Source organism: Calliphora vicina, chromosome 5 (genome assembly GCF_958450345.1).
Source record: "Calliphora vicina chromosome 5, idCalVici1.1, whole genome shotgun sequence".
In the NCBI taxonomy this organism is placed as follows: domain Eukaryota; kingdom Metazoa; phylum Arthropoda; class Insecta; order Diptera; family Calliphoridae; genus Calliphora; species Calliphora vicina.
Window position 1 is genome coordinate 112,793,314 of NC_088784.1, and position 72,089 is coordinate 112,865,402.

Here is a 72,089-nt window from a genome sequence, read left to right on the forward strand (position 1 = left end):
CGGCAAATATTTGCTCAAAAAAGCGTAACAACTTTTTTTAGCACAAATTTGTTTGACGTGTTTACTCTTACATCCTAACTAAAATAAGTTTTTGAAATAAATAAAAGAATTCAAATGTATTTTATTTAGCGGTTACGTCTTTTTCGTCAAATATTTGTCATGGGTGACCCTACCTTAAGACTTTATTTTGTACGATTATTCAACATTACAAATGAGTAACACGAATTTGACATAAATATCGAAAATAATAATTTTTTAGTTTGGATCATTGTAGAATTAGCAAGGTACAATTATTAGAAAGTTGTTCTCAGTTACACATTCCCTATAACGTCAAACAAAAGAAAATTAAACAAGTAAGAGTGCTATATTCGGCTGTGCCGAATCTTATATACCCTTCACCAAATTATACTTCAAAATTTTAAATATTTTTAGGTAAACAAAATTTAATTTTGTTTCCAGTTGTTTTTTTAATTTTTTGGAAAAAAATTTTTTCGATTGTTATTTTAAATTTTTTTAATTTTTTTTTTTAAATTTAAAATTTTTTTTTGTGAAAAATAAAAATTCGGGTTAAAATTTTTTTTCCCGTTTTTGACCCATTGTAGGTCCAACTACTATGGTCTTATATACGTCGTTGCAAATGTCTTTGAAATATCTATCATTAGATATTCATATTGTCTATATTAATGGCTTAGTAATTCATATATACATAGGTCAAAAATCGATTTTGTCTTGGTTTTTTCCTCATATCTCAGCCATTTGTGGACCGATTTTGCTGATTTTAAATAGCAAAATTCTCGAAAGCATGTCTGACAGAATTATTGAAGATTTGGATCCCGAAGATATCTGGGGTCTTCAGAAAATTGATTTCAACAGACAGACAGACGGACAGACAGACAGGCGGATATGGCTTAATCGACTCCGCTGTCTATAAGGATCCAGAATATATATACTTTATAGGGTCGGAAATGAAAAATGTAGAAATTACAAACGGAATGACAAACTTATATATTATACCGTTATACCGTTCTCACGAAGGTGAAGGGTATATAAATATAAAAAGGAAATGCCAAAAAAAAATTTAATTAAAATTTTTATTACAAAAATTTACTAACAATTGAAAAAAAAACTATATTTTTTTAATAAGTGTTTATAATTTCAGTTAAAACGTAAGAAATTTAAAAAAGGTACACTCAGTAGAAAATAAATTCTCAATTATACAATTCTTGTAACGTCCAACAAAAGAAATTATGAAAAGAATCAAAATCAAAGTTTGACGTTATAGGGGTAAATATTGAAAACGCTCACTAGTGATTCTGCCTTCTTTGCTTTTAATACATTAAATAATATGAATACGAATTGTAATTTATTCTTTTTTGTTATAAACTAAAACAATGTTAATTTTTATATTTTATTTAAACCTTTTTGTAGTAAAGTAATATGACATAAATTATTTTCATTGTTTAGGGTTTTTAATACGAAACAAAAATCCCAATAAATCCCCGGATTTGCATTACATATTTATAAAATGCTGATTACCGGGATTAAAAAATCCAGTTCCGTTTGTTTGGCATCCCTAGTATGTATAATCAACTAACAACTAACTTTTTTGCCTAATGGGACTGACTGATAACAACAATTTAAATCATTTAATTAATAAAGAAATATAAATTTTTGAAAATAAAATAACAATGAATGAAGTGTTTTTTCATGAATTTTATTTTATGACGCAAATATTGTATTTACACGAACTTATTTTGGATAAGGATATTTTATTCAGTTTATTTATGCATAAAATGTTATTAAAAGTTTTAACAACAAATGTTTATAAACAAAGTTTCCATACAATTGTGTGTAAACATTGTGTGTTAATTAAAATTATTTATGATTAAATTATATTTCTTGATTACCCAAAATTTGATGATATTTTGATAACTTTTACGCTCAAGTGATCCCTGTCGTGAAGTTTTTATCATTTCTTATTTATCATTGACAGAAAGAAACTGTATGTTAGTTAATCTAAAATACATATTATTGTAAAAGCTTCTTAAAGGGTCATTATTATTTAATTTTATTTATATAGCCTTGATGAATTGATAAGATATAATAAAAAAAACACTCATTGGAAAACAATTATTTTATACTTTTTGGTTTTAAATGAAAACAAAATTTTAAAAAATCGTTTTTGTTTCAATACAAAAATAAACGAAACGAAATAATTTGGCTGTGCCGAATCTTATATACCCTTCACAAAATTATATTTCAAAATGCAATTTTAAATATTTTTAGGTAAACAAAATTTATTTTTTTTCAAAGTTGTTTTTTTCATTTTTTTTAATTGTTATTTTAAAATGTTTTTTTTTAAATTTAAAAATTTTTTTTTTTGGTGAAAAAAAATCGGGTTAAAAAATATTTTTTCCGATTTTGACCAATTGTAGGTCCAACTTTCTATGGTCTTATATACATCGTTGCAAAGGTCTTTGAAATATCTATTATTAGATATCCATATTGTCTATATTAATGACTTAGTAATCCAGATATAGGTAAAAAATCGAGGTTGTACTTGTTTTTTCCTCATATCTCAGCCATTTGTGGACCGATTTTGCTGATTTTAAATAGGAAACTTCTCGAAAACATGACTGACAGAATTATTGAAGATTTGTATCCCGAAGATATCTGAGGTCTTCAGAAAATTGATATCAACAGACAGACAGACATGGCTTAATCGACTCCGCTATCTATAAGGATCCAGAATATACATATATACTTTATAGGGTCGGAAAATTATATTGTGAAAATTACAAACAGAATGATAAACTTATATATACCCTTATCGCGAAGGTGAAGGGTATAAAAATGGTGTTGCCACAACAACTTTTACAATCTGCTGGCGGTTGCCACTACAAGTTGGTACAACTTGCTATACAGTTTTTTTCACAACCTCAATTAGTGCTGTCAATATTGTTATGTCTTTACTATTGTGGTGAATTTCTCTAATTTGACTATAGAAAAAAGCAACTGCCAACTTTTAGGATGTAGAATTTCATCAGACCTTGAAAAATTTTACATAACGAAATTTGGTACTTAATTTTCTACAATTTCACCACGATTTTTATATTCTCCTCCATGGCGGTGTAGCAACGGGCATAACTTCTCGAATTGCCAACCTTCATACTTTATTTAGTCAGCTGTTCGTTGTTGTGTTTTTTAAAAAATGGATGTGGAAGTGCCAAAAATATTATAATGAATTTATTTGCTAAAAGAGTGTGTTAAAAATATTAGTAACAAAATAAATATTGTAATTAATAAAAAAGCAACTAAATTTATTCTCAAGCAAATATACCCATTAATAAAATTCTTCATATTCGTTTGTCGTGTTAATTAAAAAACAACAAATTTAGCGACTTTTCGTAAGTTTTTTTACACAAATCTTTTTGACTTGACCAGTTGTTGCTCATTTTGGAGGAACTCCCGATTACAAATATATCAACTAAAATTATTTCAAAATCCAGATGCAAAGAGTAAGATAGGCACAAAAAGCAACAAGAAAAATAAGACACATGGAAGGAAAGCTCCACCACCGTCCTTATTTTGTTTGTTTACACACAAAGCAAAAAATACAGATTGTAGAGATTTCCAAACACAGAGACTGAAAGAAGAATGTGGGTATGTTTGTTGTATATGCGCAATGATTGAACAGGATATTCAGAGAGAATAAAAATAATTTATTTAATTGATGGGAAAGAAAGTATTTTGAGAAATAAAGTTTTCTTAAAATATGACAACAATTTTTTTTGGCTCACTCCGGATCGAGGAGTAAGCCAGAGGTAGATCTTTTTATGCTGAATATGACGGTATATTTTCCTATTTTTTTGCCGGTCCATAGCTCCCTAGATATCGCCTTCAAAGTCAAATATTGGATAAGTTGCATTTTTTGTTTTTTTTTATTCGATTTGATCAATTAGATGATAGCTTTCTATAATACATTTTATATGAGATATATGTATAAAACTTTAGCTTACCCCCATATTCATAATCAATTTTTAAATTTAACAAAGGTTTATAAAATAAATTTTTTATGGAAATTTTGTATAATAAATCTTTTATAAATTTAAAATTTGATAAGTTTTGGAATATTAAAATGTTTGTGTTTTATTCCGATAATTTTTGAAAAAAAATTAATGTTTTTAAAAAATAATGTTCACTAGACTCTGTCAAGAAAACTATTTTATGCCAAGCTGGTTTTCGACTTAACAGTGAATTCTCTAAATCATGAATACCCCAAACCAAAAAAAAAGAGATACGACCTTTCTTTATTAAGCCATCGATATGTACATATTTTACATTTACGTTAGAGTGCATACGTATTTGTGCAGCAATACTTTTGTTTTAAAATTTTTACAAACTTAGTAAAAATTAGTACACGTTTTCGCGAGTTCACTGTAGTTCAAAACCCTTCCGCCAAGAAAACTATTTTATGCGACGACTCACCCAAGGTTTTAAAAGTTATGCGGTTACATAAAGCTATGAATTGTATCTTCAATTGCGGTCTTAAAAAACAAAAACATCGGAACAAAATTCGAAAATCCGGAATTTGAAAACGAAAAATGATGTGATGTATTTATTATTTTCGTTTTGAAATTATTCAAACTTTAATTTTGTATACTTTTGAATTAATTTGTAAAAAAATGTTCTTGCCTAAATTATGTTAAATTATTAAGTCGAAGTGTTCACATATACATAAACTATTTATTAATATAAATTCTTATTGGTTTTTTTTAATATGCATTAAAGTATGAATGAAGTGACTTAAAACATGTTTAGATTTTTATTTGATCAAAATATTAACTACTCAAATTCATTATAAACAACTTACCTGTTAAATGTCATCCTTCCCACAAAAATAAAAACAACAAACATTTTTCACCAACACAGCATTTTTGCGTTGGCTTTAATAATAACTACACTCTTGTTACTCCAAAATGAAGAAAATTATTCTCACGGTCGCAGGAAAAATCATTGCCTTACTCAATAATACTATACACCACCACAATTTCTTATGGTGTAGAAAATCAAATGTTTCATTTGAGTTGATGTAGAACCGGGAACGCGTTCGGAGGTCCTCTCGCAACAATTTAATGTTGCATATTAAATACTTCCCAAGAAGAAGAAGAAATAATACTAAATATATAGAGTTTATAGAGTTTACCAACACACCAACAAGCACGCATACAGAAAAAAAACTAAAACATTTATAATTCAAGTTAAATAAAATATTTTTATACTATTTAGTTTAAAGAAATAAATTAAATTTAAAAAAAAAAACAAGTGGTGCCTTTATTAAAGCTTGGCCTAAAATAAAGCATGTAATATAAATTCTAAAAGTTAAATCATAATACATACAAAAATATTTAAACATCCAGAAATCTCGTCAAAAAAAAAAATTGCAGACTTTTTTCATCTTAAAAGCATGATAAATTATAATAAAATAATATATTGAAGAAAGCCTTGCATGTAATGTTGTTCTAAATTAAAAAATATACATATAAAATTCGTAAACACGACTATATAAACGAAGTTCTCGTCTTTTTTTTTTGTAACCTAGAAAAATTCCTTAAATTAAAGTATAATCTTAGGTATTAGTTTGTTTTGAAATATAAATAAGCAAAGCCTACATTTTGTGCAGTAAAAATTAAACAACACATCCACAATTATAATCCTTTGTTCGTAACCAGCAAAAAAAGCTCTACGAATTATAAACTTGATGATTAAATTTGCATTAAATCATTTTAAAATTTCATATTGTGCATATGTGTATGTGTGCATCCATTGAAATATTCCAAGCTTTTGTGGAATTGACAATTAAAGGAAAAATAAATATTTAAAAAAAAACATTTAAAAATGCAATAATAAATTTAAAGTAGATTTGGTTCAACTCAACAAAATAAACGTGAGAAAAAACGAGATTGAAAAATTGTTGCGGCACATTGTTTTTCACGCTTGCATACACCCGTGTAATAATAACAGCAACACACTGACTGGCCACTGACATCATCATCTTTATCACTGGATTTTCAAAATGACCACAGATCTGCTATTTCCTAAAATTGCGGATTGTTCATACGTTTCATGTTATTGGTAAGTGAAATAAATATACAACTGTCATATGTATGTATTTACATTTGTTAATTAAATATTCTTATTAAAATGATTAATTTAATTAAGTTCATACGTACAATTTTGTGTTTCCTCCACTTTTAAGAAGGTGGAGTTTAATTAAATTTTCAGTTATGTTACCAAAGGGATTAATAAAAGACACATAGTATATTTAAATATAATACTAATTTGACTCACTCACAACCCATACAACTTTATAAAGTCCAATGATGCAACCATTTTATTCTTGTTCAAGGAATATTCCAATTTTGAATACTAAATATTGGTATAATATTCTAATTATATGTAGATTGAAAAGTAAAAATTTCTTCTTATAGCAAAAGAAAATGCAAAATATATTAATACAATTAATATAAGAAACACAATTTTATTGCATAAATTATCAGTTATGTTTCAATAGAAGTTCCTAATTATATTTCAGTATATTCTAATCTAAATTTCAGAAATTTTCAATTATATTTTGCTAATTGTAATTCTGAACTTTCCAATTGTGTTTCTTATTGTATTTTAGAAAATTATATTTAAACAATTTAATTACTTACGAAATATAAATAATTTTCTTAAATACAAATGGAACCTTCTAAAATACAACACATTAAATATGGAATATTATTTGAAAGAGCTTTCAGTCATCATCCAACTGCTATACATATTTTTATATTCCAAAATGTTTATGATTTTTCAACGATTTTGTTTATTATATTAAAAGTAAATCAATGCAAATATTCATAATTTAAGAAATGGTTTATTTTTTTCAATTTATGCACTAGTTCACAGTCAATCTAGTAAAAATGCCATGTTTTATAATATATTTTTTAAATGGCCCAGCTCACGAATAATTATAAGTAGACCAACAATATTTTGGGGAACATCCCTCTTTCCAAACCACAACAATTTTTAGATTTTCTTTTATTTGTTTTCTATTACCATATTACTAGAACCAGCTGATTCATATCTGTGTAATCTGTGATAAACATTATCTGATATCGTTACCCATTATAACTTGATAGCAGAACAAATCATACAATTTCCGGCATATCGCAAATAACAAATTTTACATTTTTAAACGAAATTTATAAAATAAAAAAAAAAAACTTTTATTTTATTTATTAAATTCATATAAATTCCTTTAATTTTGGAATTTAATTTGGTCATAATTTGAAATTGATTACAACAGTATTTTTGACTTTTGGTTAATATGGGTTAATGATTTCCAATTAAAAAAGGGTATTATTTTTATTTTTATTACTTATTATACGTAAATTATCAACACAAGAAAACATCTGAAATTAAATATTAAAAAATAATTTTAACAACTTTGTGATTAAAAAATTTTTTTTCTTGAAATCCTCTAATTTTAAATCGATTCAAGCGTTTATTTTTAGAATAAACAAGATCTCTTATCATTTCATATTGTCATAATGTCTAATATTTCACAATGGTTTTTATTGCTTTTCAAGCAAAAAATGTCCTAAAATAATACTACTCTGTATGCTATGTATATTGTGTTATCGTAACCAACGAGCAGAGACCTGCGCCGAATAACTAAGAGTTGGTTAAACTGAGCCGCCGAGTCGTGATATGTATATTAGGACATTATGACTGATAAGAGACCTTGTGAATTGACCAATTGTTTTTGCGAAATAAAATAAGTAAAGGTTTTTTTTAGTTTTACAATTTTTTTGTAGTTTTTTATCAATATCTTTTTAAATGTAATCTAATGTAAGTGAAAAATAAAGTTAAGATCAGCTTGTTAAGATTAGAATTTGAAATTGTTGTAAGATTAGAAATTGGTGTACGCGCTTGGGTACAATGTGTGTACTATTTTTTTTATAGAATTTAGTTATCTGCTATGGATGACAATGCCTTTTATGGTAAAAGGTTTGAGGCGTTGAATTGGCATGGATTATGTTTCTAATGAAAACCTTTAGAATTTTGATTTTACAATTATTACACCAAGGTCTCTTATCAATGGAAGAAATTAATTTATTATGTGTCGATATTCCACGATCATCAAAAAATAAAGTGGAGAAACAGAGCAATAAATATGGTCTGGACCTAATACAACACTAGAAGATAATTCGACATTTCAAGGATTTTTATTTAGTTTTTTTTTCTACTTTTATTCTTAATAAAGTAAATTTTATTACAAAAAAAAAATCGTTTTATAGGTGGCTCTGATCTAAGGGTTGGTTAATACATTTTATGATTTTTTGTTTGGTATAAAGTTATAATGGGTTAACGATGTCAGAAAATTTTTATATTTAAGCATCTATGTATGAATAAACGAAATGCCAAATCTTTTTTCAATCGTATGTTTTGTTTCAAAATTTAAGTTGATTGAAAATTTGTATTATTACTTTGAAACAACTCTCGAAATTATGTGCCACCTGTTAACGTTATCTGAAAAGAAAATCTAAAAAGTCCAAATCCAAAGGTTTACCCTACTGTATATACATACATATGTACATATACATATATGTATGTATGTATGTACTTAAATACCATACGTATGTATGTATCATATATCCTGAGTGTACCGTCATTTTGTATATGGACAATGCAAAAAGTATTTGCACACATTTTAATCATTAAATTTTAAGAAAATTCCATAATGCCAAAAAATAAAATAAAGAAACCCATAAGGAGAACATACTACAACAACATTAAGCTCTCAGCCAGACATTGGAGAGGAATAAAAAGCGACCCACCACAACAATATACAACTGAACTCAGAATGTTGAACGTAAAAGCATCAGCAATAACAAGAAAAATAACGATATAAGTTTTTAATGTACGAATGTACGAATATAAAACTAAACAAAACGAAAACTAAAGAACTAAAAGAATAATCATTCATACACAGAAACTCAAATACAAACACACTCAAACACATATCCACACAGAGATAAATTCAAACACATCCATACATATGTATGTACATACTTTCAAATTCAAGCAAACATACATATTTTCATATACATACATATGTACGAGGGCGGGCCAATAAGTCCGTGACTTTTTGAATTTCCCGCCTTTTAACTGAAAGGCCAAAACTGCACCTGTCAGTTGACTCCTGTCAAAACTGACAGCCATTAATAGCAGACTGTCGCGTTACTTGAGGAGAAAATGGAAAGTGAAATTCGTGTGCTCAATTCTAAGCTTGATAAATACTATAGCAACTCTGCACCATCAATTTCAATGGTAAAATTGTACAAGCACAATGGTAACAAGCACGTACGATGGCGAAAGTTCTGGATGCCCAGTTGAGGTCTCTACATCCGAAACAATTGAACAAATTCACGATATGGTGTTGGACGATCTGAGATTGAAAGAGCGAGATATTGTGAAAGCCATCTCACATGGCTTAGTGGTCTCAATTTTGAATTATCACTTGGGTATGGGTGCTGAGTTTGCGCACAAAAGGGTACTCGAACCGCAATATTGTCCGGATTTATCACGGAGTGACTATTTCTAGTTTCCAAACCCTAAGAAATGGCTAGGCAGCAAGAGATTTATTTGACACCAACAATGAAAACTCACAAACAAATATGTATCTATTTTGAGTATGCACCTACTTATTACTCAAAAGAGACTATGTTGAAAAATAAAATGATTTTTTATATTAAAAATAGTCACGAATTTATTGAACCGCCCTCGTATATTCACAGTACTCGAAATGCAAAAAAGGAGTTAAAAACCATAACATTTCTCCCTCTAAGCGTGAGCATGACCGTTTGACCTAATTTCTGACGCGTTTGAGTAATGAAAGTATTTGAATATGAATAAAGTACACACACACACACACACATTCATACGTACAGATGCAAGTACAAAACACACACATTTACACAAGTATTTCAAATACATACATCCATCCATACAAAATACATTTCATATAAACAACACTTTTTACTCGCTGTCTGAAAGAAAAGTTGGATATTTTTTTTTCATACATTCATTCACTCACTCACAAACTCTCCTCTCAGGACCATACAAAACAAAAAAGTTAAAAGAAAAAAAAATAACAAAATTGGCTGGCTGACTGTGTCCTTTTTTTAAATTTAATGAAAATTTAGTTTATGTTTTTTTTTTAATCCGAAAGAAGGAAAACACAATATTTATTTACATTTAAGCCTTAGGTAAGTAAAACATTCATCCTTGTTATTGCTTTTCTTGTTGTTTTAATTTCGTCCAGAACACAATTTTCTTACAGATTTTTGTATTCAATAGTATTTCAATAGAGTAGGAACTAGGTTGGGTATCCATTCGAATAATGTTAGTACGAATAATCGAACAATTTCTTACGAATAATTATTAATTCGAATAATTTTGTTTAAGAATAATGAAATAAAACGAATAATTATACATTTTTACTTTAATATTTTACATTTATGTTAGGTGATCAGAGGCCATTGAGGCGCATACAAAGAATTTCAGATAAAGTTCGAATACGATTCCACCTAGTTCGAATTTTACTGAGTTTTAGATTTCGAAAAATTAACTTAAAATTCGAACTAGAACAAGTTTCGGTGGAATCGTATTCGAACTTTATCTGAAATTCTTTGTATGCCCCTCAATGGCAAAATATTTAAATGATTTTAAAATTTTAAAAAACGTAAGAATATTGATATCGAAAAAAAATCAGTTAAGTTTCTGAAAAAACGAATTTAAATTTAAGTGAAAATTCGGATACACTCGGAAAAAATGTCCATGATATAATTCTTTGAAATAAAACTATGAAAAAGATCTAACAAATATGATACAATTTATTATCATTTTAGTTGGAAACTTCGATTAGGTTTACGGCTCCATATGTACATATGTACATTACGGTTTAAAGTTTAGCTTGTTTAGGAAAAGCATTTCTCAAATGTTTGTCCTGTATTTGGTGAGCTGGGTCTAATAAGGTTTTTATGATTCTTTTTCATATTATGTACTCGCAAATTATACTTATGAAATTTTTTATATGAAAAGCCTTTACAATGGGCTTTCAAAGCTGTATCTGAAATTGTTGTGTTGTTAGTTTAAAAATATTCGAACATTTGTAAATTTTTGGCAAAATTTTAAGTTCTAAAAATATTGACATAAACCTTATAAACCTCATATAAATTCACTGAAATGTTTTATTCCGTTCTTAGAAATGCAATCGAATGTTCGAATTTTATTTGAATTTTTCGAAAACTGTTTCATATAATATTTTATAAGTTTACACAAACTGATTAAAATTTAGATTTTTGTTGTTTATTTTATGAGATTAACGAGAAACTATCGTTATTACATCATAAAATGTTTATTGTTTTACGACATTATAGATATTCTAGTTATAAATTTTGTGTCTTTAAAAATCGTTCAGTGAAATTATAATGGTGAATAGGTTTATAATGTGTTAATTTAAACAAATTTATTTAATTAATGATAAAAATTACCAAAGTTTGAAATTTTTTTGACTTACACTCTTAATTTCAAAGACCTTTCACATGATGCCAATATTTAATATGTTTCCTTTGCGAGAAAAATGAAAAAAGGACTTTTTATCCTTTGATTCGGCAAGTCAAATATTGGTGAAAGATCAAATATTTTGAGAAACGGTTTCTTAGAATGAATTAAACTTCTATTTTAGTTGGGAACATCCATAATTTTTTTCATATAAAGTTCATATACTTGTAGTTAATTTTAGTTGATTAACTGTTTAATGTCCTATTAAATATTTATGCAGAATTTAAAATATTCTTCAATAAAAAACCTTGTTGTTAAACGATTCGAAGCGTTTCATATTTATAATGATGTATCATAATGATTGTTGCTTTATTGGCTTCCCATCGAATTAAATTATGGTAAAATTGACTGCGGTTTCTTGAGTTTAAACGAAAATTAAATTTATATACAGTTGACTTTGTGTTATAATTTTTTTGTTCGTGGTAAATAATGTGGGTTTGTTTTTCATTGACAAGCCTTCACATTTTTATTATATCCACTAACTAATACTCAGTGAAAATGTTCTTGTGTCATCCATCAACAGCAGATGCAGTAGTAGCTGCTGTACATCAGCGTCGTCACCATCATTGCACCATTAAGCCATCCATGTATTCGTTTATTATTTATCCCAACTAAAAAATAATTTAATCAAACTGAAGGCATTCAATCGAATCAGCACTCTTTATATTCCACCCACCACTCAATAAAGTGATAAAATTGTTTTCTAACATTCTTCTCAACTCATTTGTGATGGCGGTATGCATTTATAATGGGCACATTTCTTGTCCTTTATCATCTGACCCAAGTACAATACATTTCACATTAAGTGGACTTTAGTGTGGCTTTTAAGAATTCTTAACCTTAAACAATACTTAATATTTTATAAGTGATGAAAACAATAAATAATAACAAAATATAGTGCCATGATTGAATAGATGCAATATTATTATAGAGTACCTTCGAATAAAAGAACTGCAAATGCATCCACCTGACAATAAGAATTGGCTTGAATCGAATCATACATGCGAGTTTTTTTTCAATTTAAAATACACGATACTCGTAAAGTTGTCAATTATTCAAGTTTTATTTTAAACGATTAAAATTTTATAATTTGTTTATTGTTCGAGTGATTGATTAATTTTTTCAAAATGCCTCGATTATTCGAACGATGAATAAAAATGCAAAATTAATAATTATTATAACAATTATTTATTATTACGCCGCTCAAGAGTCCTTTGTACACATGAAAAAATCGATATATACGCAAAGTAGTAACACTGCGTAGTCAGTTTTTCTTGATCGGGTCTGATATCTTTTTAAATGAACATTGAAATTTCAAAGGATAGACCATTCACTAAAAAATAAATATATAAGATATTTGATCCCAAAATGAGTATCAAACAATGAAAAGGTCTAATCTAAATTAGATGTTTTCGACGAAGGACGAACATTTATTTAAAAATAATTTTATGAAAATCATATTATTTTTTTATGTTTGTTCCAAGAATTATAATATTCTAGAAACCTTTCAGGACCAAACAAAATATGAATTCTTCAAAATTGAAAAAGACAAAAAAATTAAAATTTTTCGTTATATCTTTTCCATTTACAGTCGGATCTTAAAGTATGATATATCAAGGTTTTTGTATTCTCGATCGACTCCTACATTCGGAAAAAAATACTGAAATACTTCATATTAGGAGGTGTACGGAGAACTTTTTTTTTTGCTTGCAAGGTGGTACGCTCTAATGTACATATACATATAGAACAGAAGGAGAAGGAAATGCCAATGAAAAACAGAATTACAAACAAATGGACACTCTAATGTACATATTAAAATAATGAAATTGTTATACGAAAATGTCCATTAAAGGCAGAAATAATTTTCGTAATTGAAACACAAAAAATAACAAAAATGTGTTTTCAATTACGAAAATTATCTATTCAATAATTTTTGTATTTGAAATTCAACCAATAACGAAAATTGTATATTCAATTGTCAAAATAATCAAATTCAAAACTCAGAATACAATAGAAAATATCAAGAAATTTTGTTTTTGAGCAAATGAATACTTGATTTAATTATGAAATAATGGAAACCATTCAATATGTGACAAATATTTGAATTGAAACGGTTTAAGAAATAGTTTTTTCTGTGTAAGTTGCACACAATTTCGATATACATACATTAGGACTGTTCGATTTAAAAATCGCCCAAGTGACAAGAAACATCGTACTCTCTACCTCCAAAAATAAATTCTAATGTTCCTTATTTTGACCCAAAGGTCAAATTTTGAAAAATCCCACTTTGACCCGTTTAAAGTGCCCCAATCGAGTCTAAATGTATGACCGGCCCCCACTAACTTTGGAGGGCCGACCCATTCAACAAGCACAAAGTGGCATTCGTGTCATAATAAAGAAATTTGGAAAAATATGCTTAGTCAAATTCTCCAAATTTTTTGAAATTTGACCTTTGGGTCAAAATAAAGAACATCAGAATTCCTTTTTTAGAGGTATGGTTCCTTGGGCAAAGTTTATTATTTTGATCCCTAGAATACGATTTTCCTTGTCACTTGGGCGATTTTTTTTGCATTCCTACTAGGGTTCCTACGCTAGAAAAATGTCCCGGGAATTCCCGAGAATATTTTTTCGTTAATTTTCGGGAAATGTTTGTCGGGAATTTTCGGGAATTTTTTCATAAGTTTTCTTCTAAAAGTTACAATTTTAAGATTCGTTTCGATGGCCAAATTTGTTGCTAATTGAATCATTCTATTATATCCATAGATTTTTTTCGGTTCTAGCTACAGATAGTCAGTTGGCAAAGAAGTATTACGGTTGAAATAATCGAAAGTTTTTCACTCAACTCAAGCCACAGCAGAAAAATTTGCTTATTTAAAATGAATCTAATTTTAAATTTATGCTCTTAAAGGACCCGCCCTAACATACATACATATTTTCTTTTTGAATGTTTATTTAAGAAATCCTCTAAATGCAACAAATAAGTATGACTTTTCATAGCACATGAAACCATTGACTGGTCTATTTTGAAGAATTATCAATTTTTTTAAAACATCGTTTTTCATTTTTGCTTTCTCACATAAACATCTGGTAGTGGTTTATGGTAAAGCAATAATGAAACTAAAAGTTTTCAAAACTTTCAAATGCTTTTAGAAAATTTTAAAAGAATGTAGTATCAAGTAGCAAGCAACAAGATGAATATTGTGGCACTTAATCGTCGCGTCGTAAGGAATCATTTATTTTTTTCGGGTACACTGCTGCTGTATGTATCTGTACATATACATATACATACAAACAATCATATGTATAACATTATTGTGTGTATGTATCTGTTTTTGTTTGGAGATACACACATAGACGAACAAACAACCACAGGATATAATGAAAATGAAATTCCTACAATAACAAATGGCACCAGAATAATGGCAACTAAAACATAAAGAAATATTTATGACAAAAAATCCTCTGCACTCATAAAGACATTTTTATACGCACATTTCAAATAACCCAGCAAACACATTCAATTTAAATGAACTCAGCTACATTCTTTTAGCAATAGTAGTTACTAATTGCTTAAAGCACACTGACATAACTAGCTAGGTGACTAGTTATTTTAACACGTGCATGTCCTAAGCAGGGACTCAATTGACCCTTTTTGATTACTGATTTAATGAGACTGTTTGATAGCTGGTCCATAACTAGTTGTCATCCTAAGTGATAGATGAAATCACAATCGCTGGGATATGTGTGTTTGTGTATATATACATACATACATATGTACATATAAACATATAAACAAGAGTTGAAGAAAAGCTTTCTAGCTCTCTAGTCTCGCGGGATATGTTCATTATTAATTCACAGCATATTAAAATTGTAGAAGTGTGTTGATGTCTGTATGTTTAAGTGTTGCCAGGTGTATCTCTGAAAAAGTTACACTCCAACTACAAAAAGATGTTCCAAGATTTCTATCTTTATAATTTTAATTAATGACGGCTCTCAAATATTGTATTTTCGGATTAAGTTCTAAAGTTTCATGATATTTGTATGTAACAAAAATAACAGATATTCAATTAAGTAATAAGCTAAGAGATAGGTTAATATACATACAGTGGTGGTCAAAACATATGCAACCAGCAACAGAATTTTACAAAAGTGGTTTAAACTACTTTAAGATGTAAACAAAAATATTCATTTGCTTATAATATTTTTTAATTTATGCTTTAAAAATAAGAATATGAAATTTAATTCAGAATTTTTTGCATTGAAAAGAAAAAAAAATTAAAAAACTACGTATGGGTTGATATTTCATTGGCCAAAACATATGCAACTAATTGCTTTTAAAACATTTCTGTCTATAAAACTTAATATTTCGTGGCAAATCCTATATTTTCAATGACGGCCTTACATCGGCAAGGCTGTGAAGCTATCAAATTGGCAATAAAATTTGCAGGAATAGCGTTCCAAGCATCTACCAATCCTTGAAACATAATATTATTAATAATATTGAATTAGTGCAATTTTCGGTGTCGATTCTTTGATTAACGATTTCCCAAATGTTCTCAATGGGATTTAGATCTGGTAATTGTGGTGGCCATTCCATTACCGAAACTGTTTCTTGTGCTAACCACGATTTAACAACATGTGGAGAGTGCTTGGGGTCGTTATCGTGCTGAATAACTCATCGAAGAGGCTTATTATCCTCAGAATTTGGAAACATTACTCTTTCCAAGATGTCTCTATAGATAAATCCATCCATTATTTCATTAATTTAGAGCGATGGGCCAACTCCAGCAGCAGAAAAACAACCCCCATACCACTACGTTGCATCCTGCAAGCTTCACCGACGATTTCCCTACGCGCAAAAACCGCTTATATTAAAAGAAACGTTTGAAGTTTGCTATGGAGTATTTAAATTGGCCAGAAAACAAATGGACGACTGTCCTATTTAGCGACGAATCCGAATTTAATATCATCGGAAGTGATTTCATGTGTTACATAAGACGACGACCACTTAACACGCGGCTTCAAGCACATAATGCAAAAAGACACTGAAACATGGAGGATGCAACGTAATGGTATGGGGGCAGTTTTTCTGCTGCTGGAGTTGGCCAATCGCTCTAAATTAATGAAATAATGGATGGATTTATCTATAGAGACATCTTGGAAAGAGTAATGCTTCCAAATTCTTAGGATAATAAGCCTCTTGGATGAGTTATTCAGCACTATAACGACCCCAAGCACTCTTCACATGTTGTTAAATCGTTGTTAGCACAAGAAAGAGTTTCGGTAATGGAATGGCCACCACAATTACCAGATCTAAATCCCATTGAGAACATTTGGGCAATCTTTAATCAAAGAATCGACACCGAAAATTGCACTAATTCAGATATTATGTTTCAAGGATTGGTAGATGCTTGGAACGCTATTCCTGCAAATTTTATTGCCAATTTGATAGCTTCACAGCCTTGCCGATGTAAGGCCATCATTGGAAATATAGGATTTGCCACGAAATATTAAGTTTTATAGACAGAAATGTTTTAAAAGCAATTAGTTGCATATGTTTTGGCCAATGAAATATCAACCCATACGTAGTTTTTAAATTTTTTTTCTTTTTAATGCAAAAAATTCTGAATTAAATTTCATATTCTTATTTTTAAAGCATTAATTAAAAACTATTATAAGCAAATGAATATTTTTGTTTACATCTTAAAGTAGTTTAAACCACTTTTGTAAAATTCTGTTGCTGGTTGCATATGTTTTGACCACCACTGTATATACTCACCCAGAGAAAAAATATAGTTGTACATATCTACATGTGTACCCTATCCATTTCAAAATTTTTACAAGTTTTTTAACAATATTATGATCGCTATAATTATTTATATGATTGCGGTAACCATAACGTGTTTAAGTTACCATTCACATCATTGTAGAAAAAATGAATTTTGGTTAAAATTAAATGGATAAACTAATAATTAAAAGATGCAATTATGCAAAATGCCTAAATGTGAAAATAATTTTCACATTTATGAAATCGTCTTCATCTAATCTTTAATTCTAAGTGGTGCTTGGCTAAAACGTCTTATAATCCTCTTTCACTTGTCTCATTGTTGTAATCGTTAGCTGCACAATGGTGTCGATTTGACACCATTCGTGTACGATTTTATAACAGACCGTTGACAATTTGTCACCGTTCGTGTACGATTTGACACCAGACCGTTGTCAATTTGATACAGCACCGTTGTCAATTTGACAACATATGTACGTTGTCGATTTGATACCGTTCGTATACGATTTGGTAATTAAAATAAATAACAATTCCTTTATATTTTACATTTATTTTTAAATACAATACGAATAAATACTTAAATATAAACTACATACATATAAAGATTCCATGTTTAATTGTGGCAAAACATTGGTGTCAATTGTCGGAGTTCCTGTATGTGAAATTTCAAATAGCTCCCTAATGGTGGCACTGCTTCCACAGTAAGAGAGCTATATTCGGCTGTGCTATATTTTTAGGTAAACAAAATTTAAATTTTTTTTCCAGTTGTTTTTTTATTTTTTTTAAAATTTTTTTTTTAATTTTTTTTTTAAATTTCGTGAAAAAAAAATTTGGTGAAAAAAAAAATTCGGGTTAAAAAATATTTTTTCCGATTTTGACCCATTGTAGGTCCAACTTACTATGGTTTTATATACGTCGTTGCACAGGTCTTTGAAATATCTATCATTAGATATCCATATAGTCTATATTAATGATTTAGTAATCCAGATATGGGTCGAAAATAGGTCAAAAATCGAGGTTGTCCTGGTTTTTTCCTTATATCTCAGCCATTTGTGGACCGATTTACTCGATTTTAAATAGCAACCGAGCCGGAAGAATTTCGGATATATTGATGTATCATTCGTGTATGTATGTAAGTAATTTGGGGGCTTCAGAAAGTTGATTTCAACACACAGACGGACAGACGGACATGGCTATATCGACTCCGCTATCTATAACGATTCAGAATATATATACTTTGTGAGGTCGCAAATGAAAAATGTAGAAATTACAAACGGAATGACAAACTTATATATACCCTTGCCACTCATGGTGAAGGGTATAAAAATACAAATACTTATTGTATTCTACATTGCTGTTAATTATAAGTATATACATTAGGCCGGGTCGAATTGTAATCTACGGAAAATTCTAAGAAAGTTTCCTCAAGAAACCATAGGTCTAAAATGAAATCCTATCTTGCACATTTCGACTTTTATCCAATGATATTTCAGTATATATATAGTTTTTTTATTGGATAAATGTCGAAATGCGCAAGATAGGATTTCATTTTAGACCTACGGTTTCTTGTGGAATATTTCTTAGAATTTTCCGTAGAATAGTTTCTGCTATACGAATAATTTAAAAACATTGCGTTGTCGATTCGTACCCGTTTGTTTACAAATTGTAAACGCACGGTGTCGAAAAAAAGTGACGATTTCGCAACGTCATGTTTTCCTCAGTGTAACATTCCTGTACATAAAAATTTTAAAATCGCCGCCCCTTTTATATTGCAAAATGTTTTGTTGAACTTTTAGCAAATTGTGTTATCTGTATATAAACATTTAATTACTTATCCTTTGTAAAACGGACAAGAATCGGCCCTCCCATCCTCTCTTCTTACTGTAAAGACTTCGGTGGAATAGTTTTCGCACTTGTTTACTCACAGTAATTGATATTACACAAAAATTTATATATTTTATAATACAAAATTTTCTGGCAAAATTCCAATAATGTTTAACTCTAAAAAAAAATTAGAAAATGATCACCCACATTTCGTCCCCTCAATAAAACAATAGTGTATAAGCATATATAATCTACATAACTGATTCTATATGTGGTCAAAATTTGGTGATATTCTACTTCCACAATGTGGGTCAAAAGATCAATTTAAATATTACTTTTGTTCTAGATGTCTATTAACACAAACATTTTAAACTCAATTATTTCGAAATGGCAAAAAAAATTATACACTATTGTTTTATTAAGGGGACGATTTGAGCTTGAAAACAATTTAAAGGGTTTCATACATACTATATGTACTATGTAGTATGTCCTTTTATTTTCAAAAAACTTGTTGACTGAAATTGAAATTTGCGAATAAATCGACAGTGAGAGGAGGTGATAAAGGGGATGAGGTTGAGTCGTGAGTGGGAACTATCAAATAATAACAATAATAGGAGCAACAAACAACAATATTTAAGTGTAGTAATAAATTATCAAGATGATTGCTGTCATTTCGTGTCAATGAATAAAATGGGCGTCTGCTGGCAAAAACAGTTGAGTATAAATACATAGTAAGGAGTGAGATCGAAAAATTCTTAACACACGTTTTTCATTACATTTTTTAACCCAAGTATTATTTGAATTTTTTTTTGATCAAGTTACCTTTGAAAAACATGTCAGTTATTATGTGTAATGTCAATTATATTAATTTTTTTGTTAATCTGATTAAAATGAGTGACCAGAAAAAAGTGCGTACTGAAATTATTAAATATTTTCAACAAAACCCAACTTGGTCTTACAAAAAGTTGGCCAAGCATACAAAGGTCTGCCGTCAAACTGTTTCCAATCTTATTAAACAGTACCGGGAGAACTTGTCAGTTGATAGAAAACCTGGTTCAGGTAGAAGGAATGGTCCACATGATGTTTCTAAAGCCAAAAAAATAGAACGCATTTTCAAAAGAGCTCCCAACACATCCGGTAGGAAAGCAGCCCGGTTAGCTCAGTGCTCGGACTATTTGGTACGAAAAGTTAAAGCTAATGCAGGTTTAAAAACATACAAGGCTCAAAAAGTTCCTGACAGGAACGCTACTAAAAATTTAGAGGCCAAAAACAGAGCACGGAAATTGAAGTCAAGTTTTATAAAAAAATATTCTTGCTGCATAATGGATGACGAAACGTATGTTCTGGCAGATTTTTCGCAACTTCCAGGTCAAAAATTTTATGTTGCTGATGCTCGAGGGAATGTTGAAGAAAAGTTTAGGACCCAAAAGCAGACAAAATTTCCCAGAAAGTTCTTGGTATGGCAAGCAATATGCAGTTGCGGCAAAAGAAGCCACTCATTTGTTACAACGGGCTCTATAAATACCGAAATTTACATCAAGGAATGTTTACAAAAAAGGCTGCTTCCATTCATAAGACTTCATAATGTGTCCACTTATTTTTGGCCTGACTTGGCATCCTGTCACTATGGCAAACAAGCCCTTGAGTGGTACAAGAACAATAATGTGGTATTTGTACCAAGAGAGGCAAATCCTCCAAACTGCCCGGAGCTAAGGCCAGTGGAGAGATATTGGGCTCTTGTTAAAAGAGAATTGAAGAGTACAAAAAAGGTGTCCAAAAGTGTGGTAGATTTTAAACGGAGATGGACTACATGTTCGAGCAAAGTGACAGAAAGCACTATAAAAACGTTAATGGAAGGGTTTCCGAAAAAGGTTCAAAATTTCATCACTAGTGATTAAAACTATAAAAAAAATTTTTTTTGTAAATTGTAATAATAATTTCAATCAAATAAAAAAAAAATTAAAGCTGTAAGTTTAGTGGTTTCTTTTTTATAAACATATATGTATGTTAAGAATTTTTCGATCTCACTCCTTATATAGTTACATACAGTGTGCGATAATCGAATAGATGTCCTTTGTTTATTTGATTTTTAATTTATAGAATATAAAACTGCTATGTAAAGTTAATATTCTACCGAATGCATATTAGAAAATCAATTAAGTCAACATACAGCAGGTTTGACCACTAATTTATAATATTTATTTGAAATTAATATCTTATTAATGGCAAAATACCTACATACATGCATATTAGTTTAAACAAATATGTACTTATAATTTTATTTTGATCAAAGGATATGAAAAATTACGGGAATGCACTTAAAATTCACCCACTGTATTTCGGTTGCTACCATTCGTAATTTTTTGCGTCGTTGTTGTTTTTCTTTTCAGCTTTATGTAAACAAGTTGTTGTTGTTGTTAGTGTTTTATCCTTTGACAACCAACACGTTGTTGCTAGTTGATGGTTAATATGACTAACCACAAGAAACAATGCCTGCCTTCCTGGCCTGGCCTCACCTCACCTCGCCTCGACTGGTGGTCACGTGAGAATACTTCACTTGCTGCAAACATACGATTGCATATACATACATACATACACTTCCTAGAGTATCCAAAACCGAAAACCGGTCAATCGGTTTTTTAATTTTTGTAAACATGACAAGTTTCGGTTTTTTTAACTTTTCGGTTTTTTTTACAAACCGGTTACTTTAAGACGGTTAACATATCTTTGAAACACATTGATAGCATTTTAAAAAAAATATTGATATCTATCTATCTATCTTATTTCTATATACATATGTATATAAATGATCAGATTTACTGTGTGACTGACTGATACAACGTCGCTCAGCTCTAACGCCAAAACGTATAGACATGAAATTTCGAAGTTCAGTAAGAAGCTTGGAAATTCTAAGGTTTATATTGTCAGGCCCTTTCGTAGTACCAAAAAATTCGTATTATTGAACAATTAATTTTTTGTACTTAAACAGGCATGAAAGAACATACAAATGTATGTACATATAAATATAACAAAAAAAAAAAAAAAAAAACAATTTACATATGTACTTATTTAAAAAATCCGTCATTAAACATTGACGTAATTTTGTTAGCCAACCATCACTGGCACAAAACTGTCCATTGTAGAATTTTTTGTTCAGCTCCACAGCTTTGCATCTTAATTGTTCTCCACCGACTGTGATATGGAATTTTCTTTGTGCTAAAAACCACTCGTAAAGTGCGTCCTCCATTTTTTTAAATTCACCACTTGTAAGTCTATACCGATTTTTTAACGAACTCATGGAATTATCCAGCAGTTGCGTTTTTATACCCTTCACCTTCGTGAGAAGGGTATATACATATACTAAATTTGTCATTCCGTTTGTAATATCTACATTTTTCAATTCCAACCCTACAAAGTGTATATATTATGGATCCTTATAGATAGCGGAGTCGGTTAAGCCATGTCCGTCTGTCTGTTGAAATCAATTTTCTGAAGATCCCAGATATCTTCGGGATCCAAATCTTCAATAATTCTGTCGGACATGCTTTCGAGAAGTTTGCTATTTAAAATCAGCACAATTTAAAATCGGTCCACAAATGTCTGAGATATAAGGGAAAAAACCAGGACAATTTTTGGCCTATTTTTGACATATATCTGGATTACTAAGTCATTAATATAGACAATATGAATATCTAATGATAGATATTTCAACCATATTAAGGTGGACTTACAATGGGTCAAAATCGGAAAAAATATTTTTTAACCAGAATTTTTTTTCACCAAAAACTAATTAAAAAACAAACAATTTTTTTTTAAATTTAAAAAAAAATTAAATTTAAAAAAATTTTAATTTAAATTTAAAAAATTTAAATAACAATTCGAAAAAAAAATTTTTTCCAAAAAAATAAAAAAAAAACTGGAAAAAAAATTTTGTTTACCTCAAAATATTTAAAATTTTTATTTCATCGTTTTACTTGCAACATTTTGACAGTTAAAAACACAAAAATTATTATAACAAACCACCATTCGTACTATCGAATAGAAAAAATGCCCATCTAATGCCCATTTTTACATAAAATAATGTTTTGCAATAAATTGACTGACATAGACATATGAATATTTTATTATGATCTCCCACTATGATACTGAAGTTTTTTAATAAAATTTTTAACATTTCAATGTGGAAAAATAATTAACAAAAAGGGAAAAACGGGAAAAACATTTTGTTCGAAGTCTTGGAGCCAATTTTGATAAAATTTTAAACATTGGATCCAGCAGATGTATTTAGATAAAACCAATCCAAATGATTCTCTGATCACTCATATTTTATACCAATATAAAAAACTCAAATATTTTAAATCGTTAAAAACTTCGCAAACACTGCGATTTTATGGAAAATAAGCTCAATCTGCAATTACTCATATTTTATTATAAAATTATTTAGTATAAAAAACTTAAATATCTTGTAGATAAACCCACACAGAGAAAACGGATTCGTAATAGCAACCGAATTTGATGCCAATCGAATTCTACTGACTTTCTGTTGATAGAACCGAACAATTCAATGTGTGCAACCGAATCATTCGATTGGCAACAAATTCGGTTGCTACTACGAATCTGTTTTCTCTGTGCATGAATATGAATACAGATTTGAAAAATGTACACAAAAGGAAGTGTTTTGAAACTTTTGGTAATTGTTGGTACTTTTTCTTTATTCTTCTTTACAATCTAAAAAAGAAGATCAGAAAAATGGGTGTTTCGACGTTTTTACTTTTCTCGTAGGCAAATATTTTTACACTTTCAATGGCAAAAGCACCCAAAAAAATCGTTATTAAATGTAAAATAATGTTTTTTTTCTTTAAATCTTTTCATAGTTTTACTATGAATGGTTTAGCGAAGAATCGGGTGTGCTATTTCGTAAACTATATGAAATAATTGCAAAAAGTTAGACGCCTTTGCGAGGATTTAGTACACAATTCTTTATTAGCGTCCACAAAATTAAAATAGTATTCAATTTTATTATTAGTATTTAAAGGTAAATGTAAATACATCATTTAATTGAGAAACCAAATAAATGGTTTTTATGATAATAAATGTTTTTTTGCTATTATTTATTTTATTATTCTGAAAAGGTAATAAAAATATAAAATTATTTGTTACACTTTTTCGGTTAAACCGGTTTTTTGAATTGACCAGTTTTTTGGATACTCTAATGTGTATTTAATATGTATTCACTACTATACACATGTATACACACATATTGTATATGATATGCAAATACATATCGAGAGCCTATATTCAAAAAAATACCAACTCAAATAGAGTTTTCAATGGACCAAATGTGTACCTTCCTTTAAATTTGTTTTTAAATAACTTCAGAAATTCCTACTTATACATACATACATATGTACTACATATAAAAACTTAAATATTTTGAATATTTTCGAAATTTTTGAGTTGGTATTGTATTGCTTCGATAGATATGTACATATATTTCAAAAACTGACCATAGAATATCAAATTTTATAACAAAGCAAAGTCGAGTTCAAAATGTCAGATTTAATAAAATATAAGTTTTATTCAAAAAAAAAACCTGTAAACTTACTATATTAACAAAGTCTGATGAGCAAAACTTACTTATATCCCTTAAAATTACTTTATTTGTCACTTTGCCATCAAAATCTTATTTTGACTAAACGTTGAGTTGGTTTATATTGATTATAGGCAGTCGATATGTACATATAATTATTATATGTCCTCCAGTGGTGGGCAGACACGGTCACAAATTAATATATTTATTATGTATTTCAATAACTTAAAAACGTATGTATGTATGTCAATCAAAATAAAATACTTGTATAGATAAAAATGTTATGAAAATAAATCGGTGGTCTACTTGTTACTTACTAATTTTGTAAATCACGTCACCAAAGTGATATTTATGTGCATAGCAAAAACAAAATTTCACACATTTAAAATTTTTTTTTTTTGTTTTATGTACAAAATTTTAAAATTATGAAAGGCAAATCAATGCTTGAATTTTGGTGCGCTTTTTTGGATCAGAATTTGTATACAAAACAAAAACAAATTTTTGAAATGTGTGAAATTTTGCACATAAATATCACTTTGGTGAGGTAGGTGATTTACATAATTAGGGCCTTAAAGATATTGTTTAGAATAAGGATAGTCGTGAGCATTTCTAATATTATTTAGATAGCAACGTATTGTAGACGAGTTTTAACAAATACAAATTTCGAAAATATGTACATATCGATCCATAACTGCCAAAAAGACGTAAGAGCCATGATTATCGATTTTCATTTTTTGATAAACATCGATAGTTCTCGATCATTCGTATCATATCACAAAATACCACCGCTGTATAATGTACCCTGATGATTTTACAGCAAACACAATTTAGAAGTATGTACAATTTATTGTTTTTCTACTTATTTTGTGTACACGAAGTGGCGCTTACATCTGTGTTCGTTTCAACAAATTAATTAATATTAGTCTTTTAAGGTTAAAAACGTTAATTTGAATTTTTGTACACGAATACAATTTGAACAAAATAAAAAAATTTAAACAGTAAGTTGTGTTTTTAATAAAATTGGAAGCGAAAAGAACGTAAGCGACATAAATACCCGTTATCTTGGAAATATATGAAATAAAATAAATGCAATGTATATTTAAGAAGTAACAGTGCATACATACTCAATCTCACGGTAATAAATACTTAATACCAAGGATATTTAAAATTTGATTTTTGGCGCTTACGTCTTTTTGTCGGTTATGACTCGATATGTATGTATATTAAAATAGAAAATATCTTTAAAAAAGGTTTAAACCTTTTCAAAGTTACATACATACATACTATAATAATTCTATGAAAATTCAAATAAAACAAAAATGTTTATTAACTATTTTTAGTGAAGAAAATGTTTGGAAACTTTGCGAACAAGTTAAGAAAACCCGTATCGACGAACTTTCTAAATGTTATGCTGTGTTTGTATCAAATGAGGGTCGTACCGTGCCCTTATGGCGCCAAAAGGCAGGACGTGGAGATGACCAAGTTGTGATATGGGTAAGTAAGTTGATTATAATTCTCTCGCCATATGCCTGTAATGTCTGCATTTTCTAAGTACATACATACAAAATGCAAATATTTTTAATTTCTCCACATCATTTTTGGTTCTCTTTCCCATTAATGGCCTGAAACACGCACACAATTTGCATATGTTAGTTTTAGTACTTGTATTCTATTAAAATAAAATCTATTATAATAATAATACTTGACTAAAGTCATATTTAAAGGTGCGCAATTAGCACGACGCATTCATTGTTTTAAAGAACTAATTTCGATGGAAATTTCAATGCAATTATTCATAGTATTTGAAATAGTTTTTTTTATTTATTATTTTTTATTTCATTTCAGGACTATCATGTATTTTTTATGCACAATCCTTCCCCAAATAGATGTCTGGTATTCGATTTAGATACGACCCTTCCATTTCCAACATATTTCCATAAATATGTAACAGAAACATTTCGTTCCGATTTAGCTTTAAGGCAAGAACATCACAGGTAATTTTCGGAACACTTTAGAACGACTTTTAACTAAATATTCTCAATGTACATATTTATATGTATTTATTTCCAATTATTTGCTGGATGTTTTTTATTTATTTATTTAATTATTATTTTCAACAACCTAGATTCTTTCGAGTAATACCTGCTGAAACATATCTTGCTGAATTCTCATCAGATCGAAGGCATATGAGAAGGCCAGATGGCAGCTGGATAAAACCTCCACCCTCATATCCGCCCATACAATCATGTAGTAAGACAAACTAACATATTTTTTTTTGTTATTTTATTATTCATTGTTGCTTTACTCATATTGCAGGTAATGCCCATACTTTGGGTGATTTCATTTGCATGAGTCCCGGCAAAGGTCCTGGTACGGTCTACAGTCTTTCCGAGTTTGTTCAAACCTTTTATAAATCACCAAATGTTGTGGCGCAACAAAATAATAAATAATATCATCCAATAGCTATTTTAAAGGTGTAACTATTAGTTAAATATAATTGAGAATTCCCATTTAAGAAATTTAATATTACAATTACATACTAACAACATTAAGACTACCGCACTTTAAAGTAAAAAAAGATAAATCAAATATAACATCAAACAAACGGAAAAAGAATCATACTGTAATAATAATAATAATAAGGATTTTGTTTTTCATAATTTGGCTTAATACGTTATTTTTAACATTTTTATGAGCCCAAAAGCATTCACAGTTGTTTATAATCAACTACATTTTCCTCCTTCATGAGAAAGTTTCTCCCAAACCATGATTATTGTATTTGACATCGTGATTATGCACCCCAGTTGCAAAATCACTTGAATGCCAAATCCACCGGCTGTGATAAATGGGTTAGTACATAAATTTAAATGCTAAAACATTTCTAACTCAAGTGGAATCATCAATCGTTAAGATGTATTTCCTTTATAATAAAGACCCCGATATAAATTATATACAGCCGAACGAACATTCATACGAAATTATATCTATAGTCGTATTTGTATTATTTTTCTTATATTTAAAACAAAATGACTTTAATTGCTGAAAGTATAAATTATGATACCAATTTCAATAGTTTTGTATATTAATAATTCTTACGTTTATTAACCGTCATTAAAATCTTAATAAATTCGAAAAAATATTCAACAAAAAACCAAAGCTAATTAATACATTCTTAATCTTCGATTTTGGCTATCGAATGGTCAAAACTATAAAAATAAAAACATTTTTCAAAATTATTAAAATTATTGCAAGTTTTCATGTCTGTTGATTCACATGCTATTTTCTATACTTACATATTAATTGAAACTAAATAAAAAATAAGAATACAAAACCAAATAATATCCGAGATTGTATGGAAGTAAAAATGTTAATTTAAAAAAAAGCAAAAGCATATAAAAAATCAATTATAAATATATTTTTAAATATCTTTAATATTTTTCATCTTATACTCCGAAATTATACATTACTACTACTAAATCTATCTGTCTATTATTTAAGAACTTTTTACTCCTAATCTTAATCTTTTTATTTTTACTATATAGTAGATACACAACATACATACATACGAACATCCATTAATATGTAGTATGTATAACAGAGATCAGAAAACGGACTAAATTTTTTTGTTTCTGTTAAACAAAATTGTGTATGTAAATATGTTAAAACATTTGAATAAATATTTTATTCGAAACTTATTTCAAAGAGACTGAAAAGTAGTAACCAAGAATGTAGTTTGAAGGCAACGTTAAATATTGTATTTAATATTTTAGTTAATCAACATTTACACATTTACATTCAATAGCAAAAACATAAATAAATATTTAAATGTATACTTATTAGTTAGTTTTGTTCCTTTCCAAAAGGCAAGAATAAACATTTGAATATTAGAATTCAATTAAATAAAAAATATAGAAAAAAAATAAAAAAAAAACGCTAAAAAAGACTGATGCCTGCTAATATGGTAAATATATTTTATATTTTTCAAAGGTCCTGCACGCTCCCTCCATTATGTTAAATACAAAATTTAATGAAATAAAAAACAAATTCATATTTTTCTTTTATAACAATGAAAGTCCGTTTATCTGGTTGTAAAGAGTATTTCCGCTTATTCTTGATATATTTTTTGTTATAACAATTTAATATTAATTAATTACTTATCAGAGCATTTAATAATTAAAATTATTTGAATATTTTTAAGGTTTCTATTGTAAAACTCTAGTTTAACCTTTTAAAAAATATTGAAAATGAGTCATTAGTGGAAAATAAAAATAAACAAAAAAAAAACAAAAAACATAAATCAAGTTAACATTGTTTCTAGTAACATATTTTACAGTAAATGTGCATTAAATTTATCAATTTGTATGTGTGAAATTTTTCTATTTTTTATATTTTTTAAATCTAACTTAAAGAAAAAACAAATACATACATATACCTTATTACCAAATATTAAGCAAGACATTGATTGACTCTATCGTTTTTGTATCACTATTTATTTTTAATAATTGAAATAAATTATTTATTACGTTCAACATTAATAGTTTTTAAGAATTAAATAACACACTTGTCCAATTTTGCAAAGAGTTCTTCTGCATTTTTACATACTTATGTACATGTGTACTTAATTAATAGTTCTATGATTAAAATCTGCATATGTGTGTGCATAATTTACTGATGGGCAAAGCATGAGTTACTAAACGTTGCTGTGCCAAATAAATTTTTCCAAATTTTTATTTCTGCAATGATGTTTTAATTTACAAAAATGTGTAGTTAAACAAAAGCTTTATTCCTTATTTTATTTATTATTTATATTTAAATAAAATTTACGCAATTAAATTTTATACACATACATACATATTTCTAATAAAAACATTTCAACACAATTATTGCGATTAAGAACGACTGAACAGAAACCAATTGAATTTTGAGCTAGTTCATATCTAGACATATACATACATATGTATATCGTTACTTTAATATAGAAAGGCCCTAACTCGTGTTTTTTTTTTGTAAGCCTCATATATCATTTTTTGCCAAAAAAAATCTCGACACGAGTTAGGGCCTTTCTATATTAAGTTAACGATATACAGTGGTGGCCACCAATTTAAGACAAATACTTGAATTTTTTTCATCAACTGAATTTAAAGTGCGATAGATCCAAAATAAAAGGACCTCTAAGGGTATGAAATTTATTATTAATGTTTCTAGTTTCTGAAAAATGTTTGCAAAAAATCGGTAAAACATATATGGATAAAGATTTGTGGAAATACGTTGACCCACCTCAGCGAACATCAGCTGTTAATAACATGATATGACCGAAACTAATGGAACTAAAAATACGAAATTTGGTCCGAATATTTTATAATAATAAAAATATAATGATATAAATGTGAGAAAATATGTTTATTTAAAAAAAAAAATGTTTGGTCAAGTTGTAGAAAAATTGTATGTGTTCCTGGTGAATATGTATGAATTGACACAGTCGAATAAAACACACTTGTGTGTTAAAACAGTCCTCATGCATACATATTTGTGGAAATATTTGAAAAAATAATTGACAATCACGTGGAATTTAGCAAACAATTTTTGTCTTAAATTCCTGGCCACCACTGTATATTCGTATATTACCCCTCATGTTACAACCTACATAGATCATCATGTGATTATGTTGGTGTAAGTCGTTTTTATATGCCATACAGAGTTTGTAAAATTTTCAACAATATTTTTGACGATGTTTGTTCACTAGCTTTACTGCTAATAACGTTGTTTGTAAATATTGAAATATCGATGCTTTGAGAAGATTTTTAATTGTGTTATCAATCCTATTCTAGAAATTTATTATCCTTAAAATCTGCAATTATTATAATTTATTTTTACTTGTTATTTTTATAAATTTTCAATTAAACACATTGGATCTTAGTGGCTAACAATTTTGTGAATGCGGAACTAGTTATATGGTCTGTTTTTACATAACCTTCGCTTTACCAAAGATTTTTTATGTACATGGTTTACCAATACCCACCGGGTTGTACTACACTTTTACACATACATATAGTATGCGACGAACACAATTTTAAAAAATCAAAAAAACCTCATAAAAAGTTTAAAATGATTTTAATAAATTCTGCGGAACTCTAAAACTTGTTCAGTGAGTCTTAATTTCATTTAAATCGAAACAAAATTAAAAAAAAAGTATTAAACTACTAAACAGAAGGTTAATACTTAATAATAAAATATGTATTTTGAATACTAGGTGTTCTAGAAATGTTTTTCAAAATTTATTTTAATAATATCGTCTAAAAATACCTCTGGAATAATATAAAATGTTTTTTAAATTCTAAACAATGACAAAAATCTTTTCAGTTTTGTTATAATTTTGTCACTGTCTAAAGTTCAGAATAGGATCTTAGTATTACATTTTCTAGAAATTTTATGTGATTGGAAATAAATAAATAATGTAAAGTAAAAAAAATAAAAAAAAACATGAATCTCTTAATTAAGTATCGTCCATCCACTTCATTGCAGTTGCGAGTGAGTACCGATATGTATACATTCTTAAAAATAAAGACAACAACATGTAAAACAAATTCAATTACAAATAATTGTTGATTCTACATTAAAAAAAATATAACAATTCAAAACTACTCTCACTCAAAAGCAATTTAATTTTTTATCACTTCAATCGAAAATATTAATATGTATGTCATGCATCCATACATTACATTAATACATATACATACATACATACGTATTAAGTGATAATTATAAATTTATATAACAAGTCGATTTAATCATATTACATACGAGTACACACATACTATTTATATGATTATTAATTAACTAATTTCTTATATTTTAAATATAAAAAATAATAATTCTTAAATTTAGGATAAGATATAACAACATTTGTTCTCTACAAACAAAAATACATAAATGAAAACAAAAAAATAAAAAACAACTTTTTAAATTAAAATAAAATAATATTCTAAACTCAAAAACCAATTAAAAATAATAATAAAATATATAAATATTTCTCTCTCTTTTTCTCTCTTTCCATTTAAATGAAAACATAAAATAGTTTATAAAGTAAGTGCTTCAAATACTACAGAGAAAAATATTTATAATTTTTTTCTTAAAATAAATAATTATAAATTTTGAAGCACACAGACGAATGAATACAAAGCGAAAAAACTAACAACTAAAATAGTTTTGACTTGACATCTATTGTGGAGAAAAGTTAAAGTAAATGCAATGTTAACATTATATTATTACAAAAAACAAACTTAAGAAATAACAAATGAGAATTATAACTAATAATTAATTAATTAATACATACATAAATGTAAACAAATATGTACTTAATATAATTTTTTATTAAAACAAAAACTCAGTTTAAGAAAATACAAAACAAAACAAGAAATTTAAGCTTCAAATAAACAAAAGAATATAAGGATAAAAGCAAAAACAATAATTACATTTTTAAAAGACGTTTGTGAACAAATACTAAAATTGTTAATATATCTAATTAATTTTCCTTATTTTAATCACTTTAAAAGAGCTACATACATACATTCATGCATATTTAAACACGAACTGTACAAAAAAAAAACACATTCATAAATGAAAAAATTAAAAATCTGCAACAACACCAGGCTTAACAAAGAGATATAATAATAATTATTACATCCATACCTATGCAATTATTAAAGTTTCAACTAAAGAAAAGAACAACAAAACAAGTTTTCCTTAAGTTTGTTGGTTCATTTAAGATACATTTTCGGAAATGTATAAATATGTACTTATTTGGGCTAGGATTAATCAATTGTTGGGTAAATTTTAGTGAGTTTATTTGAAACATAAACCTGGGAATTAGCACTTAAAAACGTATTCTAATTCCCATTAGTTGTTAATATTTTAACTTAAACTGGAAATTAATTAATTAACGCTAAAATCGACTATCACTACTAAATTAATTAATTATTTTAAACTTCATTTAATAAGAACAAGTAAGAAAATATAAAATAAAAATCTTTGAAAGTTTGTTCGTTAAGGCTGTACCACCCAATCGAGTACACCAATATCTAAGTTTAACAAGTGGATCTGTTTATATTTGTTTTCACTTGCATTAGACTACATTTAATTTAAAATAAAAAATATTGATAATAAATTGAAAATAAACTATTTGAGAAAATCTAAAACAAATGAAAACACTGCGTCGACACCGTTACCGTTACTTTTTTTTTATTTCAATTTCACTCCAAGTAATAATATTATGGAAAATATCCTTTAAAAACAATTAGTAATAATTGATATAGCGTTATATAATCGACTGTTTTTTTGTACCCAAGCGAGTACAGTGGGAACGAATGGCTTAATTAGGATTATCAGAATCTAACCAGAATCTAATCTACATTTTTACAGTTTGAAAATGTAAAAATCGAAAAAAATTATTTAGGTATTTTCAATTATTTTAGTATGTATATGATTTTCAGACTCTTATGGACTTGAGTTGATTTTCAAGTCATCCTTCATTAATCTTATATTTGGTCCGAAAAAAATACCTCCACCAACAGTTGCGTTAATACCAAAGTTGGCTACCGATTCAAAGTGGTTAAAAGGTAACGACAGGGCTAATTTCGATAATTTCGGTAACGGTAGTTGCTGTTATTTTGATAGCGGTATTTTAATGATAAGGGTAATTTCATCCTGGGGCCGAATTACCGCATTTGTGATCGAATGAGCTATCGTATCGAAAAATAATTTCGATATCGTAATTATAACAAAATGTATTAAATTTCATGCTCGACATCGAATGCCATAATCTCAAATAAGAAAATCGATATTTACGATTACATCGGTAACGGTAGGTTAAAACTTTTGTCGATTTGGAAACATCACAAACATACATAATTCTGCATAAATTGGAATTATTATTGTTCTAAAAATGGTATTTTAAAACAGCATAAACTTTAATTTGAGTTGGTAACAGCGACATTTTTATTTGGTTACATTAAAAAATGTATGTATGTTTTTAAAATATATAACATCGAAAGTAATACAAATCATAGTTAAACTACTCTTTTTTTTAACAAAATTTTAATATTTAAATTTCTTTGGAAATTAATTTCATTGTAGTTAGGCGAAATTTAATATAATATTTATACATTTACATTTATAAAAAAACACAACTTTAAATACATTTACATACATATTTATTTTTATTAACAATTTAAATATGTAAAATGTATTTCATTACACAAGCAATAAAAATAAATCTATAAAATTATTTTGAGTTTTTAAGACATGGTTTCAAAAATTATTATTTTCTTGAATTATTAAAGAAAGCGTGAGCACGTGCTTATATAAAAATAGGAATACATTTTATGACTTTTTTTATTCCAATAATACACTACACATTTTTATTTACTAATATTTCATCGGCCAATTTAAAACAAATCAAAAAATCTTTCTTTAAACAAACAGCTCTTATTATATAAAAAAACTACAATTCAAACATTCTACAACAGCAAATATTATTAATTATTATATACATCAGCAAGCAAAATTAAATAATGAAAAATTGCTATTCCAATAAATAATTAATAAAAGAAAATATTTAAATTAATAAAACCGTTTCAACTGGTGTTTTTATTCAATCAAACAATGAGTGATGCCATTTTCTTCTCTGATATTTATTTTGGAAAATAATTACACTGTAACAATCAGGCGAATTTGTTAAAAATTTTATATATGGGGCAAGGCGAATTTATAAAAGGTGACGACCAAGGCGTATTTAACAAGGTGACAGCAGTGGCGAATTGAAATAAATACAGGCGAATTCACTTATTTTTTACATGGCGTATTAACAAGGTGAGTGCATAAAATCAGCTGTTTCTTAATTCGCTGTGGTTTTATGTAACCTATATGTCAAGGTGTATTTAATAAGGTGCCATCGGCAGCACAGCTGATTACAGTAATAGCACGCACAAATGTCAAACTACACACATAAAAAATATTCGCCCGTACGCCCGTATGTCAAACTCTATATATAAAAAATAAGTGAATTCGCCTGTATTTATTTCAATTCGCCACTGCTGTCACCTTGTTAAATACGCCTTGCTATATGTCAAACATTGTTTATGTTTACATTTGTTATTGTAAATAACATAGTAATATTTTAATTCGCCTTGATTTTGACATTTAACGTACATTTTAACAAAAACAAATTGCCTGTTGTTTTTGCATTGTTGTATTTGTTGCCGGGACGCACTCACCTTGTTAATACGCCTTGATTTTTTATATATAGAGTTTGACGTACGGGCGAATATTTTTTATATATGTAGTTTGACCTTTATGCGTGCTATTTATTGCACCCAAAGTAAATTAATAAAGTAGACTCAGTAGAACAGCTGACTATTTTTTTTACTTTGGTCTGATCTGTCAATTCACTTGTGGTTGTTGTGGCGATATGTGACATATGTAAGCATGAGGACTGTTTTAACACACAAGCAAAGTAAATTAATAAAGTAGACTCAGTAGAACAGCTGACTATTTTTTTTACTTTGGTCTGAACTGTCAATTCACTTGTGGTTGTTGTGGCGAAAAATACAACAAGCCCAAAAGCAAAAACAACAACAGGCAACTTTGACAGCTCAGACCTTAAACCAAAAACAAAATTGCTTGTGGTTTTTGTAAATGTTGTATTTGTTGTAGTACTGTCGCTACTTTATTAATTTACTTTGCACACAAGTGTATTTTATTCGACTGTGTCAATTCATACATATTCACCACGAACTCATAAGATTTTTCTACAACTTAACCAAAATTTTTTTTTTAAATAAAAAAAATTATATTTTTATTATTATTAAATATTCGGACCAAATTTCGTATTTTTAGTTCCATTACTTTCAGTCATATCATGTTATTAACAGCGGATGTTCGCTGAGGTGGGTCAACGTATTTCCACATATCTTTGTCCATATATGTTTTACCGATTTTTCCAAACATTTTTCAGAAACTAGAAACATTAATAATAAAATTCATACCCTTAGAGGTCCTTTTATTTTGGCTCTATCGCACTTAAAATTCAGTTGATGAAAAAAATTCAAGTATTTGTCTTAAATTGGTGGCCACCACTGTATATGTGTGTGTTTGTATTTGTGTGTTTTTAATGCGTCCACTTTTTTCTGTTGTTTTATATTCAATTTCTTCTGTTTCTCCACGCGTTTGAACTCATCATTGAACATTTTAACATCCTCCACATAAAATGAAGCAATAAAAATATATATTACACCAGTTTTTTGTTAAATTCCACTTTAATATTGAATTCGCCTTACTTGTGTTTTTTGACAGATTGGGTAAAAAGCAAAAACAAAATGTATGTTGTTTTTGTATTGTTGGATGAGTACACCTTATATGAATTCGCCTTGGCTCAGACCTTAAACCAAAAACAAAATTGCTTGTGGTTTTTGTAAATGTTGTATTTGTTGTAGTACTGTCGCTACTTTATTAATTTACTTTGTTGCCACCAAGCTTTGCTTATTTAACAATTATCTGGCATCGCGATATAATCAATGCAAAATATGGCAGCACTAATAGCAAAAAAAGCTTTTGTATATAAAACAAACACAGCTGTCAAGAAACGTCATTACAAAACAAGCGTTCGTGCGTCGTGGGTGTGTCGATAAATTCCGGATAATGTGAAAAACTTCTTTTCTTAAATTAAAATTGGATCTTAAACGTTTTCGGTAAATTCTTTTTTGTTTTCAAAGGGCAAATAAATATTGCGAAAAGACTGAATATAATACATATTAGACAAAGTAATAATTCCAATTGAAGATACAATATTTTCTAAACTACATGAATACATACTGAAAAATTGTTTATAAAGGAGAAGGGGCGTTAGATAAAAAATAATAATCATTTACCAAGGCTGTTTGTTGTTGGTTAACAAAATTTCGTAATATTACAAAAAAAAAATACATATATTAATAAAAATTTTATCCATACGAATTTTACAACACAAAAAAGATCAAAATAATTATTGTTTAAAGTGAAAGTGTTAAAAATTTATAAAAAAAATCTAAACTACTTAGAAAAAATATTCGCTAACATTCAAATTAAGTCTCGAGCTTATATGTCAAGTAATTAAAAGTTTATATTGACCTTAAAAGCAGGTGAAGATATTTTATTAAATAAACCAAAACAGAAATAACACAAAAACAAAATGAGTGGATACACAGATTTAACAAAACTAGAAAATACTCGGTAAGTTTTATTGGAATTTGTTTAAATTTATACAAATAAATAATTTAAAATACATGTTTAACATTTTTCATTCATTTATAATAAAATACATACAACTAAATTAATCAAAAGAGTATAATTATTCATCGGGTATTTCTACCAAAATGGATTCTCGGTCGTATGGCCTTAACTCCGAGCTCGGAATAGGCACAGACGAGAATTACATTTTTTTTTTCAAAAGCTTTTACTACCGTCATTTATTCAGCAATTTAGCCAGCTACCAATACACATACTAACAGCACTCCACAAAAAAAAGAAACATCTGATCACGTCTTCCCTGCACTTGCCAGCGACTTCTTTTCCATACAACTAAAGCTGGTAAACTGACAACTACAACAACGACATTCAATCATATTGTGCTTTATAAAATGAACCCATCCCCCCGCCCTTCCCTTTGCCTAAAATACGCCGCTACTCATCTATTGAATATTATCAAAGAATGACGTAGTTTTGTATGTATACAACAACAAACAAAATTCATTTTATCGTACGATACGGTGCGGAGTAAAGTATTTAACATTTTTTTTCATGATTGTATATCTAAATATTATTATATCAGGCCACAGTTTTAAATCTTAACGTACAAAAATATGCATAAATGTGTGTATTGTCGTAAAGCGTTTAATACTGGGGTTTTCCAAATACATACCTACTTCCAAAATTAATTTTATTCATTCTTACTCATCTGTCCATCCATCTCAGATAGTTTATTTACATTGTTCTTGTAATTATTGAATTTTGTAGTTTCAAATCTCAAGTCTTCATGACTTCAATTCAAATTTGTAGATAATTATTGTTAAAAAAAAGAAAGTAACCGGCACTTACACAGTAGCATTTAATTCATTATTATTGCAAAGGTGATGTCATTGGAGTCAAGTACTTACCACAAACGCTTGCAAATAGGGAGTTTAGTAATTAATTTCCTTGATATCACTAAACTAGTAAGTTACATCTAATAATAGTAATATATAACTAGAATCCAACCAACCTTCAGCCACTTTGGTAACACGAGTCTAAACATTTTTTTTTATTTTTTGTTATAAATTTATTTATATTTAACAACAAATTCCTAACATTTCAATATGTACTTGCACTGAATAGTTTCTAGCGTAGTAAAAACGGAAACTTTGTAATAATTTCTATATTTAAAATATGTACCTATGTATGTGTATTTTCATTAAAAGTTTGGTTATCTAATTTTTTTCCGAACGCCAATCAGTTTTTGCGAACTCAAACAGAGACTAATAATATTATTGTTTGTAAGGACTTGCAGATAGTGTTATCAGAATCTACTACACTACGATGTGGTAAGGGATCCGGTGATTGCTGTTGAATGCTTATGTAAATGTCTAAAAAATACTAAATTACAATGTTGAAATTGAAAATGTTTATTTCACGCTTTAAAATGTTGGTATTGCCTCTGAATTTTCTTGGATTATTATTTCATAAAAAAGACGATTTTGAATATAGTCCTTCGATATACAGATCTCTATCATTTATAAATGAGTAAACTGTTTGTGGAATTCTGATTACATACTAATGAAAACATAATGTTAAAAAAGTCTTAAGGAATTTAAACCGAGGTCACTTTTTTATATAGCCAATGGAATTTTATATAATCATTAAATGGGCGATATCTTGAAAACGCTTTAGTCAGTTTAAGTGGAAATTAGTACAAGTAGAAATTATACAAAATAATTGAATTAAAAAGTAATTATACAAAAAGATAGAGGATTTCGCATACAGAAATAGGTACTACCTATATTATTTTTAAAATAGAGAATTTAAAAAAAAAATGTCAATAAATTTGCAAAAATATGTTATCGACTAAAAAGTACAGTTTCGTTAAAAATGGCTTCCAATATCTTAGATTGAATTATTTATTATTCTTCATATTCTAGTGAAATATCCTAAGAATTTTAGTCAATGAAAAATTATTATCAAAAAATGTAATTCAATGTTAAGATTTTAACATTATGAAACGTTATAATATTTAATAAACTAGTCCAATACCAAAACCGATCGGTTTTAAGTTTTTCAAAACCGAAACTCACTTTGAATAAACTTATTTCATTAGAAATATGTTGGTCCTAATATAAAAACATAATCGCATTTAAATAATCCTATCTTTCTATTTTCGCATTAATTTATTGGTAAAAAGTACTGAATCAATTTAGTGCTGAATAAATTGTATAGATGAATAACACATCTAATACATATTTGTAGTATTGTGGTCTAAGTAAAATCTTAATTTCTTGTATAGGAGTAGTAAAAATTTTCCGATTTATAAAAAATTAAACAATATCATAACGGGAAGATTTTGTCAAAATTTAAGTGAATATAATTTGAAAGTAAATTATATATATAAAAAATGTTCGAATAATTACCAAAAATTTAAGTGAATAATAAGAAATATATTCAGTTGCGCATTATAAATACAAACAATATTCCCACACTGATGCACACTAAATTGCAAGCAGGAGGACACATGTGAGTACTGGTGTACTTAATAAAGTCGAACCATTAACATCGTCATCATTGGCATCATACCATACCACCTTATACCATTTAAACGTCAGCAGCAAGAGGCAGTGAAGAGCATTGTATTTGTGGCTGCGTATTTTTCTAAAATCAGGTCACCCACCACCACTAAGTACATTATCATTAAACAACACCACCATCATCTGATTTTGTAAGTGAGTGTGAATGGTAGTGAGTGTGTTTCCTTTGAATTTAGTTTGCTCGTGTGATTGTTTGTTTGTTGTCATTAAATGTTGAACGTGCCACCTTAAAATCAGCCGATTTTCATGTTGTATTCATGGCTTGTTCTGCGCATGTTCCATTTTAAACAGCTGGCAATTTCACAAGTATCTTTTTATGTTTTGTGATTCAGCATTTCAGCAACTGTATCTATCTATTTAATAAATATGTACATAGTTAGAATGTGGCATCTCTTAATTTGTAATTGAAGAAAATGTGCGGTTTTGATACCGTTTTAGATCTTTTACGAATAAAATATTATATCAATTATTATTTTCAACTAATTTCAAATACTTTTGTATTGTTACTATTTTTACTTACTAAACATACGATATATATATATAGCTGTGGTCAAAATAATAGCACCACGATATTGATATTGTTTTATGTATAATAATATTTAATAAAAATTGTTAAATTTATTTTTAATGTTTTTTTTTATACATATAAACATACTTTCAAACAGTAAACTAATTTGTGAAAACAAGATAAAATTAAAACAAAATATGATATTTTCAAGCATTTAGAAAAGCTATTTAGAAAAACTATGATCATCGTAAATTTTTGTTGGTAATAAAGAGGACATTTAACAGAGCCTGACATCAAACAATATATATATATTTTTTTAATAATTTGACCATAAAGTGATTCTGTACTTGTATGTTGAAGAATGGTAATGCTACTTTGGAAATATGACCTTTGTTATTGGTGATAGTTTTCTGGTATTTAAATAATTTATGTTTACTTCTCGTAATGGTCAGCGAATAACTGTCATATTAGTCGTCACTTGCAGGTTAAAAATTTATATTTTTATTGGAACGCAATTTTATACATCTAAGAATGTTTTTATTCTGAATTCATCCACTTTTTATGATCATATTTATAAAATACATGCTAATTTTTTCTTTACACAATTGTTTTTTTTTTACTAAAACATATTTTAGAAATAAAAATATATCCCATGTTAAAATGCTTTATTCATGCGGTGCTATTATTTTTACCGGCACTGTATGTATGTATGTAATAATAAACACATACGTAAATATATATGTATATATGTATGTATACAAATATCTTTTTAGCTCAGCTTATTTAATTTTTATTGTAAGTATGTGTTGGCTTCTAAAAGACTTGGGAATCTATGAACAGATAGACAGTTAGTCGTCTTTTTGTCTACTGTTACTTTCTATTGCTTTTTGATTGGTCTAACAAGAGTGGCGTGTTTTTATTTTATATAACGTAAAGATTTCTTTATGTTTAGTATGTATGACAAATCTTAGATCATTTACTATGTATATAAAATACAAGCAGTGATAGACAAAATATGACCACAATATAAAATAATAAAGGTGTCTCTTCAGCCTTTTTGCGCTGGCAATGACTTAAGTCATTTTCATTTCACTAAAAATTGTATGTAACTGAACTGGACTGTACTTTTTTCCACGTAGTATATTCAACAAAAACTCTTGTGTAAATAACTATTTTCTACAAAGAAATGCGAGTAAAATATGCGTGAACTAGTAGTTCTTGCTCAAAACGATTGTTGTATATCTTATTAGAAAGGTATTTAACGTTTATTTTAAATTTTAAAAAAAATATTTTTGGTCTTATGTATAAAAGCCCTAACTCAAATAATTTGAAATTTACAGAAGAAGAAACTGTAATTATGAAAATGTAACTTTTTTACTATTTTTGTGACGAGGTTTATTTGTGTGAAATGTATTGGTATCACTAAAAACTAAATTTCGAAAAAATGCGAGTTAGGACCATTCTACATAATATCAACGATATATTTATTCTGAGAGTTCCTTTTTATAATTCATTTCTTTCCAAGTCAATGGGCAAATTTAGAGAATACTTGTTATAGTTTGTGTAAACACTTCTATTCATCACTGTACTTACTATATATTGTGTGTACTGTTTAGTTTAAATATAAATTGCACTGAAACCACAAAGATGAAATACATACTTGCTATACTTTTAGTAGTTATTGCTTATCTAACGACAATTATTGCCGCTATAGATTATAATAAAGACACTTTAGTAATTTAGATTAATTCATTTCAAGTACATACTTTTAATCATCGAAAATATAACAAGTGAGCTTATGAATCTATATTTGTTATACAATATAGGAAAATGATCATTCATTCAATCGGCTTTATAATTTGCCGCCCATGCATATATGATATAAGTTGCACAACATTTACGAATTACACAATTACGAATTAATTTTAAAATATTCATAATATCTCCTGCCAATAAAACTTCAGATGATCCATCTATCAAACTATGACCCCTATCACACACTCTAGGCAATTTAGTTGCGCAAGTCTCTTGCCCAACAACAAAACAGCATGCAAAATTTTCTTGTCCTTAACCCGAAATTACCTCTGGCATCAACAAACACAAGAGACTTGCGCAACTAAATTGCCTAGTGTGAAAGGGGTCTATGTAATATTATTTGTCAAATTATTATGAAAAAATTTAATTCAATGTTAATGTTTTAACATTATGAAACGTTAGTCTCTATTATAATATAATATTTAATATACTATCCCATAACCAAAACCGATCGGTTTTAGGTTTTTTAAAACCGAAACTCACTTTAAATAAACTTATTTCATTACAAATATGTATGTTGGTCCTAATAAAAAAAACATAATCGCATTTAAATATTCCTATCCCTCTATTTTCGCATTAATTTATTGGTAAAAAATAATGAATCAATTTAGGGGGCGGAGTGGTGGGGTAGAGTTTTTGAGTACGTGAAAATTCTATAGCTGAATAACATATCTAATAAATTTTTTCGTATGTGGGAAACATGTATTTATTTAAGAATCTAAAACGTAATTCGACTATAAGAATTAAATATGTACACAACGATTAAATTTTCTTTTCATTATCAAGAGGAGAGGAGAGCGTAAAGTAAATTACAATGTAAAATCGGTTACTAAATAAGCAAATAGAAGCACGATACGTGTGCGTGGTTTATGATACGAATATAAATATGTACACTAAATTGAATGTCAACTTCTAGACGCATGTGAGTCTAGCTGGCTGACTGGCTGGCTGCCTGAATGGACGACTGACTAAATAAGCGTACACATTTACCAATTCTGTCATTGGCGTGTGTCAAACGTTCCACATACATGTACTTACGAATGTATATGTATGTTAGACCAGCCAGCATTGATAAAAAAAAATACTTGTAATAAGTGTCAAGGTACTTTTTTATTGTCCATTTCAAGAACTTTATTCAAGAAATACACAATTTGGGTAATATTTATATGTACATATATTTAATTTTTTTCAAAATTCCCTTTTTTGTCTTCTTTATCTTATCTAGTAATATTGCGAATTTAACTTATGACAAACTATAAATAATTAACGGAAAAAGTAAATTCCAAACCACTGCCGTAGAGGGCAATCAGGTGATAATCAGACCACTTGTTGGACATCTAACAATATAAGTGTGCGACGATTTATATGGCTTTTAGCCAATAAAAAACAAGGGGTTGGAATTCAAAACAAAGACATTTTTTAATATTTAAACCATTAATAAAATAAAAGCAATTCCATCAAGTACTATCTTTAAAAGCAGCTTAGTATACTTCTCTCTGGTCGTGCACTCCGAACTTTATTTTAAACATTTTCATTGGAGTCAGAAAAATGGGTATAACAATTCATAGGTATATGCATTCGTCACTTTTAGTACAATTTTTAATTACAGTTTTTTAAAATTTGAAATTTCATCACTTGCAAATTAAATTACAATTACATCAGTTTCCTTCCTTCCACCTCCCAAGGTTACAACTAACTTCTATCAAAAGCTTAAAGCAAAAGCTATTGCCAATAACAACATCTTATTATAAACCAGACAGGTACAACAATAAGCTTACGCTTTTGACGAGACGCGAACATTGTTGAAGAGAAACTGATCAACTGGTTTTGAACTTGGCCCTTAAACAGAATTTAATATTACAAGTGTTTAGTTTCAAACTTAATCATGCTGCCATTCATTGAAAATAAATACACATAGTACATATGTATGTATGTATATATGTACGTACGCATATATATGTACATTTGTAGATATGTTTTTATTTATGCTTTAATCCTAAGAGTTTGTCAACCAAGCCCCCTTTTTATGAGTGAAAACCAAGCTGTAGCAAGTCATTTGTTACTCACTCATTCATTATCGGCAGTCGGCAATACCTTATGAATTTATAATTAATTTTTATTGTTGTTATTATTCAGTTTCAATAAAAGCCATCAAAATAAATTGAAACTTCTTGACAAGGCTTCATAAGCACACAAATTTAGACAAATGTTCAGGTCGTTTAAAAATATATTAATATGTACATACCGATATAGTATACATTTATACATACATACATATATCCAATACATTGTGCCAACTCACGATAATTTAAAAATTTTGAATGTTAACAGTTTGACATTTTGGCGAATTGTTTTTTCTAAAATAATAAATTTAAATATTTAATAATTTATGCATAAACCAGAAAGAATAGATAGAAATTAACCAGTTATTATATTAATAAATTGTTGCGTGGTGAGGATGATAATGAAGATACAAATTAGCATGACAAATAACATTCTTATTGGGAGTTTATGTCGCTAGGGACTTTGCTTAAAAATACACGGAAGTTTTTTGTTTTACATTCTAACCAGACTTTAAGACGACTGGCAAGGTAGTTTCTTTATTCTGGTTTTTGCACATTTCGATTTTAATATTTTATTTTTTACTTCAAAGTCTTATTCTATTTATATTTTCTTTAAAACAACATTTCGTTATCCATAGGAAATATATAATATATTAATGAGAAAAAATTTTCTAAATATATATAAATAAACATGATATCTTAGTATGTACCATTAAAAATATCATATGATTATGATGTTTACTTATGTTTTTAAAAATTCCATTGGATAAAACGAGTGTATTTGAATAACAGAAAATATTATTATTGTTATTATTTTTCAATAAAATTTATCTAATTGCTTACTCGATTATACGATCTAAGAACTAACTAAAGTTTTTGTTTTGAATTGTTTATTTTAGAAACTGTTTGAGACGTATTGCCCGCCATGATGAACTGCAATTTTCGAAGGACAGCATTGTCAACGTCATGGAGAAATTTGTTAAAACAGTTAATGTTATGGATGAAACTATATTAGTTCCATGCAGGCTCATGGATAGACAGGTAAATATTGTGATATTGAAAATTTATTCAAAACAAATCCCCTCATTTAATCGTATATAATTTAAATGTTCTTTTTACAAAACATACATATTGTCACCTAAAATGTAAAATAACGTAACATTATTAAAAAAAAATTAAAGTATTAAATATTAAATATAGAATATAAGCCATATTTGGCCCAATGGGCTTGGTTTTGAATTTAAATAAATAAATTAAAAATGTAAAAAAAAAATATTCTCATTTTGTTGTTACGTTATTTTGTAGTTTTATTACTTGGATGAGTCTAATTTAACTTTATCTAAAAGTTATTGATGCCAATCGAATAATGAAAGCCTGTGTAGAAAATCGATAAAAAAAAGTATAAAATCGATTTAAAATACGATTTTATAACATTAAATTGATTTGTGGAATGGTTTCCCACAATTCTATTGGCTCTGAATCAACCAGTTTTAGAAACTAAAAAAAAATTCAAAAAGAATCTGTGTAAAGAATTTAATTTTTATTAAAAAAATTATTTTTAAAATTATCCACAGAGGAAGACTTAGAGGTCACTCTGATGACCGAAACCTAAATGGTTTGAATGTATAGTAAATACATACATATGTATGTATGTGAAAACAAAACCAACACTAATAATAATAATGTGATTGTTTTTTATTCTAGATTTTGTTCTATGTGTGTTTGTTTCTCCATGATATTAACCATATATTATGTAGATATTCAATGATATTAACTACCTGTTTTTATAAAATCAAATTTGTTTCGAAAAATTTTGTTCAAATCAATTATTCAAATTGGTTGATATCGATTAGATCATAGAATAAATATATATGTACATACACATGTGTGTAGATAGTAAATAAGAAAAGAGAAATGTAAAAAAAAAAATTACTATTTTTCACACATATGGTTGATATATGTATGTAGTAACAAAATAGTTAGCAAAACGGTCTTATGAATTAGCTTTCGGTTCAAGTTGACTTATCTATGAATCAGATTGTCATTCATATACATATGTTATACATTATACTGCCAAATATCTTAAAGGTTTAACTTTATTCATTTTCAGGTGGGTGATAGTACAGATATTATACCAACTCCTGGTAAAGATGTGACCTCCAATCAACATACGTTTATTCCCAACGCTAATGGCAAACGTAATCCTGTTAAATCCAAAAATGTACACGAGTTTCTTAATTCATCGGAACTCTTTAATTTGTACAGCATGTTAAATGCTCTGAAGAACGATCTTCTCTGGACTGGTAAAGATGATTCAGAAGATTTGGATGAACAGCAAATCTCAATGGAAAATCAAGAAGTTAAGACTGAAAACATTTCCACAAACACCACCACCACTACTCCTTCGACAAACAACAGTATAGCCAAAGGGCACACAAGACGTCCGTCGACCGCCTCAATGGCTTCAATTGCATCAGTGAGTCAAATGAGTGATTCCGAAAGCGATATCTCACAAGAAAACGATTCCGGCGTTGAATCGGAATGCAACAAAAATGGCAGCGGCTCAGATTCGACTAGCAGCAGCAGTGAAGACGGTCACATGCAAACTAAAAAAATAAATAATGCTGACAAAGCCACTGAACTCGCTAAGCGTTGCAGAAGACATCTGAATGGTTTATATCAGTGTCTTGAACAAATGACAGAAGCAGCCAATTATCTGACTGCTCGATACCAAAACGATATTGGTGGTCCAGCATAGAACTAAATTTTTAGTCAACTAATGTATGTGTACTAAATAACTGTAAAATATCAGTGGGGTCATGGGATTTTTATTACTCGCCTGAGGGTTAATGGTACTAGCTTATTGTATTTTTAGTAGGTTATTGTAACTATTAAAAGCAAAATATAATAAGCCTGTTAATGTATAAAAAGAAAGTATGCTAAAAATATAAACATGGATATTATTCTTTAGAGTTAAAACCATTATTATTATTATTTTATTATTTTAGTTAGTTAAAAATAGGTTCGATGTTAAAACTAAAAATATACAAAAATTAAAAAAAAAAAACAGCAAAACTAAAAAATCTACAACAAAATGCTTTATGAAAAACTAAATAAAAAACCATATACACAAAAAAACTCACTTCATAGTTATCTAAATTGTTTAAAATCACAAAAACCTAAATTGTAGTGAATCTTAAAAATACAACAGCTAGCCAGCCAGCCACAATAAACCCAAAACAACTTAACAAGTCAACTTGATTTAACGAAAAAGAAACCAATACGCATGAAATGGCACAAATTAACACGATTTTCAAATTTCTAACAAAAGACAAATGTTGCGAAAATTATGAAAGCTCCAAATAAAATATACATAGTAGTAGAAAATATTACAATATAATATATATATGTAGTTAAAAATGTTAAAACATGGTAAATGAATTAACGAAAAAGCTCACAAAGTGAGAGATGAAATCTGTGAAAGCTCTTCTAACTAATATTTATATCTGTAAATGTATGTTACTTAACACACATTTATAAAGTAAATAACATTTTCATACATATTAAATAGTCGTTACTGTTGTAAAACTAATCCTATTACAATCTCACAAATTCAATGTATGATGAGCATTAGAAATTATGGGAGAAAAATTCAAAATTTACAGACACATTCCCTACTTTATTTTTTTATATTATATTTGAATGTAAATGTTGATTTGGTTGGCTTTGGGTGGCTCTGAGCGTTTGGCTAACATAAATCTATTTCTTCATTTTATATGAATGTTGTTCACACAATTTTGGTATTTTTAGAGTTGACTCAAGTAATAATGGAAATCAAAGAACACTTGTTAAAAAAAAAAATAAGTTGCTTAGCAAATTATAAAGAAATTATTTATAATTTAAGTAATGTGTCATTATTATCATTCTATGTTATTGATGGTTTGAAGAAAAACAAATATTTATATATTTTTGTTTAATTGCTAACAAAAAAAATGTGATAATGGCCCTCTAAATCTATTACACACCTTTTTGTATTGTTAAATTTATGTATGTATACAGATATTGTTCTTTTTATATTTTTTATCTATTTAGTGTATTTTGTCTATTTAGTCATCAATGATTAATATTATTTTTTAATCTAGTTAAAAATAATGTTTTTGTATTACAAAAACGTTTATTCTTTTCCGAAAAAGAAATCAAATTTCTTTTTCATTGTAATTTTTTTAAAAAAAATATCCACCTTTCGAACAATTTTCAATTTCACTTTTTTTAATTGGCTTTAAAAACATTTTGTTTACTGTACAGATTTATAAAAAGTCCTAATAAAGAATAATCAGAAAAACTAAGTTATACTTTGATGTAAATGAACCATGTGTATACAAATATATAAAATAAAAATGTATTATTGTAGAAAAAAAAGTTAAATCAAACATATTTGATTATAAAAGTCTTACAAAACAAAGCTCTTATCGACATACATATGTACAATTCCTTTTCCAAAAAAAAATATATACATAAAATAAAGAAATAACAATTTAAATATTTAAAACCAACAAATTTTTTTTTTAATTTCGCCGTTTCTATGTCAAGAAATCGAATTTAATTGTGATAGTGTGTGGGAAATTTCTAATTTTTGACAGTGGTATCTTTAATTATTGAAATTAGAAACACCTGGAATTCAAATCTTATTAAATAGATAGGAAAATTTGTAGTTAAGTGTGCAAAGAATGAGCAGTTATAAAAGATTAAATGATAAAGTTTGTTGTACACAGTCCTTTTTTTCTTTTCTCAATATAGTATGCAATCAAAGCAAACAAAGGTTTAAATGTTAATTCAAAAATATAATTTTTTTGAGTTATATAGTACACTAGCTAAAACCCGGTGTGCTTCCCTACCCGTAAAGTAATGATTTACAATATATTTAGTCTATCTAAAATTAGTATCTAATGTAATAAAAAGTACGTTATTTATTTCATATTTTCTAACCTTAATGCGAATTGTAATATTTGTATTTAATGTTGTTTCCTACTCGCGAACATGCAACTGAAAACTGTTCATGTGAAAAACGTGGATTTTCTACACTTAGTCCGCAAACTTGCAAAGACTGACCTTGAGCTTTAGCAATTGGCATTGCAAATGCTAAGCAAATAGGAATCTGCAATCGATTAAAATCAATCCGAAGTTATAATCGGAATTCGTGCAGCAATACATCTGTCGCTTTATACTTCCCAGTTATTTATTCTTTAATTTCTTTACTGTATGTCGAGTGTCATTACAAATACGCAAACAATCATCTAAACAAACAAACAAACACATTGACTTTTATATATATATGTATAAGGGTTTCAAATGTATATATACAAATTTTAACATTTACTTAATATTTTTGGTAGTCCGAGTATTTCTGTACTAAATAGTAATATTGATAGCTGCTATAGCTTTCCCTATATATATTTTGTCACCACAACTATGGGAGGTACCACGCCCACTATTGCTATGTTGTCCATTTTTTGGCCAAAATAAATAGTTCATACAAATTTTGCTATTTAAGGTGCCTCCAGTTCGATGGATTTTCGATTGTAGTCGAAATATCTGATCGAACGAATTGTCATTTGGTATTATGGCGCACATTCGTTGCTTACAACATTAGACCTGCATAAAATTAACGAAAATATTTCAGTTAGTGGTATTTGGTCCACCAAAAACAAATAAAATTACAGATACTTACATTTTCAACAATATTTTTAATTTTATTTGCAGTGTCGAAAGCAAAATTGTGTTCGTTGAAAAATTCGATGCATAACGAAATTTTCGACAGCGATGCCAACTTATAATACGAATTTTATATTCGCTAGTGGATATTCGATAGCCAACGAATATCGTTTGTCGAATGCAACTCATAATAGGGGCCTAAGACAAATACTTGAATTTTTTTCAACAACTGAATTCTATTTTCTCAAAAATTTTTGGATAATCGGTACAACATATATGGACAAAGATATGTGGAAATACGTTGACCCACCTCAGCGAACATCCGCTGTTAATAACATGATATGACCGGAACTAATGGATATGTTTATTTAAAAAAAAATGTTGGTCAAGTTGTAGAAAAATCTTGTGGAAATATTTGAAAAAATAATTGAGAATCACATGGAATTTAGCAAACAATTTTTGTCTTAATTACCTGGCCACCACTGTATATGGATTCTATCTCTTATTGTATCCCATATATTAGATTTTTTTAAAATAACCATCATATGGGAGGTGCCACGCCTACTACTACTCCCATTTAGCCTCAACTATTTATACAAACGGTGGAATTGCTCAATCAATATTTGAGGTATTATAGTTTCCTAAATATTTGATTTTTAAAATTAGATTTGTATGGGAGGTACCACGCCCACTTAAAATTTCAAAACAAAAAGCAGTATATAAGGAGTGAGATCGAAAAATTCTTAACATACATATATGTTTATAAAAAAGAAACCACTAAACTTACAGCTTTAATTTTTTTTTTATTTGATTGAAATTATTATTACAATTTACAAAAAAAAATATTTTTATAGTTTTAATCACTAGTGATGAAATTTTGAACCTTTTTCGGAAACCCTTCCATTAACGTTTTTATAGTGCTTTCTGTCACTTTGCTCGAACATGTAGTCCATCTCCGTTTAAAATCTACCACACTTTTGGACACCTTTTTTGTACTCTTCAATTCTCTTTTAACAAGAGCCCAATATCTCTCCACTGGCCTTAGCTCCGGGCAGTTTGGAGGATTTGCCTCTCTTGGTACAAATACCACATTATTGTTCTTGTACCACTCAAGGGCTTGTTTGCTATAGTGACAGGATGCCAAGTCAGGCCTAAAATAAGTGGACACATTATGAAGTCTTATGAATGGAAGCAGCCTTTTTTGTAAACATTCCTTGATGTAAATTTCGGTATTTATAGAGCCCGTTGTAACAAATGAGTGGCTTCTTTTGCCGCAACTGCATATTGCTTGCCATACCAAGAACTTTCTGGGAAATTTTGTCTGCTTTTGGGTCCTAAACTTTTCTTCAACATTCCCTCGAGCATCAGCAACATAAAATTTTTGACCTGGAAGTTGCGAAAAATCTGCCAGAACATACGTTTCGTCATCCATTATGCAGCAAGAATATTTTTTTATAAAACTTGACTTCAATTTCCGTGCTCTGTTTTTGGCCTCTAAATTTTTAGTAGCGTTCCTGTCAGGAACTTTTTGAGCCTTGTATGTTTTTAAACCTGCATTAGCTTTAACTTTTCGTACCAAATAGTCCGAGCACTGAGCTAACCGGGCTGCTTTCCTACCGGATGTGTTGGGAGCTCTTTTGAAAATGCGTTCTATTTTTTTGGCTTTAGAAACATCATGTGGACCATTCCTTCTACCTGAACCAGGTTTTCTATCAACTGACAAGTTCTCCCGGTACTGTTTAATAACATTGGAAACAGTTTGACGGCAGACCTTTGTATGCTTGGCCAACTTTTTGTAAGACCAAGTTGGGTTTTGTTGAAAATATTTAATAATTTCAGTACGCACTTTTTTCTGGTCACTCATTTTAATCAGATTAACAAAAAAATTAATATAATTGACATTACACATAATAACTGACATGTTTTTCAAAGGTAACTTGATCAAAAAAAAATTCAAATAATACTTGGGTTAAAAAATGTAATGAAAAACGTGTGTTAAGAATTTTTCGATCTCACTCCTTAGCTCCTTCCAGACATACAGTAATATACTGTACAAATTTCAAGCAAATCGGTTCAGCCTTTTAGCCGTCTATAGATCCTAAACTAATAATAATAAACATATGTACATACAGACACACATTCACTTTTATATACATATGTATACATTTAAAATCACGCCACGTTAAAACCACTGATGATTCAATTGAATAAAAAATGCTTATTCATACACAAGTAAGTACATACTGAACTAAAAAGAAAAGTATGTCCATTAGGTATATAACTAATTTTGGCGAAATTTTTGGCATACCACCACGTGATGGCCAATGTTGTATAAATAATGAAAATCAGTTTTTTAGGTCATTTGGAATCAAAAACATCACGCACCAACACCAATTTCTAAAATAAACCTACTTTATTTTCTCTAAAAAATTATATAAATAATTTCCTATTTTTGGTTTTGCAAGTGTGAGGGATACTTCCTTGAATGAAAAACTTTATTCGACTATGCCAAGGTGCATTTAATAAGGTGCCATCGGCAGCACAGCTGATTATAGAAATATTACGCACAAATGTCAAACTACATATATAAAAAATATTCGCCAGTACGCCCGTATGTCAAACTCTATATATAAAAAATAAGTGAATTCGCCTGTATTTATTTGAATTCGCTACTGCTGTCACCTTGTTAAATACGCCTTGGACTATGCTTTGACAATTTGAATATTTGCAAAAAAAAAGTCAAAAGTTATATCCCTAACTAATGTCCATACATATGAATATTGTATACACTCAAAAATAAATCAATTACAGTTATACGTATTTATTATTCTGATACGTTTTAAAATAGTTTACAGAACCGTGAAGATTTGTTTATATAAGAGAATATGAGTTAAATCATATTAAATACAATTCATCTTATACAGTTTTATCACAATCGTTTACCAAGTTAAGTTTATAAGAAACGATTATTTAAAAAATTAAAGAGTTAATAAAGTAATTGTATGCCAAAGATTTTGTTCGTAACTTTTTTGCTTTTATTTAGGGAAACCGGAAATGGAGCCATAGTGTGTGTATTGGCATTTAAAAACTCTGTAAGGAAATTGCTTAGACATATACATAAGTATCTCAATAGCGACTGGAACAAAGTTCGCTCCAAATAAGTTTTAAAGTTTCATATAGATATAAATTACACGACCTAATTTCTTATTTACGCAGTGTAGGGTATTATAAGGTCAAGCACTGTGATAATTTACAAAATTTGATTGATCACTTAATAAAAATCGGTTTTTATATGAAGAAACTTAAAATCGGCTGTAGATCCTTAAATATAAGTCCAATCGAAAAAAGGACGATTTTCCGTGATCACTTAATAAAAATCGATTTTTATATGAAGAAACTTAAAATCGGCTGTAGATCCTTAAATATGAGTCCAATCGAAAAAAGGACGATTATCCGTGATCACTTAATAAAAATCGGTTTTTATATGAAGAAACTTAAAATCGGCTGTAGATCCTTAAATATGAGTCCAATCGAAAAAAGGACGATTATCCGTGATCACTTAATAAAAATCGATTTTTATATGAAAAAACCTAAATCGGCTGTAGATCCTTAAATATGAGTCCAATCGAAAAAAAGGACGATTATCAATGATCACTTAATAAAAATCGGTTTTTATATGAAGAAACCTAAAATCGGCTGTAGATCCTTAAATATGAGTCCAATCGAAAAAAGGACGATTATCTGTGATCACTAATAAAAATCGATTTTTATATGAAGAAACCTAAAATCGGCTGTAGATCCTTAAATCGAGTCCAATCGAAAAAAGGACGATTATCCGTGATCACTTAATAAAAATCGGTTTTTATATGAAGAAACTTAAAATCGGCTGTAGATCCTTAAATATGAGTCCAATCGAAAAAAGGACGATTATCGGTGATCACTTAATAAAAATCGATTTTTATATGAAGAAACTTAAAATCAGATAATTAAATATGAGTCCAATCGAAAAAAGGACGATTATCCGTGATCACTTAATAAAAATCGGTTTTTATATGAAGAAACTTAAAATCGGCTGTAGATCCTTAAATATAAGTCCAATCGAAAAAAGGACGATTTTCCGTGATCACTTAATAAAAATCGATTTTTACATGAAGAAACTTAAAATCGGCTGTAGATCCTTAAATATGAGTCCAATCGAAAAATGGACGATTATCGGTGATCACTTAATAAAAATCGATTTTTATATGAAGAAACTTAAAATCAGTTGTAGATCCTTAAATATAAGTCCAATCGAAAAAAGGACGATTTTCCGTGATCACTTAATAAAAATCGGTTTATATATGAAGAAACTTAAAATCGGCTGTAGATCCTTAAATATGAGTCCAATCGAAAAAAGGACGATTTTCCGTGATCACTTAATAAAAATCGGTTTATATATGAAGAAACTTAAAATCGGCTGTAGATCCTTAAATATGAGTCCAATCGAAAAAAGGACGATTATCGGTGATCACCAGGGAAACCAGAAATATGCTCTAAAAAAAATCGATTTTTATATGAAGAAACTTAAAATCGGCTGTAGATCCTTAAATATGAGTCCAATCGAAAAAAGGACGATTTTCCGTGATCACTTAATAAAAATCGATTTTTATATGAAGAAACTTAAAATCGGCTGTAGATCCTTAAATATGAGTCCAATCGAAAAAAGGACGATTATCCGTGATCACTTAATAAAAATCGGTTTTTATATGAAGAAACTTAAAATCGGCTGTAGATCCTTAAATATGAGTCCAATCGAAAAAAGGACGATTATCGGTGATCACCAGGGAAACCAGAAATATGCTCTAAAAAAAATCGATTTTTATATGAAGAAACTTAAAATCGGCTGTAGATCCTTAAATATGAGTCCAATCGAAAAAAGGACGATTATCCGTGATCACTTAATAAAAATCGATTTTTACATGAAGAAACTTAAAATCGGCTGTAGATCCTTAAATATGAGTCCAATCGAAAAAAGGACGATTATCCGTGATCACTTAATAAAAATCGATTTTTATATGAAGAAACTTAAAATCAGATCCTTAAATATGAGTCCAATCGAAAAAAGGACGATTATCGGTGATCACTTAATAAAAATCGATTTTTATATGAAGAAACTTAAAATCGGCTGTAGATCCTTAAATATGAGTCCAATCGAAAAAAGGACGATTATCTGTGATCACTAATAAAAATCGATTTTTATATGAAGAAACCTAAAATCGGCTGTAGATCCTTAAATCGAGTCCAATCGAAAAAAGGACGATTATCCGTGATCACTTAATAAAAATCGGTTTTTATATGAAGAAACTTAAAATCGGCTGTAGATCCTTAAATATGAGTCCAATCGAAAAAAGGACGATTATCGGTGATCACTTAATAAAAATCGATTTTTATATGAAGAAACTTAAAATCAGATAATTAAATATGAGTCCAATCGAAAAAAGGACGATTATCCGTGATCACTTAATAAAAATCGGTTTTTATATGAAGAAACTTAAAATCGGCTGTAGATCCTTAAATATAAGTCCAATCGAAAAAAGGACGATTTTCCGTGATCACTTAATAAAAATCGATTTTTACATGAAGAAACTTAAAATCGGCTGTAGATCCTTAAATATGAGTCCAATCGAAAAATGGACGATTATCGGTGATCACTTAATAAAAATCGATTTTTATATGAAGAAACTTAAAATCAGTTGTAGATCCTTAAATATAAGTCCAATCGAAAAAAGGACGATTTTCCGTGATCACTTAATAAACATCGATTTTTATATGAAGAAACTTAAAATCGGCTGTAGATCCTTAAATATAAGTCCAATCGAAAAAAGGACGATTTTCCGTGATCACTTAATAAAAATCGGTTTATATATGAAGAAACTTAAAATCGGCTGTAGATCCTTAAATATGAGTCCAATCGAAAAAAGGACGATTTTCCGTGATCACTTAATAAAAATCGGTTTATATATGAAGAAACTTAAAATCGGCTGTAGATCCTTAAATATGAGTCCAATCGAAAAAAGGACGATTATCGGTGATCACCAGGGAAACCAGAAATATGCTCTAAAAAAAATCGATTTTTATATGAAGAAACTTAAAATCGGCTGTAGATCCTTAAATATGAGTCCAATCGAAAAAAGGACGATTTTCCGTGATCACTTAATAAAAATCGATTTTTATATGAAGAAACTTAAAATCGGCTGTAGATCCTTAAATATGAGTCCAATCGAAAAAAGGACGATTATCCGTGATCACTTAATAAAAATCGGTTTTTATATGAAGAAACTTAAAATCGGCTGTAGATCCTTAAATATGAGTCCAATCGAAAAAAGGACGATTATCGGTGATCACCAGGGAAACCAGAAATATGCTCTAAAAAAAATCGATTTTTATATGAAGAAACTTAAAATCGGCTGTAGATCCTTAAATATGAGTCCAATCGAAAAAAGGACGATTATCCGTGATCACTTAATAAAAATCGATTTTTACATGAAGAAACTTAAAATCGGCTGTAGATCCTTAAATATGAGTCCAATCGAAAAAAGGACGATTATCCGTGATCACTTAATAAAAATCGATTTTTATATGAAGAAACTTAAAATCAGATCCTTAAATATGAGTCCAATCGAAAAAAGGACGATTATCGGTGATCACTTAATAAAAATCGATTTTTATATGAAGAAACTTAAAATCGGCTGTAGATCCTTAAATATGAGTCCAATCGAAAAAAGGACGATTATCTGTGATCACTAATAAAAATCGATTTTTATATGAAGAAACCTAAAATCGGCTGTAGATCCTTAAATCGAGTCCAATCGAAAAAAGGACGATTATCCGTGATCACTTAATAAAAATCGGTTTTTATATGAAGAAACTTAAAATCGGCTGTAGATCCTTAAATATGAGTCCAATCGAAAAAAGGACGATTATCGGTGATCACTTAATAAAAATCGATTTTTATATGAAGAAACTTAAAATCAGCTGTAGATCCTTAAATATGAGTCCAATCGAAAAAAGGACGATTATCCGTGATCACTTAATAAAAATCGGTTTTTATATGATGAAACTTAAAATCGGCTGTAGATCCTTAAATATAAGTCCAATCGAAAAAAGGACGATTTTCCGTGATCACTTAATAAAAATCGGGTTTTATATGAAGAAACTTAAAATCGGCTGTAGATCCTTAAATATAAGTCCAATCGAAAAAAGGACGATTTTCTGTGATCACTTAATAAAAATCGATTTTTACATGAAGAAACTTAAAATCGGCTGTAGATCCTTAAATATAAGTCCAATCGAAAAAAGGACGATTTTCCGTGATCACTTAATAAACATCGATTTTTATATGAAGAAACTTAAAATCGGCTGTAGATCCTTAAATATGAGTCCAATCGAAAAAAGGACGATTATCGGTGATCACTTAATAAAAATCGATTTTTATATGAAGAAACTTAAAATCGGCTGTAGATCCTTAAATATGAGTCCAATCGAAAAAAGGACGATTTTCCGTGATCACTTAATAAAAATCGATTTTTATATGAAGAAACTTAAAATCGGCTGTAGATCCTTAAATATGAGTCCAATCGAAAAAAGGACGATTATCCGTGATCACTTAATAAAAATCGGTTTTTATATGAAGAAACTTAAAATCAGCTGTAGATCCTTAAATATGAGTCCAATCGAAAAAAGGACGATTTTCCGTGATCACTTAATAAAAATCGATTTTTACATAAAGAAACTTAAAATCGGCTGTAGATCCTTAAATATAAGTCCAATCGAAAAAAGGACGATTTTCCGTGATCACTTAATAAAAATTGATTTTTATATGAAGAAACTTAAAATCGGCTGTAGATCCTTAAATATGAGTCCAATCGAAAAAAGGACGATTTTCCGTGATCACTTAATAAAAATCGGTTTTTATATGAAGAAACTTAAAATCGGCTGTAGATCCTTAAATATAAGTCCAATCGAAAAAAGGACGATTATTCGTGATCACTTAATAAACATCGATTTTTACATGAAGAAACTTAAAATCGGCTGTAGATCCTTAAATATAAGTCCAATCGAAAAAAGGACGATTTTCCGTGATCACTTAATAAACATCGATTTTTATATGAAGAAACTTTGATTTTTACATGAAGAAACTTAAAATCGGCTGTAGATCCTTAAATATGAGTCAAATCGAAAAAAGGACGATTGTCCGTGATTACTTAATAAAAATCGGTTTTTATATGAAGAAACTTAAAATCGGCTGTAGATCCTTAAATATAAGTCCAATCGAAAAAAGGACGATTTTCCGTGATCACTTAATAAACATCGATTTTTATATGAAGAAACTTAAAATCGGCTGTAGATTTATTAAGATCCACTTAATAAAAATCGGTTTTTATATGAAGAAACTTAAAATCGGCTGTAGATCCTTAAATATAAGTCCAATCGAAAAAAGGACGATTTTCCGTGATCACTTAATAAAAATCGATTTTTACATGAAGAAACTTAAAATCGGCTGTAGATCCTTAAATATAAGTCCAATCGAAAAAAGGACGATTTTCCGTGATCACTTAATAAACATCGATTTTTATATGAAGAAACTTAAAATCGGCTGTAGATCCTTAAATATGAGTCCAATCGAAAAAAGGACGATTTTCCGTGATCACTTAATAAAAATCGATTTTTATATGAAGAAACTTAAAATCAGTTGTAGATCCTTAAATATGAGTCCAATCGAAAAAAGGACGATTATCCGTGATCATTTAATAAAAATTGATTTTAATTTGAAAAACGTCAAATCGTCTGTAGATCCTTAAATATGAGTCCAATAGAAAATAGGAAGTTTTATCCGTGATCACTTAATAAAAATCGATTTTTATATGAAGAAACTTAAAATCAGTTGTAGATCCTTAAATATGAGTCCAATCGAAAAAAGGACGATTATCCGTGATCATTTAATAAAAATTGATTTTAATTTGAAAAACGTCAAATCGTCTGTAGATCCATAAATATGAGTCCAATAGAAAATAGGAAGTTTTATCCGTGATCACTTAATAAAAATCGATTTTTGTATGAAGAAACCTAAAATCGGCTGTAGATCCTTAAATATGAGTCAAATCGAAAAAAGGACGATTTTCCGTGATCACTTAATAAAAATCGGTTTTTAGATGAAGAAACTTAAAATCGGCTGTAGATGCTTAAATCGAGTCCAATCGAAAAAAGGACGATTATCCGTGATCACTTAATAAACATCGATTTTTATATGAAGAAACTTAAAATCGGCTGTAGATCCTTAAATATGAGTCCAATCGAAAAAAGGACGATTATCCGTGATCACTTAATAAAAATCGATTTTTGTATGAAGAAACCTAAAATCGGCTGTATTTCCTTCAATATGAGTCCAATCGAAAAAAGGACGATTATCCGTGATCATTTAATAAAAATTGATTTTAATTTGAAAAACGTCAAATCGTCTGTAGATCCTTAAATATGAGTCCAATAGAAAATAGGAAGTTTTATCCGTGATCACTTAATAAAAATCGATTTTTGTATGAGGAAACCTAAAATCGGCTGTAGATCCTTAAATATGTGTCCAATCGAAAAAAGGACGATTATCGGTGATCACTTAATAAAAATCGATTTTTATATGAAGAAACCTAAAATCGGCTGTAGATCCTTAAATCGAGTCCAATCGAAAAAAGGACGATTATCCGTGATCACTTAATAAACATCGATTTTTATATGAAGAAACTTAAAATCGGCTGTAGATCCTTAAATATGAGTCCAATCGAAAAAAGGACGATTATCGGTGATCACTTAATAAAAATCGATTTTTATATGAAGAAACTTAAAATCAGTTGTAGATCCTTAAATATGAGTCCAATCGAAAAAAGGACGATTTTCCGTGATCACTTAATAAACATCGATTTTTATATGAAGAAACTTAAAATCGGCTGTAGATCCTTAAATATGAGTCCAATCGAAAAAAGGACGATTTTCCGTGATCACTTAATAAAAATCGATTTTTATATGAAGAAACTTAAAATCGGCTGTAGATCCTTAAATATGAGTCCAATCGAAAAAAGGACGATTATCCGTGATCACTTAATAAAAATCGATTTTTGTATGAAGAAACCTAAAATCGGCTGTATTTCCTTCAATATGAGTCCAATCGAAAAAAGGACGATTATCCGTGATCATTTAATAAAAATTGATTTTAATTTGAAAAACGTCAAATCGTCTGTAGATCCTTAAATATGAGTCCAATAGAAAATAGGAAGTTTTATCCGTGATCACTTAATAAAAATCGATTTTTGTATGAGGAAACCTAAAATCGGCTGTAGATCCTTAAATATGTGTCCAATCGAAAAAAGGACGATTATCGGTGATCACTTAATAAAAATCGATTTTTATATGAAGAAACCTAAAGTCGGCTGTAGATCCTTAAATATGAGATTTGCTTTTGACAAATATGGTCCAAATTTTTAATTCTATGGAGATGTTATTTTTTAAAAAATCTATTTAACTAAAATTGTCTAAGCAAAAAATATATTTTTTATTTGAAAATAGCAAAACTAATGAAAAATTGAAAACGACAGAAACATATAATAGCAACAAAATGAGATATCGATCGTAAAAATCATTTTTTTCACAATTAAGAGAATTCGCTCAGAATAATAACGATAAAGAACAAAGTAATTGTAAACTTCATTTACGCAAACTGTCTGTATGTATATTTAATCTTATAATTTCATCTATATATTTGTCTAATTAGGTAACGTAACTTATGTAGGGCATCATATTTTGGGATTGCCCAATTTGTCTTGCTTACTTGTTTTTTTGTTGCTGTTGTTTTTGAATCTGCAAATGAAACTTAAAAGAGAATTTCCTTATTTGTGAAGGTCTAAAACTGTTTGCTGTTTCTTCTTGAAAAGAATTTAATTAATAAATCATTAGCAAAAAAACTTCCGCCATCTTTTTCTTCTTCTTCGTTTGTGTTAAAAAATATAAATAAATTTAAATTTTTAAAAAGTTTGAAGGAAAACCTTTAAACACATTTATTGGCTGAGATAAGAATTCAATGTTTATTTATGAAAAAGTTATCAAAACAGAATAGAAATAAAAACAATGTCTAGTCTAAATTGTATAACGGAAGTCAGTATTTATTAGAAGCAGTAGTTAATTGAACCGTTAATATTTGATGTTGCTGATTTCAATTAACATAAGATCAATGTTAAAACTAATAATGTTATAATTATGAATAAATTCTAATCATTTATAAATGGGAGACTGTAATAGAAATCACTTGTAGGTACAACAGAAACATTGGAATATGTAACAAGTGAAATGTCAAATTTCGAATTAAATCTACTGGTATTGTATTGTGTGCATTTTTTAAAAAAAATAAAAAATTCCCATAAAGCTCGAATAATTAATACAACACTTATGCATATTTTAAAAATTCTTATAAATATTCTACATATGTACATGTGTAGGTATTTTTTTATACATATACATACATACATATTCTTGACAAATATCTAATTTGAAATAAATTCTAACATGTTTTGTTTAGCAAAGCTATAGATGAATTAATGTTTTTGTGCTTTTGTTTAAACTAACAATAATATGAATTCAAATTTAAATTTGGCAAAAAATACTTTACCATGTACATACATATGTATTATGTAGATATGCATACGGAAATTGAGTTTATAAGTTTCATGTTTGGAAATTATTAAGTTACGTCTTTAACTTCTAAACTATCTATGTTTAAGTATAATATTTACAAAACAAAAACATACAATATTTAGATTGAATAGCTCCATTTATAGGAAACAATGAAAAAAAACTTCATAAAAAAAAGCTAATACATGCTTTTGACCATAAGGAATCCTTATATATAAGTTTAGAATTATTCATATTCATTATTCGAGTGATCGATTATGTTTTAAAATTCCTTCAATTATTCGAACAAATAACGAATTCATATGTTTTGTATAACTGAAAGTGAGAAATAAAATTAATAAAACACACATACATATGAATGCATGCATACAAAATAATCAAAATCAAATTAATGATAACGATGACATTTTATAACATCACTTTTTGTTAAATATTATAAAAATATATATATACATACATATGTATGTACATTAGAGTGTACCACCTTACAAGCCGAATGTAGGGGTCGCCTTTTTAAAGTATTCGTTATATCTTTGGCATTTACAGTGGGATCTTACAGTATGATATATCAATGTTTTTCTCTCGAGAAGACATATATTCTTCTCTAAGGGCCATTGACCTCAAGTATCCCGTTTTATTATTTATCCACCAGATCTGTGTTCCTACAACCCTAATGTCAGAAAATTAAAGCTCGCAAGAAATCACTTTTGCTAACGATGTAATTCGATAACTCCTTCAGAAATACTTTAAAATTTAATTATACTAAAAGAATAACAACAAACAAGTACGAAAGCCCGACAATATGATACCCCACACTTAGAAGATGATTATAAACAGTTATCTTTTAAAATGTATATGGGAGCTGGATTTGAATACCAACATTTTTAAGAAATCTCGTTAAAATGATTTTCAGAAGTGAGCCTCACATGAGAGCTATGACTAATTATGGACCGACCGTTCTAAAATTTGGGGAAATGACTTCTGTGTATATATAACTTATTTTTGTTAAATTTTATTGGAATACCAAAATTTTTAAGAAATTTATGCTATTTAAAGTGATTTTCGGAAGTGGGGCTTATATATACAAAGTTTGGTGGTGTGAGTTCGGCTTACATAAAACTTATTTGTGCTAAATTTCGTTTGTATATCTATATAACTAAGATATTTATGAGAGCTTAACTATTTTCAGATAGGGCAATTATATGGGGGCTAGGAGAAATAATGGTCCGATTGTTAGGAACAAAGATCTGGTGGATAAATATTAGAACGGTATACTTGAGGTCAATGGCCATTAGAGCAAAACATTGGTCTTCCCGAGACAAAAATATCGTACTTTAAGATCCGACCGTAAATTGCAAAGATATACCAAAAAATGTAAAACGTTCAGCAAAAAAAAAATAAAAAAAAATTTTCGAAACTGTTTTGCAGAACTGCATTTTATTACGGGTTGTACTGCGAATTTTGTTTTTGAGGTACGGTATGTATTTATATAAAATAGAGAAAATATCGTCAACGTATCATCAAAAAATTCGAAATTGATTTTATTATTGATTATGATTCACTACATCATATTACATATGTATTTTGCATTTTAGGTGACGATATGTAGTTTAAAAAATTCACTAACCCTCTAAATCCCCAAGGCATGGATCTTTTTTGTCCTTCTTTTAAAAAAGAGCAACAAACTCCATTAAAACAGGGATTTATTTTTGCGGAACATTTTTACCCCTTAAATCCCTGTTTTAATGGTGTTTGTTGCTCTTTTTTAAAAGAAGGACAAAAAAGATCCATGCCTTGGGGATTTAGAGGGTTAACATATTATACAAAAATTTTCTTTGTAACATTTTACATAAATTTGCTGAATACATTTTATACCTAAAATGTTCTTTAAAATAAAATTCTTAATATATGCGAAATTAACCCTATGATCTCTTATGTTATGTCTTTTTCTGACTTTCTGGTTGAATTTTCCGTTTTGATGTATTCAGGGACTTATAGTAAAATATCACGTATAATTTTTTTGCAGAACAGCTTAACCCCTTAAATCTCTGTTTTAATGGTGGTTTTTGCACATTTTTAAAAGAAGGACAAAAAAGACCCATGCCTTGAGGATTTAGAGGGTTAAAATATTCTACAAAAATATTTTCCGTAACATTTTACATAACTCTGCTGAACACATTTTATACCTAAAATGTAAGGAACATATGGTTTCTTATGAAGATTAACAATAAGAATGTGCCAGAGTTGGGAAATTTTAACCCGCCCTCAAATGAAATTCAGATGTAAACTTTCAAAACGCCGATACACGTGTCTTCTTTTTTTGTCTCCTCTATCAAAATTTATTAGTCGGACCTTGTAATTTTGGAAAAAATTTGATTTTGTTGTATAGTGTTATCATAACAACTTTTTCATCATTGCCAAAACATTAATCATATAGCAATAATCTATTCGTTTAGCCGTTCTGTTTGCATTTTGATTCAGATTACAGATTTTTACCCCCACTTCCACTTGGAAATAATTTCTTAGAAATTCGAAAGACAACAGAGTTAGGTTTCGTAATAAAAAAATTGTCCATTTAATAGTATAATAGTAACAAGTGTAGCGTATAATATGATCGGGCTTTCCTAAATAAATGTATTTTATATTTGTATGTATTTAATTTAAAGTAGTTTTGTGAAAGTTTGCAATAAAGAAGCAAGAGTTGAATATGATGAAAAAATAATCCAGATATTCTTGAAATGTACAATCTGTTTCACTTAGTGATATAAAAATGTACTTATACATTCAAATAAAAATGTATGTCTATATTTATTTGATATTAAAAATATATAAATATAAAATTAATATATTAATAGCACTGGCTGCCAAAAAAAATTTTAAATTTTACCAATCTCTTTATATTAACTCTCATCATATTTTTTTTTAATTTATCAAAGGTTTATAAAACAAATTTTGTATGGAAATTTTAAAATTGATTATGAATATTTGACCAAGTTAGTTAGAAACTGTATTTATTTGAAACTATGTATTTATTAACACTCACATCTATGAATGTATGGATGTATGTATGTATGTATGTATGTATATTGTGTTTGTTTTATTGTTTTCTTTCAACAATTCTACTAAATATGTAGATTCATTTAATCATACGATGGAACTTCCTATTTCCTCATTTACACTTTTAACGTAAATACCTAATACGAAGCAAAAAAAAAATATCTCGAAAATATTTTTCTAAAATTGCTTAAAAGCTTTAATCAATTTGCAAATAGCTACCCAAACAAATCTTTAAAGAGAATAAAGTTTATAGACAGACGATCGATTACGAGCATTACTCACACTTGTAGTAAATTCCAAATCATCATTCGTCTACAACTACTTTAATGTTACAGACCTTTAAATTAGTCAAATTTTCAATGTAGCCATAAAAATGAAATGATAGCATCGACTTCAGGAATGTTTAGATTGATAGTATGTTGAAAATACAGTTTGTATACAATTCAGTACATTTGAAACTTTGGTAGCTAAATTATAAAACAATTTAAAGTTTAGTTATTGTATAATTTCTTAATATAAAAAATATACAATAAAAATCTCATTATTGTTAGTTTTTGTATTGTAAAATTCATAACAAAAACAAATATTTAATAAAGAAAGATATTTAAATGACAAGCTTCGTTAACTGGTTAACTGGATATTATTTGGTCAATTCACAAGGTCTCCTATCATGTGATATTGTCATAATTTCCTTAGGAGACCTTGTGAATTGACCAAATAATTTCCAGTATCGTTGTAATATCGTATTTCTAGTTTTGTTATATTTCAAAATATTGTGTATTAACTATTTTGAAAAAGTTTAATTGTAAAGTGATTTTTTTTTTTCAATTATAGTTGCATCATATTCTTTTAAAGTTCTGTTTAGTTGATTCAACCAAATTTAACTTTGTTATTTTTGAACTAAATACATTATCTCATGTTTACTATGTAAATAAACAAACAAAAAAGGCGAGAAACCTGTCTTTTTGACCATCTTTCGTCTAAAGTCCAAAAACATAATCTGTAAAGTCATGCTTAAAAAACAATTCCTACATTAAGAAATAGCGGTCGATGGAAAAAAAATTATTAAAATGGGAAACTGAAAAGAATCTCTCTCTCTCACCATATAACTGAATTCGAACGTATTGTTGTTTATTTTATTATTTTGTTGACTTCATCAGCGGTTAAACATACGGTTCATGGCTGTCGAACAAAGTCCAAAATAATCATCGAGCTATTCGTAGCAGTAGAGAACAATTACAAATGCTAAAATTTAAAAACCAGATTCATCAAAAACTAAAAAAAATGTTTTCCCCACCATCATTGTCTAACTATGGGATGAGATCAATGAAGTTGTTTTACCTGTTTTACGCAAATGGTTGACTTTAAGGTTTAAATTTTTTATAAATTTTTAACTTAAACGTTGATTTAGTAAACAATAACTTAACAATTGTTTAGGGTCTTTAATTGTTTAAGATGTTTCCAGAAACACATGTAACACGGTCATTTCTTTGAATGACAGATTCTAAATTACATTACACTTTAAATTAAAGAATGCACTACAAGATGATAATAATCATTAATTTGTTTCACTACTTGATTAAAATGATTTTAATAAAATCATACAAGAGGCGACTTCTCTCAATCCTGTTATTTTATGTATGTGTTACTTGAAATATTAAGGGTACTCATTTAAACGCTTAAGTTTCCCATTTGTGCAAATGGGCAAATTTGCGCGACATGTTTCATGAACCCACCTTTTCAATTTTGAGCAAGTTTATACAGAAAATTTATATTTGTCAAATAAAAATACATAAATTCAACAAAAGCTTTAATAATTTTTTTTTCAAATTGTATAAATTTTAATTTTAAAATGTTGAATGAAAGTTAAATCTTTGGAACAAACGGTGGTATACATAGTTTGGAGGATTTTGTTTATGTTCTAGCTGTTGGTTAATGTTTTCATACACAATGTCATTTAATACAATCATTCTGTTCCAAAGTTACACAATTTTAACATGCACAAAATTTTTATATTTTATTTGATTTTTATTTCTTATAAATAAAAGTAAACAAAATCAGCTGATTCATCAAATGCACAATAAATTCAAGTTTGCGAGTCTAAATTGTCGCGCAAACTTATCGGAGTTGTGCAAACGATTTTCCATACATTTTTTGACAGTTCATTTGCGAGAGTGTAAAAATGCACAGATTGCACAGTTTGCGAGGCATTTAAGCGTTTACATGAGGACCCTTATTGTATGTAAGTAAGATGGAGTATTTAAATAGTAATAATTGTTAGTTTATTATTCAGATTAGTTGGACACGTGCAAACCCAATAATCGTAAACAAAAATATAAAATAAGAGAAATTAAATTTAAAATTAAAATATATGTATGTATTTTGAATTGAATATTTTATATTGGTTATTTCCATTATCATGCTAAATTAGCATTACAAAAAAAAAAACAAAAAAAATACAAATAAAATGTTAATTAATTGTTAACCAAAAATCTCGTGAAAGCCAAACAAGTGCGGTGCTATACGAATAGTTTGCTTTGGTTTTGTTAGGTTTCAACAGTATGTACGTGTGTATGTACTCTACAGTTTATAATCATACACATACGCTGCAAAAGAATCAAAAACAATTAAAATATAAGAATATATCGTCACCAAAAATGTTAAAAGCCATAACCATAAATATGAACTTTAAACATTTTCTAAAAAAAAATAAACTTTTTAATATTTGTAATCAAATACAGCTCCTATAGATAATACATAATGGAAATGGGCAACTACATAATATGTATCATGAAGAATGATATCAACAAAGAAGTAGCTAAAATAACTTATATTTAGCTGTGCCAGATTCTGTATACCCACTAGGGTATTCAATCGATTAACCGTTAATCGGTTAACCGATTAATTTTGGTCGAATAATTTATAATTGACGATTTTCAAATAACAAATAAACCGATTAATTTGTGTCGATTTTTTTGCTCTTTATATCTATAGAAATATAGTTTTAAACACACACATTTTATTTCTTAACTCGTGAACATTCCCTTCAAGCAATAGTTTTTTGTAGTATGGTACGAAAACTGAAACTAAGGAATTTGGAAATGACCTTTTTTCTTCTAATGAGTCGGAGGACGACATGGTAATAGACGAAATTGAAGACTGCAATGGTATGATGGATGATTTAATATGCTTAGAAAATTAACTGAGAAATTGGATATTCGTTATCGTGCCTTTCGATTTCTCCAATATCTACAATGTGTGAGAGAGTTTTTTCAAGTTTAAAAGGAAAGCATTTAAATTATATTCTTTTTTTAGAAGAATATTTTAGAAAATCTCCCTAAAATCCTAAAAAAAATGAGATGTGTATTGTTATGATTTGTTTGTTTTTTGTGATGTTGTTCTTTTTATTCATGTTCTTCTTTTCAATTTAAAATTAAACCAGAAACCCGATTAATTGAATACCCTAATACCCACCATCAATATGGAGTAATTAATGTTGTAATAAAACTTACTTACAAAAATATATCATATTGCATTGCATTATATATACATTATTTATTGCCAATAAAATATTTTTCTGATAAAGGGGTTATATGGCAAGATCAATTATGGACCGATCCTCACAAAAGTTTGTAAAAATATTTAGGTTTCAATTTCATCGTGATATTAATCATTATTAGGCAATTATGAATGTTCAAGTCATTTTCTGAGGGGGAACTTATATGGGGACTAGCGTAATGTTTATAAAAAACCGACTTTTAGAGTTTTATAAAACATTGAACAAACATTAAAGCATTATTTTTCCCATTTTGACATGTTTGTGATTAGCTACTTAGTTGTTAGTTAATTAGATATTTTTACATTATGGGTGGCGATACATACAAACCTGTTTGTATGTGAAGATATAATTTTTAATCAAAAATTATTATTTTGCATCATTCGCACGTTTCTAAACGTGCAATACATACATATTTCTAAGTGAAGATCATTGTTATACGAGTATTTAATATTAAATTTCTTTTACATGAGTAATTTTCATTAAAAATTCCATTGTATTTTTTGAAGTTCTTGCTATTTTGTATAGAAAACATTGTAAGCTAATTATAACTAATTAATTATTAAGGTTAGTTGTTAAAACGTGTTTATTCTTTTAATTAAACAAATATTAATTTGGTAGAATTTATTAAATTTTTAATTAAAAATCATAATTCAATCTGGCCAAAACTACTACATTTCAATGAAGTCAACAAAATGTTTTTGAAAAATATTTAAAAGTATCTTGAAAGTATTTTTATTAGTATATTGAAAGTATATTAATTAAGACATTTTTTGATATTTCATTACCATACCACAAATAGGTACAATTGGAAAAAAATCAATGTATGTATTTAATATGAAATTATCTGAATTATATTATTGAATTTTAATTATAATATTTTCATGAAAGTCATAGCTAATGGCATTAAAAAATAGTAACGGAATTTATTAACTGTTTAATTGTAGATATTATGTAATTTTCCAGTAATTAACATTTTGATTTTTGCTAGAAACGATTGGAAATAGTTTATGAAATTTCACACAGTCAGTGCTAAGGTCTTTTTGAGTGGATTTGTATTTACATGGGTTCGTAGTTAGGCAGCCATATTAATTTGGTTTCTATATATCTGTAGCGTATGATGAATAAAATCAGCATACGTACATATGTATATATACATTAGGATGGCCCATATATTGATTTTTTTTCTCAAATTTTCGGTGCTCCGAAGGATTTTTTTCAACACTTAATTTAAATTTTTTTTTTTTAAATGTTACTATTTTTACCCATAATATGAAACATCAAATAAAATGTGCAACCTCTAAACGTTGTTCGACCTTAATGTTAAAATATTCATATATTCAGACAAGGAGTGTGAATAGAACTCTTGATGATGTATGAAAGTATAATAACAGTTTTAAATTTCTAAAATTATTGACAACTTTTATAAACATTGCCTAACACAGAACAAAATTACGACAAATTGTCATATTAATTACCATATTCGTCAATACAATTCATTTTTTAATTGAAAAGTCACCAACAACCGATACAAAAAATATTTTTGTTACTTAAAATTGTTAACTCTCAACAAAAGGTTTTAACAACGAGTTTGTCAAATTAACAATAAATTTGTTAAAGTCAACATTAAAATTGTAACAATAAGTTCGTAATATTGAATAATTATATTGTTACTAGTTAATAATATATAGTATATCTGCAATAGCTTTTTGTTGTATTAATAATAAAAGCAATTTGATAGTTTTATAAACAAATTTACAAATTATTACAATAATAACAAATATAAGTTTAAAATATAAAGTTAAAGCATGTATATTAGGGATATAACTAATTTTGGCGAAATTATTGGCATACCACCACATGATGGCCAATGTTGTATAAGTAATGAAAATCAATTTTTTAGGTCATTTGGAATCAAAAACATCACGCACCAACACCAATTTTTAAAATAAACATCAAACAGTTATACAGATTGTTCCTCCAGTATTGTTCTTGCATGAGTTCCTTTTACACTGGACGCATTTGATGACGAAAAGAGTCGACTTGAAATCCTGTTTTTATTTTATTGACACATTTATTTTTGTTACTTTCAATATATTATTCCCATTGAATTTTAACAACTGAAATTGTTCTAAAAAATATATTACCTAAATAAAAAAATTATTCAAAATTTAAATCAAAACTATTTTTTTTAATTACGTAATAACTTTTACAATTTTTTTCTGTGAACTTTTACAGAACAGTGTATGTGTACCTAGAGCGTATGATTAATAAAATCAGCATACGTACATAAGTAGACATTGAGCCCTAAAGCCTAGTACTCTGTTCATATTTGCGAAAAATAATGCTTTTTTCATGAGAAAAATGTAATATGCAACTGTTGGTTTTAATTTCGTGCGAAAGAAGAGCTGCTTATGTTATTGCGTAGTTAAGAAATAAGGTTGCCAGATTATTTCACATGTTTTTCACAATAAGAACAGAGTACAGCTTTTGCAAAATTATTTCGCAAATATTTCATTCCAATTATTATTTATTATTATCTATATGTATGTAGTTTGACAGCATTTCGCAAGAAATTTTTAAAAGAGTACTAAGATTAACAATGAAAATATCTTAACCAATGTTCGTGTTTTAATACAGATCGATAGGATCTGTATAACATAATCTGTTAAAATGTCATAGATGTATTTATTTATTCATTTCTGAGCTGTACTTTATGTAACAACAAACATAATTTGTTGTTTGATTTAAAAAGAGAGAGCAATAATAAAACTATTTTATTATTTTTTATGTGAAAGCCATATAAAACCACACCTGAATAGCTTTTAAACTTTCGAACTAATATACATATTTATTTAATACTTTTATTAAATAAATTAACGACCAATAACACTGATCAATGATTTGCCTTTAACTTTAACAAAATTGGTCGTACAAGTTCTAAATTTATCAATATGATAAGTAAACAGTATTTACTGTGTAAATTTTGTGCTTCGATCCAGCTTTCTAAATAAAAATTGATCTAACAATTAAGTACCTATACTCTTTCATTTTATTTATCAAAATCAGTAGACATTTTTGGCGCCAGCCTAATGTACATATGTATGCAAATGTGTGTTTTCATAAAAACAGGTTCATTTAGGTATATATGTACATACATATGTATATATTTAATTAATAACAATGAAGTTCTTTAACCTTTAAAGGTCATCATAATATGATGAAATATTTGTACCCTAGACCTGCCCTTAAAAATATATGTATGTATTTGCTTTGGGTGGAAATGCAAAAATCGATTGATAACGTGATCGATTGTATAATTTCTTAACCAACTAATTTCATTTTTTAAAAATAATAATATTGTTCAAATATCATATATACAGAAAATTATTTTTCTAACCGGATACAAAAAAACATTTTGTCTAGTAGATTATTAATTTCTCTTTTTTTTTTTGCATATTCTGTCCTGCCAAGAAAGAACGTTATCAACAATCTTCGTTGTCCAAAATCTATTGTAAACATCATGAACTTAACTCCACATTATTGAGAATTAGAATTTTAGATCTTGGACAATGAAGATTTTTGATAACGTTCTTTCTTACAAAAATTAGCTGTAGAAACTAAATTACATCTAACTAAATTACATTTTCAATGTATTCAAGTAACATTTAACTCTGAAATAGCTAAATTTTGAAAAGAAAACAAATACACAGAATAAACTAAGACCCACCCAAAGCGAATATGTATATTTTAAAAGGGCAGGTCTAATGTACATGAAGCAATCAGGCTTCATTCATTCTATCAACACACAGTAGTAGTATATACCAAGTGTCGTACGACTGATCTAATGACCTCCATCCCCGCTAGAAAATATTTAAATATGTAATTTTGCTTAAATATTATCAACAAACATCATACATACATACATAT

At 28.1% G+C, this 72,089-nt stretch overlaps 2 protein-coding genes across 2 annotated transcripts; both read left to right on the forward strand.

Annotated features, from left to right (window-relative positions):
* Positions 1 to 5,596: 5,596 nt before the first annotated feature.
* Positions 5,597 to 28,038, forward strand: tun (tungus). The gene is made up of 5 exons (XM_065512090.1): positions 5,597 to 6,135; positions 26,213 to 26,366; positions 26,718 to 26,866; positions 26,998 to 27,122; positions 27,189 to 28,038. The coding sequence occupies exons 1-5, from the start codon at positions 6,077 to 6,079 to the stop codon at positions 27,320 to 27,322; spliced, it is 621 nt and encodes a 206-aa protein (XP_065368162.1). The 5' UTR covers positions 5,597 to 6,076; the 3' UTR covers positions 27,323 to 28,038.
* An 8,489-nt stretch (positions 28,039 to 36,527) lies between these two features.
* On the forward strand, positions 36,528 to 48,679 carry LOC135960761 (uncharacterized). The gene is made up of 3 exons (XM_065512144.1): positions 36,528 to 37,136; positions 45,022 to 45,163; positions 46,233 to 48,679. The coding sequence occupies exons 1-3, from the start codon at positions 37,096 to 37,098 to the stop codon at positions 46,878 to 46,880; spliced, it is 831 nt and encodes a 276-aa protein (XP_065368216.1). The 5' UTR covers positions 36,528 to 37,095; the 3' UTR covers positions 46,881 to 48,679.
* The last annotated feature ends 23,410 nt before the right edge of the window (positions 48,680 to 72,089 follow it).

Coding starts and splice junctions, on each gene's coding strand:
- tun (XM_065512090.1), top strand. CDS start 6,077: ATGACCACAGATCTGCTATTTCCTAAAATTGCGGATTGTTCATACGTT. Junction 26,867..26,997: donor TTAAGGCAAGAACATCACAG/GTAATTTTCGGA, acceptor TCAACAACCTAG/ATTCTTTCGAGTAATACCTG. Junction 27,123..27,188: donor TCCGCCCATACAATCATGTA/GTAAGACAAACT, acceptor CTCATATTGCAG/GTAATGCCCATACTTTGGGT.
- LOC135960761 (XM_065512144.1), top strand. CDS start 37,096: ATGAGTGGATACACAGATTTAACAAAACTAGAAAATACTCG. Junction 37,137..45,021: donor ACAAAACTAGAAAATACTCG/GTAAGTTTTATT, acceptor TGTTTATTTTAG/AAACTGTTTGAGACGTATTG. Junction 45,164..46,232: donor GCAGGCTCATGGATAGACAG/GTAAATATTGTG, acceptor ATTCATTTTCAG/GTGGGTGATAGTACAGATAT.